The sequence below is a fragment of the Calidris pugnax genome, unplaced genomic scaffold (assembly GCF_001431845.1).
Source record: "Calidris pugnax isolate Ruff unplaced genomic scaffold, ASM143184v1 scaffold1753, whole genome shotgun sequence".
Classification (NCBI taxonomy): Eukaryota; Metazoa; Chordata; class Aves; order Charadriiformes; family Scolopacidae; genus Calidris; species Calidris pugnax.
Window position 1 is genome coordinate 66564 of NW_015094502.1, and position 70343 is coordinate 136906.

Below are 70343 nucleotides of genomic sequence, written 5' to 3' on the forward strand. Positions count from 1 at the left end.
CGAGCTAATTCTCCCTTTCTTCAAATGCAGATTGAGTACACAGTTTAATAGTTACCTTTAGATATTTTTTTTTCTTAAAAAAAATAACAGAAGACACCTTTCATGATTGCCTAGATTTCTGGAATAACTTCAGGATGCCTTAAATGCTGTCATCTTGGAGTCAGTCACAGTCTCTCTCCAGTTTTCTTGGCTTTCTAGCTGTAATAAAAATAACTCCATTGTCTACGTTGTACAGGGGATATTTGACTTGAACTCAGCTCCCTCTGTGCAGATGGTGCTGTGAGCGTGCACCTGCCTCTGCTTTGCCCAGTTGTTCCCTTGTATGTGGATATATTGCTGTGCCTGGAGAGCATTTAACTGGGAGCGACGGGGGAAAAACAGGGGGAGACAAGACAAAAATGGTGCTGGTGACAAATACAATATGGTTTTGTCCTGAGGATATGGAGGTGGGATTAATTTTACAGCTGCAGGGAAGGGAGTTACATTGTAGTGCCTCCTTTAGCACTAATTGCTAATGACATCCAGGGCAAGCTGGAGGGTCCTGCCCTATGTTCAGGGTGCCCTTGGAATTTGTGGAGCAAAAGATAATGGTATCTTCAGTGTTTTTAATATCAGAGTACGCATCTTAATTAGGAAAATGCATTTTAGTGCTCTGTAATAAATAATTTTGGGGGTTTTCAATTCTCTAGTTTTATTAAAATGTTCAGAAAGCAAAAAGGTAGATGTAAAATATTAGTCTTATTTGGTGTACAAATGTCATTCCTCCTCTCACTGTGTGCTTTGTGTTATGGTCTGATCACCTTGAAGTTAATTCCATAATGCTGATGTGTCTCAGTCTCAAAAATGAGCTATTCCAGGAAGAATCGCCTGCAATTAACAAGCTGATAATCCAAAGCGGTTTGCTTTGAGTGCACACAGTTGTAAATGAGAGCAAACTGGACCTGTGATTCCCAGAAGCAGAGAGGTGAAAGTCTGTAATAACTCTGTTGGAGGATTGTGTGAAAAGTCATGTTTCCTTCCGTTACGTTCCAAATTTTACCTGGTTTTAGGCTGCGGCATCTCTCTGAAATTGTTGCCTTGTAAGAGTTTGAAGCACTTTTGTTAAGCATGAGCACTGATCTCCAAACCTGTAATTGAATTTATGGACTCAAGGAGGTATTTGCTTGAACATTCAAGTACAAGTGGAGCTGCTGGTACCGAGAGTTGTTTGTTCTGGGGTGTTAAGGCTGGTCCTGTTCTTCCCCATCTTACCCTTTCCTCTCCCGTTACAGGTCTTGATGCAGAGTTGTCTTATGTGAGGAATGACGTGGTCAATCACTACGCGTTGTCCTTCAATCTCTTGATACCCAGTGAGACCAACAACCTGAACTTCAGCTGGCACGCCAAATCCAAGGTAAGCAGGCACGACTTCACCCTTTGAGCACCTGGTACGGGGTCTGCATCGCGTCGGGAATACCCTCTGGTAGAACTGAGCACCTTTTGTCCTTGCAAAAATCAGCATGTGGTAGGTGTGACAGAATTATTTATGGTTGCAGGCAATAAATTAATATTGTATGTATCCAAACTCCTCCTTTCGTGTTTTGAAAAGGTTAAATACTTCTTCTGCACTGTTTTATACTTCTGGCAGGCTACGTGCATATATGCACGCTGTGGAATCTCTTCTGGTGGTGCGTTGAACACACAAGAAGGGGCAGCCATGAACTGAAGCCTCTGGAAATCAAAAGTAGAGCAATTGTGTGTTAGAGATTTCTAGAAACATGTGTTTGGAGACGAGAAAAACCTATAAAAGTAGCATCTAGTAGGTTATTACTGAGCCCCGATTAAATGGAAAGGGATTTTTATTTCACTTAATCACCATAGCTGGAGCATGCAGCAACAGCTGTCACAGTGATGGTGTATGCTTTTACATTTTGAAGGATTTCCAGTTACTTAACTTGTTTTTTGTATATGAAATGATCTGATTAGTCTTTGCCAGATGTTCTTTTTTTTTTTTTTTTTTTTAAATTTTCTAGAAACATGTGTTTGGAGACGAGAAAAACCTATAAAAGTAGCATCTAGTAGGTTATTACTGAGCCCCGATTAAATGGAAAGGGATTTTTATTTCACTTAATCGCCATAGCTGGAGCATGCAGCAACAGCTGTCACAGTGATGGTGTATGCTTTTACATTTTGAAGGATTTCCAGTTACTTAACTTGTTTTTTGTATATGAAATGATCTGATTAGTCTTTGCCAGATGTTCTTTTTTTTTTTTTTTTTTAAACTTGAGCAATGGTTTTTCTTCTTTCCTTACGTAGGAGAGACTGCAGAAAGATATTCCTTCTGCCAGTGTTCTTCCCTTTGGGAGTAACTTCTTACAAGATGTGAATTTTGCCCTGCCCTGTACCTGTCTTGGGTACAGGGCAAACCAGCCCTTCTACTTGATAGTTCCAACTTCACAGGCAGTTCTCCCACTTGCCATTTGAATAGGACCTTTAAAGGAGTTTCCTTGTTGTGTTTCTACCCTTGGCATCTTGACTGAAAAATAAATTGTTAGCATAAAAGCATTCTATTATGTTTTAGAAAGGAGGGAAAAAAAGGGAAATTAATGGGGCAAAGTCAAACCAAATCCATTCAGTTGAGCGTGCAGGGATAGGATGAATTTCCAAAAGGAGCTTACAATTTAGTTGCAATAGGTCCTGTACTTTTTTTAATGAATATTTGCAGAATCAGCTTCTTAAGTGGAAACAAAATTCTGACTGTAGTTGAATGAAAGGCTTGTAAGCAATTTTGCCTCTGTAGTTTATAAAACTAATTAGAGGAGGGAGAATCTCTTGAATTCCTATGGTTTTAACAAACTGGCTTTTAAACAAGTAAGTTTCAAAGTATCAGCAAGAGATGTTTATGGTGTTGGTTGTTTTTTTAATACAGTAGCACTTGAAATTCTGCTCAGAATTTTCAGTAATGTTTTCAAGAGTGGCTTCTATTTTGGCTTTTTTTTTTTAAGTGGCATTGTCACAAAAGTCTGATATTTAGAATTCATATAAGAATTCTTCAATTTGGGCACCTAAAATCACCAGCATTCTTTGGAAGTAAGATAGAGGTTTTTTAATTTCAAGAAGAATTATGAAAAGTTATGTAGCACTTCTTTTTTTCTGATTTCTTACATGTTTTCCATCTCCCAACTATTGTTACAGGTTGAGTATAAACTGGGATTTCAGGTGGATAATCCCATGGCTATGGATATGCCCCAGGCCAACATTTCTTTACAAGGAGAAGTTCCTCGCACCCTTTCAGGTAAACTCTCCACCCCAAAAGTGCACAGCTAGTGCTGGTACTAGTCATGTTTTCTGGTGGTACTTTGTGTTTGTTTTTTTTTTTTCCCAAAATGCGTGTAGTGCTAAGAGCATAACTTTTCTCTATTAAACATAATACATTTACAGGCCTTCTGGAACAGTTATGACACTGCTACAAGAGCATTAGAGACTGAGGTTATTAGTCTGAGAGTAATATTTTTCCCCTTGTTTAGAAAAGGATAGAGATTAACCTGGAAAGGAAATGTGATTTTTTTTTTTTATGTATATGAACACATGCAAGGTTCCTGTTCCCTTTCAACAATGATTATTATCAGTTGCATGGATTTTAAAAACCACACTTTTTAAATTTCTATAGACTATAGAGATGACATTTCAAGATATGTGGGAGTTGTTAATACATTAAAGTCTTTATGGTGAAGTCTTAAACAGAGAGGACCATTTTGAGTATGTATTAGCTCCTTCATAGAATTTCTAGTATATTTTTTTCAATTATTTTTTTTTCAGGAAATACACAAGTGATCATTGTTCCTTGCTCACTTAACTATGATTACTCTAATATAATCTGTAAACTTTTAATATAGCTCGCATAAATTAATCTGAAAGCTGTGACCTTTAATGCTTTAATAGTTGCCTGAAATTACAAGGTGTGAAGACTAAAATAGAGTTTCTTAATAACAAGGTGTTTAATAATGTGCGTTGTAGGCATCATTGAAAAAGTCCCTTATTTAAATGTTCTTTGACCACAATGTCTGAAAAGTGCTCAAAGATAATTGTGATGCCTCCTTGTCTGTTTGCAGTGTTTCGTGTCGAACTCTCCTGCACTGGCAGACTCGACTCTGAGGTCACAATACTAATGCAGCTCAACTTGACAACAAACTCATCAAAAAACATCACAGTTTTAAATTTCAAACGAAGGAAAATGTGCTACAAAAGTAAGACATCAAGTTTTGAGTATTAAAAAGCTTTTAGTGTTAAAGTATGATAGGAAAAAGGAGTGGAGTAAGAGCTCCTGAGAGTGAATGTTGGAGAGGACAGGAAGAAACCAGGTAAAATTTTTGCCTTTTGGGGACTTTTGGTAAAAACAGAAGCTAATGGATGAACAAATTCCCCAAGTGTCCTGCTGCATTGACTGCCCTTTTTATGTATATAGCAGAAAGCATCTTCTCAGCTGTGCTTGGAAGGAGGAAATGAGTTTCCTCAAAACTGCAGCACTCCAGATAGTCGAGTTGTTCTAAGAATTACCAACAGAATCTACTTAGTTTATAAATTGGGATAAACTGAAAATTGGCTGTTTAGTGAATGTAAGGGGGTGTTAGTCTCTCAGACTTCGAGTACAAGGTGTTCTTGGTAGATAACGTAGACTTCCAGAAATCCCAGATTGACTCTTCTGTGTCTTGCCTTGGGAGTCTGCAAGGAGAATATGTTCTTGGATTGTTCCTGGCTCCTCTTGCTGCTTCCTAGAAGTATTTTTGTAGGCCTCAGAAGAAAAATCCCAGGAACTGTACCCTCCCTTAAAAAGAACTGTGGTATCATGTTCTCAGGCAGCGTTTGAGGATGGCCACCTCTCTGTTTACATGCTCCTCCTGGCACTGTCCAGTTTACTTGGAGCCTTGGAGGCCAGTAGTTGGCTTTTCAGAGGGGAGTTGTGACTTCTCTGGAGTGTGAATGTTGAAGGATGAACTGCTGGAGGGTGTGGGTGGAAGAGTGAGCCTGGCTTTGTAGTGCATGATGTTGTGATACTCGTGCTCCTTGCATTGATGTTACGGGAAGATCATTCTTAATTTGAAATGTATCTCTCTCTCTAGTGACAACGGAGGTATTGCTGGTAATGTTTTGAAAGACAGACACTTTTCCTTTCTTGTTTTCCTATGTACTTTTTCAAGTGTTCTGAGTGAGGGAAGTCTGCACTGCTTATGCTTTGGTATCTTACTGAGCTGCTGAAGGAGGTTTCCGTAGGCACCACGCAGTTACCTGGAGTGTGAGAGAGAGCCACCTCCTTAATTATGCAGAAGGGTTCTTACAAAGATCATGTTTCTGTGGGTTCATAAAAATGTCAGTGACTTTTTTTTTTGATGTGTGTTGATTGGTATAGAGCATCCGGGGATTTCTGATTTAATTTAGTGCAGAAGTTAGAAATATGCAGGAACTTGCTAACAGTTTTGCTCAAGGCATTCGTGATAGTTCCTCCTCAAGTTTAAAAAAAAAAAAAGAAAAGCTCTCATATTTTTCCCCTCCTCCAGATGACTTTTTCACAAGTTTATCAGGCTGAACTGGCTTACCAAGGAGTCGGAAGGGGCTGTGCTGGGGAGGAAGCAGCTTTTTGCAGCTGGGAGCAGGAAAGGGGATGTGGCAGTGGGGCTGCACCTTTGCAGCCACAGAAATCCCTTCTGTTGCCTCAACTGCGAGTGAATCCTCAGTGAGGTTCATCCAAAGCCATCTCTGCAGCCTGCTTTCCCTCAGCTTGCACTGCTTCTCTTAGTGACCAGGCTCGTAGTCAGCTTAATGAAGATTTATCCCCTCAAGGACTACTTTGATGCATGAACCTGAGTATTGTCCTTGTGTCTTTTTGTTCCATATTCATGAGTATTTAAATAGGCGTTGCCTCTCTCATCCTTCAGTTTTAAACCACTCATGACTGTAGCATCAGCTGAGAAGGCACAGTGCCCGTGGCTGCATCTCTAACCTCTTCCTAGGATGAGTAGCGTTAGGCTGGAGCCAGAATTTCTTCCAAAGGTCTTCCATGACCTTTTGGAACATTCAGTAGTTCCAAATCAATAGTATTGATTTGAACATTCAAGAAATTGTTCTATTTTATCCTGTAGTAACTGATTCTGTGAGGTCTTGGTTTAGTGTCTTAGCTAAGATCTCACATACTCTGCACCTCCTCTTTCTGCTGTCTCCTGCTTTGCACTTTGGTGGACAAGCCGGAGGTCTTTTGGAGGTAGGTAGATTCAGGGGTTCAAGCGTGGCCTTAGTGGACATGTGTCTTAGTGGTGAAAATTGTCTAACCCATGTGTCTTAAGTGTGATTTGTTACTGTACAGTGGTTACATGTTTAAAATGGAAATCTAGAGATAACTGTAGTCCTTGTGTTGAGCTGTAGTCAGCTCACATATTTGGAAAAGCAGATTTCTTTTTCCATAAATGAGGCAATTGACTTCCTGTGAAGGGCTACAATAATAAAGGTATATCAAAATTGATGGGTTTTTTTTCTCATCTGTTTAGAGCTTGAACCAGAAGTAAAATCTCCAGCATCTGATAAAAACAGCAGCAAGGCTCTCTGTAAGTAGTTCTGAGTGTACAAACGGGTTTTCATTTTTTACACCTGAAATTTGTGATGTTCTTTGTGTTTCCACAGCTTTCCCTGGGAAAACACTCCCCGTGTGGTCTGGACTATACCCAGTATTTTAGTGGTGGGGTTGGTGGGGTTTTTTTGTAGTTAATTACTTTAACTGGGAATATATACCAGTGAGAAGGAAAAAACCTATTCCAAGTCTCCTTACAGCAGTTTTTATCATGTCTTAGGGGCTCTGGTTTCTGTCCATGACTCTAATCTATTCTCTTGACTTCAGGACCTGTCTGGTTTGGTGTTTTAACTTGTCAGTATTGAGTAAGGTAGTTTCTTCTGCTCACTCCTCGCTGGAAGGACCATCGACTGACTGTGCTTAGCCTCTGTAGTACCCAAAATGGAAACATTTTTGCCAAAATGCTTTTGGAAAGCGGTGGAGCGTGTTGCTCAGTTTTCTCGTTACCACCTGCTGTCTCTTCCAGGGTAATTGTTCTCCACAACCCATCAATCAGAACTGGGGATGGCCAGGGCTACTGCCTCCTCACGTCTCCAGTCCCTCTGCCCGCGTTGCTCTTAGCCCCGTCTGAAAGCCGGCAGGGCAGACAGCCCTCTGCTGCCAAACGGCAGAGTTTTGCCCTAAAACCCACTGCACTTCCTCTGAGAAAGGGGCTTAACTGCCCTGTTAATGCTACTGCCTTAAGATCCAGGTCTGGGGACCCTAATCCATCCGTCACACCCTAAAATCAGGAGGAGAATCACAGAATTTTAGGGGTTGGAAGGGACCTTCAGAGATCTTCTAGTCCAACCTCCTGCTAAAGCAGGGTCACCCAGAGCAGGCTGGGTGTCCAGGTGGGGTTTGAACATCTCCAGAGAAGGGGACTCCACACCCTCTCTGGGCAGCCTGTTCCAGTGCTCTGGGACACTCAAAGTAAAGAAGTTTTTCCTTGTGTTGAGATGGAATTTCCCGTGTTCCAGCTTGTGCCCGTTGCCCCTTGTCCTGTCCCTGGGCATCACTGAGAAGAGTTTGACCCCATCCTCTTGCCACCTGCCTTTTGATATTGATGAGCATGGATGAGATCCCTTCTCAGCCTTCTCTTCTCCAGGCTGAACAGATGCAGGTCTCTCAGCCTTTCCACATCAGAGAGGTGCTCCATTCCCCTCTGCTGGACTCTCTCCAGCACTTCCCTGTCTTTCTTGAACTGGGGGGCCCAGAACTGGATGCAGTGCTCCAGATGGGGCCTCACAAAGCAGAGCAGAAGCTGAAGTTGTGTGCTCTGGCACATTTGGTTAATGAGTAAGCACCAATATCCCGCTGCACCTAGGTATTGGTCTCATTTCATTTACTCTCTTGGTGTGTGTCCTGGTGTGCAGGTGACTCCAGCTCTTCCAGCCCAAACCAGCAAGTCTGTGCTACTTGCCACACTGGGGCTCAGCAGAGCCAGGGGCTGGGGTTGTCCATGTTCCTGCTGTGTCTGCAGCACAGGAGCCATGGAGGGGGATGCGAGGTAGAACCAGCAGGACAAGACCATTCAGGGAGATTCCTGGCTAGCTTTGGTCCTTCAGTAGGAACCTTCCTTTTGTCCCAGTAAATAAACAGTGACATGGAGAGGTTTGCTGGGCCTTGCCCTCCTTTGCTGCAGAGTGATGCCCACTCTGGGGCTTGCCATGGTCTGCCTTGGTGGGGTGGCAGGGCACGGGGGCGACTGGGGACAGCAGCACTGGGAACTAAGAACATATTGTTTGTGGGGGTTCTTTGTGTTTGGTTGGTTTTGTTTTTTGTTTTTTTTTGCCTTTGTTCAGTTTTTGGGGGTTTCTTTGAGAAAGCTTCAGTAACTTTTCACCTTTCTGTTTCAGTCGATCCTGTAAATGCTGCTCCCACCACTTCCACCCGTGTGTTCTATATCAGCGTAGGCGTCTGCTGCGCTGTGATATTCCTGGTGGCAATCATACTGGCTGTCCTGCATCTACACAGCATGAAAAGGATAGAGTTGGATGACAGGTATGTATTCAAGCTTTCCAAGTGCATTTTTTGGGATGTTTACCTGCATTTGTGGGAGCTCTGGTCTCGAAGTGAGCACTTCGTAGTAGTTTGCAATTTCTGTTCTTGATGTCAAGCCGTAACAATCGCTACCTCTGCAGAGCAGTAGGAAGTGCCGCGCCACAGAAAGGCAGTGATTGCAGGTGCTCAGCTGTTTATGGAGGTGGGAGGGTTGTGGCTTTTGGGTTTTTGCCAGGATAATTGTGTGTAAGGACACACAGTGGGGAGATTTGGACAGAATCACATCTACAGGGATTGTCAGGTTTGAAAGAAAACTTGTCTAGGTGCCTGGGCACTGAATATATTTGTTTTTTACTGACTTGCACAGGAGATTGAATTTCAGTTTTCTCTATTTTGATTGATTTACCAGCATTCACTTTGGCCATAGGGTAAAGTCTAGGGATTATGGCTGGTTGGTTATAAAGCTGAAAACGTGGCTGTGTCCCAAACGTATTTTCCATCCTGAAAAACCAAATTGGCAGATGCACGTGGGCAGGACTTGTACTGTGAACCCCAGGGTGATAGGTTCAGCTGGGTGGGGATTAAACAGGCAGGAAGGTGGGCTGAAAAAGCAGGTGGAGTGAGGCTCTGCTGGGGCTGGGTGAATGTCTGCATCAGGTGCAACTGCTCAGCAGCAGCCGGTTTTGAAACTCTATACTTTGGAAAACAGTTGGGCCTGTGGGTGGTCACCCCTCCAGGAAAGGGTATCTTGAACTGTTTCTGTTCCTGCCTGCAGCCCCTCAGAGTAGCTCCTTCTTTTCATCTTCCTCCCTATCCATTCATCTGTTCCTTCGTGGTTTTCTTTCTGCCATTTACTCCTCTGGTGTCCCCAGACCCCTTGGGTTTTGGGAGTTGCCAGTGTAGTAAGTAGTAATGGTTTCTCAAGGTTCCTCAGTTCATTTGTCTACTTGAGAGTTTTTAATCAGTAGAAGGGGTTAAAGGATGTGCACCTTGCTTTATTTCAGAAAGGAAAAGTTACAGTTACAGAGTGTGTTAATAGTATCATCCCTGAGCCTTTGAGAGGCTGTCTCAGCCCAGCAGCATGACCAAATGTTGTTTCATCCACGCCATTGTACTCGATTCCTGTGGAGATACAAGCTGAAAAGTTCATCTAATGTTAATACTCTGTGGTTTGTGGATGTTAAAGATGTTTCAGTGCTTGGCTGAGAAACTGGTTCACTGTTGTAATTTAGCCTCAGTGTTATGGGCTGGCATTACTTAACCATCAGTGACTGCTTGATGGAGCTGCTAGTCAAGAAACTTGTGAGAGAATAAACAACTTTTGATTTGGTTTTGAATAACAAGCTCAAAATGTTGCTGTAAAAGGGGTTCTGAATCAAAGGCAATAACATTGCTAGGGTTAACGACCTCCCAGGAGCAAGAGAGGCAAAAACCCACTGCTGTTGCTCTTAATTTCAAAAACCAGAACTAAATAAAAACAAGGAAGGCTGTTAAATAGAAGCTAAAACCAGGCAGCTGAGTTTACAGGCACATGGACTATTTAAGAACATTGTATTGAAAGTTCAGAGCAAATGCTTGCATACCTCCCATCAAAGGCACTTGAAAAAGTGCCAAAGAAAGTTGGCGTGGCTTAACAGTGGGATAATGGGGGTTATTAAAAGCAAGAAGGCATCCTTCAAAACCTGATGTAGGATGCAAGTGAGAAAACTAAGAAAGCTCATAAACATGAGCAAGTTATACCTAAAAACCAGAATGAAACTGACCAAAAAAAGGTAGATTTTCAAACCTCCCACAGGTCTAAAAAGAATAATACCTTTTTCAAACTTGCCTGCAGCAGGAAGCCAGCCAAGGAGACCTATAGGGCCTGGAGGTGAGCAGACTACAAAACAAATTTCCAGCCAACAGGGGAGGTTTAGATTGAACATTAGGAAAGAATTTTTCACCGAAAGAATGATAGGGCATTGGAACAGGCTGCCCAGGGAGGGGGTGGAGTCACCATCCCTGGCTGTGTTTAAGGGCCGTTTAGATGCAGTGCTGAGGGACATGGTGTAGGGGAGGACTTTGTAGAGTAGGGGAGATGGTTGGACTCGATGATCCCAAGGGTCTCTTCCAACCTCAATGATTCTATGATTCTATAGTAGGGAAACGAAATGCAAGTTCCACATCAGTGTTTAGGGCAGTGACTGTGCCAGGACACTTCTGTCCAGGGAGCTTGAGAAGCTGAGGGAGCTGGGGGTGTTCAGCCTGGAGAAAAGGAGGCTGAGGGGAGACCTTCTCCCTCTCTCCAACTCCCTGAAAGGAGGGTGTAGCCAGGGGGGGTTGGACTCTTCTCCCAGGTCACAGGCGACAGGACAAGAGGAAATGGCCTCAAGTTGCCCCAGAGGAGGTTCAGATTGGAGATTAGGAAAAATTTTTACACAGAAAGGGTTATCAAGCATTGGAATGGGCTGCCCAGGGAAGTGGTTGAGGCACCATCCCTGGAGGTTTTCAAAAGATGGGTTGACATGGTGCTGGGGGGACATGGTTTAGTGATGGTTTTTTTTTATCAGAGTGAGGTTGATGGTTGCACTTAATGATCTTGAAGGTCCCTTCCAACCTCGACAATGCTATGATTCTATGCGCTAGTGCGAACGGTTAAAATACGCAGTAACAAGTTGCCAGCAGCAGAGAATGTTAATTCAAAAACTCCAAAGGAAGTTAAAGTGGAGTTGTTAGACCACCAAGGGTGGCTTTTAACCTCGTGCTAAACACTCTGCTGGAACCCAACACCTGGAAGACAGTGAATGTGGGAATAACTTTTAAAAAGGTTTCCAGAGAGGGATCGAGGCCAGCTGTAAATTTGTGAGCCTGGGGTTTGTATTGTGAGAATTAATAGATTGTTTTAAAGAATGAATTCAGTAGGTGCATCTGGGATTATGGTGTAATGGGGAAGTCTTGCTTCAAAACTAACAGGTTTCTCTTTGAGGGCATCACCAAGCACGTCTGAAACACCAACAAGGATGGCTAGCACTGCTTGGTCAGTGCCTGACAGCGGCCCAGGAAGCAAATGGAATGTTGATTATTTGGCAAGGCAGAGGGTTATACCCCAAAACAATCTCTTCTTTGTTCTCCCCATACAGTCAGTAGAGTGGAGAAGCTTTTAAGTTTCAAAAAAGGGGGGTGGGGGTTCTTGTGTGTGTTTGGGAAGGAGATTGAAAAGGCTTTTTCTGGCACTGCCATCTGAGCTAGTAACAGGTACTGCCTTTGCCTGTAGATTTTCTCCTCTGTTCTTAGGCTTTACAGCTCCAACAGCTCTTTTTGTAGGGTTTTGTCTATGAGGATAAGATGGAAAATACCCTGCTGTAGTTTAAGTTGTAATTTGTGCTGTCTCTTGAACACTGCGTGCAGCTGTGGTCCTTCCACCCAAAGGAGATACCTCAAAAGCATGTTGTAGGTGGCCCTGGAAGGGGGCAAGAAGTATCCTGGGAGAGAGGAATGACGAAGTGGACGGGGGCAGTTTGGGCTGTGAAAGGGAGCTGAGGCAGGTACAGTGCTACAGGGCAAACAGCCCTTTGCAGCAGTGAACCAGGGAATAGCTCTTGGGTATGTGCTGCAGCACAGGGGCTGAAGGGCAGCAGACAGGGCCAGCAGCTGGCATGCCCAGGGCAAGCAGGAGGAGATCTTGGGCTGAAACTAGGCATGTTTAGTTTGGAGAAGAGGAGGCTGAGGGGAGACCTCATTGCCTTCTACAACTACCTGAAAGGAGGTTGTAGAGAGGCAGGTGTTGGCCTCTTCTCCCAAAGGACAAACGACAAGACCAGAGGAAATGGTCTGAAGTTGGGGCAGGGGAGATTTAGATTAGATATTAGAAAGAATTACTTTACTGAGAGAGTGGTCAGGCCCTGGAACAGCCTGCCCAGGGAGGTGGTGGAGTCACCATCCCTGGAGGTATTTAAGAAATGTATAGACATGGCTCTTCAGGGCAAGGTTATTGGTTTATGGTGAGGTGTTGAGTGTGGGGTGTAGTTGGTGGGTGCAGTGTTTTTGGTGGGCGTTTGGTGTGGTGTGGGGTTTTTTGGTGTGGTTTTTTTTGGGGTTTTTTTTTGGTTTTTTTTTTTTTTTTTTTGGTTGGACTTGATGATCTCAGAGGTCCCTTCCAACCACTAAGATTCTGTGATTCTGTGAAAAAAGCAGTCAAGCTTTGCAGAGTGTTCCAGGCTCAGGCTACTGTTTTCAAACTTTCGTAGTCGTAGATTCTTAGCAGGATGTTGGTACCATGAAACAAATTGCATACAAGTCCTCTCTGGAATATAATAGTTGTGTTGTTTCTGGTATGACAGGGTGGTTCTTGCAATAAATGTTTTGTCACTTTGATTTTTTTTTTTTGAAAGTTGGGGGAAAAGTACTGGAAAATGGAGCAAATCTGCAAAACAAATAGGAGGAAGTTGTTCACGCTCAAAGATCAGAAGTGATAAGATTTTTGAGTTACATGAAATATATTCTCTTGTGGGAGGGACTCTAAAAATCACATCCTTGCAAAGTCTAGCCTGGAAAATCTTCTGGTTTTAACTTTAACACGTTAATTTTGAATTAATTTCAGCGGCAAGCAATCATGTTCATGTCCTTTTTTTGTTTTAAAACAGCATTAGTGACAGCAGTAGCTCCCAAGGGCTCTCCCAACCTTCCACGCAGACCACACAGTACCTGCGAGCTGACACGCCAAACAATGCAACGCCAGTAACCAGTAAGTGTTAATCTAATTACAGACCTTTGCAACGGACCCTCTTGGACACCACTGGGGTATTTGGTGGTGGAGATGACACCAATTAGTCCTTTCATCTTGGTGCTGCAACCCGCGAAGGGAGGCAGTGGGGGAAAAAGCCTTACAAGGGCGATATGTTTGTCATGTCTTTTGGTTCACAGCTTTGCTTGAAAGAACATTAGTTAAAAAGAGCAGTGAATTAAAAGGAAGGGTGGAGGTGTTTTATCTGTGGAGTGATGGGCTTTTGGTTGACTCTGGTCTCTGAACTGGCTCCTGGCCGAGCTGTCTGAGCACCGAGATTGGTGCGTAGAGGGTATGGGTCTACATGACCAAGCTGTGGAAGGAGGCAGGACTTAGCCCAAACTCAGTAGGCTTAAGGTACTGCTGAAGAGCCTGCTTTAAAAGATCTAAGGTGAGATATGGGTTTATATTACAAAGTGGAAAAAATGGGGGAGCCTGGCCAGAGGAACAAACTGTCTTTCTGTTAAACTCAAATTGCTGTTTTTCTCAGTAGAGTGGAAATTGCCAAGCCAAGATATAGCACCCTGGCAATCCTCAGCTTTTCAGAAAGTGTAAATTAAATGCCTCCTGTTTGCATCTGCCACCAGTGATTTTTCTCTTCCATAATCATAGAATCACAGAATGGTTAGAGTTGGAAGGGACCTTAAAGCTCATTTGGTTCCTCTGCCCTGGGCAGGGACACCTCCCACCAGACCAGGTTGCTCCAAGCCCCATCCAGCCTGGCCTTCAACCCCTCCAGGGATGGGGCAGCCACAGCTTCTCTGGGCAACCTGGGCCAGGCTCTCACCACCCTCACACCAAAGAATTACTTCCTAGTATCTAATTTAGATCCCCCTTCTTTCAATTCAAAACCATCATACCTCATCCTATCGCTACACTCCCTGATAAAGAGTTTCTCTCCATCTCTCCTGGAGCCCCCCCATCGTAGATCACATTCCGCTGTTGATGTCCTATTAACTGTTTGGTTAATTTGAATATGACCTCTGGAAACTCATTACTGAGCCTTTGGCAAAGGAGGAGAGGGGAACTTGTCATGAAGGTGGCCTACAAACCAAGCCCGTAGTGGTGATTAGACCCTCCTGACCTTGGCGAGCGTGGTGGCCACTATGCCTAGATGGGGCCTGTTTGCTGTGTTCAGTCTGTGCTGTTTCACAATGTCTCTTACCTCTTTTGGGACAGCCCTGGTAGCACTGGGGAAAGGAACATAAGAAGAAAAAAGCTTGGATGCACGAAGTAAAAAAAGACTGTTCTTAGTCCTTCCGCAATCTCATTAACCTTGTTTTCAGTAATGTTTAAATTTATTTAAAAAAAAGGCAAAATTGTCAAAGTAATTCTCAAGATTTATCTATAGTGATTCATAAACTTGTACAGGAATATTCAGACCATTCTGACTGTATTAGTGTGTCTGGATGTGTGGAAGAGCCAGGAGAGGGCACTGGTACCTCCTGCTGGGGTGAGGCATCTTCCTCACTCCAGAGTCCTCTGACAGTCTCACCCTCAGCCTTATTTCCCTGTAGTCAGGGAAGTGCAGTGTCGTGTTAATCAGCTTCCTTACGTAAGGAGGAGTTTTATTTACTTGCTCTTAATAATGAGACTTGATTACACGACACTCCATAGAAATTCCTGTGTGACTTTTTTTTTCCTGCGGATTATTGCATTCACATGACTTCACTTGTGTTTGTTGTTTAATACTGTAATCTTTTTAAGATTATATATTAATCTTTTTAAGTACACGCTGCTTGCCTGTCTTTGTGCCTGTAGGTGGTGCTGAGGTGAAGCAATGTGCTTGTGTTCTCATTATAAGGGTATTTATATCGGTTTGTTTGGCTCTGCTGGCTCCTCAGGTTATCCTACGTTACGGATAGAGAAGAATGATCTTAAAAGCGTCACTCTCATGGAAGCAAAAGCTAAAGTGAAAGACATAGCCATCTCCAGGGAGAGGATAACTCTAAAAGATGTGCTCCAAGAAGGTATTTACAGGACTCGGATGCTTGATGACTACAACACAGTGTCTATATGTTTATATATTTCATAGCTGGATTTTTCTGAAATTACTCATGGATGACGTTTCTGAGCTTCGTAACTCTGGAGGAGGAGGAGAATGATGAATGATGTTTGCATTTGGGGTGTGGGGGGGTGGGGAAAGCAGTTTCCAGAATTCATTAGAACAGGGGAGCCACTAATCGTTCAGCTTGTCTGTCTTAATAATCTGGTCCTTTAAATAAAGGAAAGGGTTAGATGGCTAAGGAATGAGGTAATTGGGGCTGTGAGTGGCAAAAGTAACTCAATTTTATAAGTTACTGCAGGAGAGCTTCTCCTAAGAAAAACAAAAAAATAAAAAAAATTAAAAAAAGACCAAAGTCCACAAAAACCTCAGTCGTCTAAACTTATCTCAATTTAGTAGCTTCTGGTTTGGAAATCTAGTCAGTAGATGCAGCGCTTACAGCTCTGATACAAAAAAACCTTGGAGATTACCTGATTCTTTTGTCTTGTTGAACGTTTACTTTGGAAGTGTTCATCCGCAACATTAGTTGGTTCTTGTGGATGTTGAATTTGGGAGAGAGACTTTAATGACCAAACCCCCGAAATATTTACCCTTACTGCTGCAACGTCAAGTCTGGGTTCCCTGAGCCTGATGAGAAGTCAAACGTGCCAAAGGTGGAGATATGAGACACTCTGCCTTTGGAGGCAGAGCTGCTGAAAGCTTTGTGTTACTGCCCGAGAGGTGGAGGGAAGATGCTAAAGCTTCCCATTCAATGTGTATTTTGACATCTCTGTCCCCAAGGAGGGGGGTCCTTCGTGCTCAACTCCAGTGTCGGCCCTGCAAAAAAACTTCCTTCACCTGTGGGATGGGCCTTGTGTTCCTCGGTGCTGTCTCTTGCCTGTAGCTGTGACCTTAGGGCTCATCCGATGCCCAGAAGTGACTCGGTGCTTCAGGTGTCCAACACTGAGGGACAGAGCTGCCCTGGTCCCCGAGGTGCAGCTTAAACGGTCGTTGAATGCAGCGTGGACACAGTTAATGCCAGGATCTTGTTTCTTGGCCTCCAGCTGTTACTTGAGTCTCTCAAAACCTTCAAATACAGAATCACAGAATCTTCTAGGTTGGAAGGGACCTTAAAGATCATCTTGTCCAACCGTCAACCTCACTGACAAAAATAGACACCCACACAACAAACAAGGAGCATCATCACTAAACCATACCTCCCAGCACTACATCAACCCGGCTTTTGAACACCTCCAGGGATGGGGCCTCAACCACCTCCCTGGGCAGCCCATTCCAAGGGCTGAGAACCCTTTCAGTGAAAAAATTTTTCCTAATATCCAGCCTGAACCTCCCCTGGCGCAACTTGAGGCCATTTCCTCTTGTCCTGTCGCCTGTGACTTGAGAAAAGAGACCGACCCCCACCTCTCTACACCTTCTACTTAGGGGACTAGAAGACGGATCCTGATGAACAACCATTAGTTTTAATTTGGGATCATGGAAGCGTTGAGCCTCTGTCACCTAAGAACAAATGAGCTCAGATGGGAAGCAGCAGCAAGTAATAAGAAACATTTGCATGAAATTTTCAAGAATTCCTACATGTCGCTGATGGAACTTAAACATATTTTGCAGATCTTGGCCAGAGATTAATTATAAATTTCAAGTAGCTTCCATAACCTCAACTAATTTAACACTTTAGTGATTTAGGAGATTGTGGTTCTGCTGTGGTGTAACCAGTTGGAAGATGCAAAGCAGCAGGTCTGAGAGGGATCCGAAAGTGCATTTTGTATTGCTGGGCTTGTGCGGTGCCTGATTCTGAACCTGCTTCAAGCTCCTATTGTATTAGATACAAGGCAAAAATCTAGGTGTCCGAAAAAATATCTGTTTCTAAAGGAATAGCTATGCTTTAGGAAATGGAACAGATGTTAACAGTAAGTGGAGCTTTATCATTTTCTGGTGAGGCAGAGAAATGGCTTAGATGGCCAGTCTGGAATACAAAGGGCATGATCTGTAAGAAGCCCAGAGGAGAGTGAGGCAGAAATGGTGTGTTTGTGGTGCTGTGTGTAAGTGTTAGAGCACGCCAGTGACATGACACCTGCTACAATATGTGTCTTTGAGGGTACTGTTAAGAAAAACCAACCACTGAAACAAGGAAACCCCAAACTGTGGACAACACAGGTGTGCTGTGTTACAGTCTTACTGTCTCTAGATATTGGATTGTATGAAAATGATTTTTCTGGTCATGACTGCTTTTATGTGCTTCCCCATTCTCTTTAATTCCAGCATTGACAAATAGATAGCTTGATATTATATTTCAATACAAGATGCTGTCTTCCCTTCGACACTTGCGTATATCTGGGTATTGGAAATATGTATTTAAGGCGCTCTAACGATGTCTTCAAGAACCAAGATAGGAAGGTTTTAGTTTCCTACTAAATAACTCATGCTGTATATTTATAGTTGCCTGTACTCTCTAGTTAAATTGCTTCTTAATGAGATTGCAATTTGAAGATCCCTGTCTTGCAGGGTTTACTTGCAGTCCCAGAGTAGATGATAGAAGTGTCGTGCTGCCCCTGTTAAGTATTCAGAAACCAAATGAGCCCCACCTTTCACGCCCAAAGATGTACAGCTGGCTCAGGCAATCCCTAGCAAAGGTCTTTCAGCCTAATCCAACAGGACAAATCAATGGGGAAGGGATGCGACATGCGAACAGACTGCATGAAGATGGTGCACACGTTGGTGCCAGGGTGATAGTGTGACACAAAACTGTTGCCACCCTGAGCTGTATAAAAAGTTAATTCTGTGTGTGTTACCACGCTGCGATTGGTCTTACTCCAGCTGCTTAATGTAGCTCCTCTTCCTGTAATAGCTTTGTTCGAATTTTGTGAATGGAAAAATGTTGGAGAGAGTGGAAGAAACCCCCAAACAAACCCAATCCTTCTAGTGGAGATGAAATATTTGAATAATGTCATACTGTGGTGTTTTGTTTTTTGTTTTTTGTTTTTTTTCAAATTGTTCCGTGTGTACTGGTTGAATGAAACCAATAGTTCTCTGAGAATACTTGCAAAAAAATTTCATCTTTGTGAGAAACATTCTTACTGGAGAATTCCAGACCTGCTGGATGAGAACAGGAAGGAGCTGGAGTTTTTACTGCAGACCATTGACAGACTGAGCTGCCACAAATAAACCCATCATTGGCATCAATACTTAATCTAGCTGGATTCTGCTGCTGCCATTAGTTCACTCTCGTGCTTGTCCCCCCAGTTTTTAGTTCTTTAAGCTTTCAGCATTTACTGCCTATAGCTCTGAATGCACCTGGAGCTGCAGAGCTGGTTGGGTTATATATTGGTGATTTAATAGGACTTTCAGGACTTATTCCTTACCAGCTCTTGTTCCTAACTTTCTGCTGTGCTGAACCATTTTAAGGTAGTGTTTTCTTAATATATATCAAATTCTGTTCATATTATCAGTGGTTTTTTACTACAGGATACTTACTAATTGTATGTCCTCTTTGTAGGCACGTTTGGGCGCATTTTCCATGGGATTCTAATAGAAGAAAAGGACCCCAGTAAAGAGAAACAAGTTTTTGTCAAAACTGTTAAAGGTACGTGTATATAAAGGAGGGTTTCTTGTGTCCAGTTGTTTGGATTGTGGTGTGTGCTGAGTCTATCAAATCTGTCTTTAAAAACAAACCCCTCCTGCCCCCAATATGCAAATTTCTTCTGCTGAAAAAGCAAAAACAATTTGGATGCTTTCCTCAGCCAGAGAGAACAGAAATCTTATATGGAAGAAAAATGCGTGTGTTTTCCACCAGTGCCTCCAATGACTGCGTCTGGAATACTTTTGCTTATTATTCTTCTAAGTAAAGAGATAATCAATTTGGTTTTTTCCTCCCAGCATGTTATTGTTGTTTCCATCCACAGCCTTTTGCCCTGTAAATTGCTGGAAAAAGGCACCTGCAAAAAAATCTTAAAAATATTTTCTCACCTTGTGTGGCTGTACAAAACGTAGGGCAAAGAGTTTCTGCCATCCTTAAACTTGGTGACCAAAGCATGAGAATTATCATTTGGAACTTAATTTATACAAGTAGAAAATATATTTCATTAGTTCAAGAAATATGTTGTTGGAGTGATTTAAATCACGGTAGGTAGATTTAAACAAGAAGGTAAGTATAGATGAAAACATATATTACATACATCCCTTCTTCTACACTCATCGTTTTAAGAGTTCTCTAGTACCTCACACCAGTTCTGCTGCATTCCCTGTACAGTGGTACAGCTCCACCAGTTAGTTTTGCCATTTCAAATGGTTCTATTAATGCCTTTGGTTTTTCATTTTACAACTTCCTTAATTCTTTCTTTAAAAAAAAAAAGTAATTAGACTTCTGTAAGAATTTCAACTTGTTTTAATTTTTTTTGCCTGGCTAGTAATTCTTAAAGATACTAATTTGAAAAAGGAAGATGGGAAGTTGGGAAGCTGCTAATTATTTTTGTTGTTGTTGAGTGTTTCTGCTACCCATTTATTCTGTACCATTTTTAAGGAAAGCATGTTGCTTAAAGAAAGCCACCTTCTGTTTATTCTTGGTGTGTTTCTCACACAATCAGGTGCTTGTAATAATAGAAAAAGTTTATGGGGAAAGCAACATAGAAATTCCTTCCCTTGAAGTGAATCATTTTCTTGAAGTCAACCTGATTTGAAGTAAAACTAGCTAAGAACAGGGTGGGATGGATGCAGTGGTCTTCTTCAGCTGCATGTTGCTCTTGATGTAGGCCCAGCAGGATGGAGAGCTTTGGCAGTGAAGACAGGTCAATGTCCCACACCATACCTGCTGCTATAACAAAATGTGGTGAAGTTACAGAATCGTGGAGTTGTCTGGGTTGGAAGGGACCTTTCAGATCATTGGGTCCAACCCTCCACCCAACGCTGCCCAAACCACCACTAACCCATGTCCCTCAGCACCTCGTCTGCCCGGCTTTTAAACACCTCCGGGATGGTGACTCCAGCGCTTCTCTGAGCAGCCTGTCCCAGTCTGTGATAACTTTAAAAGGTTTGACTTGTCAGTACCATGAGCCAGGTCCTAGCTGTGAGTAATTAACAGATGCAGGGTGAAATTAGCCTCCTTTCCTGTCTGACCAGTCCATACCTGCTACTCAGCCTGGTGTGGCTGAGCTGTGAGGTGGGGTGGGTACCGGCAGCGAAGGGGTGCTTTGTGAGCAGCAGGAGGGTAACCAGTGAGTAAATCTGTCTTGGCATGGAGAGCAGAGAGCCCCATCTCTGCTCTGGGACAACTGTTTGTGTCTCTGCTGATGGGATTCACGGAGGGCTGAATGGTGAGAATTTGCTGCTGTCACTTTTCCTGCTCTTCTTACACATCCTCGTGGGCATCCCTGGGTTCAGGGTGGCAGTGGCTCTCATTGATACTTCCATTATTTCTTCAGGAATGCTTTTGAGGTGGTACACTTTCATTCTCTAGCACTTTTCCTCCCTGTTGAGTCCAGAGAGGACTGCTCTCTCCAGAGAGTAGCTATAGAGTGTACTCTATTTTTTCAAAAATAAAAGTATGCTTCTTTCCAGCATTTTGGAGAACTTCTCCTGAATTCTGCCCTCTTCTGTTGCCCCTCCCTGCCAAACAGTTCTGTCCCTTTGCTTTTATTTGATCTCGTTTGCAAAAGACTTACCCCACAGCACGTGGGCCTGGTTGCTCCTCTGTGTATGGCAAGGCTGTCTGGCTTGGGGCATCTTTCACCCGCATCACCCCAATCCAGGATCCCCTTCGCTGTGTTCTTTGGTGGTTCTCTGCCCTGATTCAGAGTTGACAAACACTGTGGCTCTTCTGAGCCCCAAAAATTGCTGTGAGCTTGCGTAGTTTGACATCAGTATAGCGCTACTCAATCAGCTTTACTTTTTACAGCGTTGGATTAAATGACAACATTTGTGAGAACAGATCTTAATTTAGCTGCTTTCCATCGCGATTATCTAATTGCTTTACCAAAGTGGGGTCCTGTCCACTCTTAAAGCTGCATTTCTCCCTTGGGGTGGCTTGTGTCTCTGACACATTGTGCATCCTGATTTCTCTAGCCCTTCCCTTCGCAGGGAAAGGTTTTCTGGCTGCCCTGAACTGGAGCGTGGTGTCAAGGGAGTAATGGTATTCACATAATTGTTGTCTGTAGAGAATCTCTCAGCTTTTAAAAGGATCTATATGGCCAAAGTTTATAATAGATTTTGCTGATAGTTGTCTGTGAAGTAGCACTGGTTTGGGCAGCAGAACGTTGCTAGGAAAATAACTATAAACATCCCCATTTCTCCTTAGAGCAGCTCATTTGCAGTGCTAATATTAAGCAGCTTTGCCTTCATCCCCTGGCTGCGATCGCTGTGTGTGCAGCTGGGTCATGTAATAAGCTGGGAATTTGATTGCCTTGGAAAAGAAACAACCTGCAGAAGTTGTCTCTTAAGCAGACTTTTTCCTTGATCTCGTTCTTTCTGTGACCACACACACACTGCTGTTTTGGCACAAACACAGGAGTGGGGCAGGACCACAAAAGCAAGAAGGGTATGAGAGCTATTAAACTGATTTAAGTATCTCTCTTGCTGAAGGCAAAAAAAGGAGCCTGAGGGGTCATGGAAGAGAAACAAGGGAAAAAGGCTTTGTCTGTGTAGCTAATTTATCCCCCCTTTCCCTCCCCCTGAAAGGATGGGCTACTCCAGAACTGTCTTGGTTTACCTGGTGGTGCACTCTGACAAAATAAAGTCCAGTGGTTCCCTGAATGACAGAAACTAATGGGAAAGGGGGGTGTTCCCGATCCCCAGAAAAATATGAACTGAAAATGTTTCAGCAGGTGCTGTGAGGAAGAATAACCTTCTTGAGACGAAAAACCCCTCTTCTCAGCAGGATCAGAGCTTGAAAAGCTTAAGACATTGCATTGGCTCTTTTGATATTAAGGTAGTTACTTTAGCTTTAAACCTGGAATTGCTGATAGAAGAAACCCTTTGGAAGGAGAACACCTGGACATGGCAAATACGATGAGTACACTTGTGCCCAGACTAGGACTTCATGTTAAAATCATAATTGTTTGGATTGGAAGAGACTTTAAAAGACCATTTAGCCCAAACCCCTGCCATGGGCAGGGACACCTCCCCCTAGACCAGATTGCTCAAAGCCCTGTCCAGCCTGGGCCAGTGTCTCACCACCTTCACTACCGTGGTGGTGGGAGAAATATTCTTCCTTATATCCAGTCTAAATCTGCCCTCTTTCAGTTTAAAACTATTGCCCCTTGGCCTGTCACTACAAGCTATCATAAAAAAAAAATTTCTCCATCATTCTTATAAGCCCCCTTTAAGTATAGAAAGGCCACAATAAGGTCTCCCTGGAGTGTTTTCTTCTCTAGGCTGACCGACCTCAACTCTCAGCCTCTTTTCATAGGAGAGGTGTTCCGGCCCTTGGATCATTTTCATGGCCCTTCTCTGGACCCACTCTAACAAATCCATGTTTTTCTTAAGCTGAGGACTTCAGAGCTGGGTAGTCCTCTGGGTGGGGTTTCATGAGAGTAGAGGGACAGAATCACCTTCCTGAACGTGGGAACTCTGTCTGGATGTGACCTTAGTTGGTGCAGTTTTCTACTGTGTCACTGGAGATAAGCCTTTGCCCCTGCAGAGTAACACCAGTGTCCTGGCACGTAAGTGGCTTTGTGTTGGGCATGACCATTGCAAGCTCCATTGATCACAGCAAGTTTGTGTTGGGCAGAGTGGTAAGACTAGTGGGTTATAGTCATTTTCCTCTGGATGTGCCCAAGAAATCCCAACAATAAGCGTGCGGGGGACCAGAAGGCTTCCTTGAGCCATGGGCAGCTCATGTAGGTTGGCTTTTAGGAGAAGACCTCTGCTGTACTAGGAAAGATGTCAAAGAAAGGTTATTGTGCCATTCAATAATGGTTTTGGATACTTCTCATTAAGAAAACCTGTGAAGAAAAGTCATACCATAGTTACAGCAGCAGATATGTATCATAATGGATCTCTTATTTTTTGTTTCTTTTTCGCATCAACGTATTTATAAGATCCATAACCTTTCAGGATGGTTTACTTCCTAATAATGTGGCCAGAGAATGTACTGACACTTTTCTCCTTTCATACCCTGGAGAGGATGAATGTTGTGGCTGATATGCTTATCGGCAAACAGTTAGACCTGTGAGTATTTCCTGCTCTAAGCAGAGTGTGTTTGTAGCCTTGTCAGTTTGCCTTTTTCCTATGTTTTTACCTTGCCCTGGAATTGATCCTTTTCACCAAAGGAAGATGTTAATGTTATGGCAGTAACTGCAGCAGCCCTTTCCACTTTCCTTCCTTGATGTTTCCTAGCCTTCTGGTAAGGCATTGAGCATTACAGTAGGCCAGAAGACTGCTGACTGAAATCCAGGAGCCTTGGTCTTTCTGAACTTAGTACTTGTTTTCTCTTCTGAAGTGATCTGTTGTTAAAGGAATGGGTAATACATAAGAACTGAGACAGCCTGGACCTGCCTGCCTTTGTCCTGAGAAACTCTTTAAGTGAAAGAGGCCATTCAGAGAGTGTGAGACTTACTTTCCAGGAATCTATTATATTCCCTGTTTTCTCAAGCTAGGATTGACCTATTAGGTCAGGCTCTTAAAGGGCAAGTGTGATCCTAATAAAGCAACGTTGGTGCAGGAGGTGAAGAGATTGGAGTTTGCTGTTCCATTATTTGACTCGTTTCTCCTGCGCCACAGAATCTGTCTGGGGTCTTTCATCTGGACCATTCATTAAGTCTTTGAAGTGCTTTTCAACTGATTCAGTGACTCCTTGTTCCGTAGCTTGTAAATTGATATGGCTGAAAACTTGGAGACGCTTCTCTTGAAATCTCACCACTCTGTCTTTTATAAAGATACAGACTGAAGGCAGAACTCATCCCTGAGTGCCAGAAGTTCACTCCAGGTCCCTTAGAAGAGGTTTTTCTTTCACCTGACTGTAATGCAGTTCAGAGCAAAGTTGTAACATGCCCTCTGTGTTCATGAAATACGTTAATTTGTAATTGTTTTTAATGCTGCATCATCTAATGCTTTAGAGTACATCTGGATGCCTGAGTCTTCTATTACGTGCAGTGCTCTGTGCCAAAGAGGAGAGCTTAAAAGAAAAATTGGGTTATCAACTGCCAAAACGAGAGGTAGCTTTCTGGAAGCTCTGATAACTTTGGGATTACAATGATCACAAGTCCTGGGGAAAGGGTCTCACTTGTTCATACTTTCTGTAGACCCTTCATGTTGGCCATCCAGTTGTTCTTTTCTATTTGTAGTTTATAGTTTCACTATGTATTATTTTGCTAGTCCTTGTCATAAAAGTTTTAGCTTCTTTCACATTTAGATCTTTCTGTGGATAATTTGCCTTCATTCTTTCTTTAAATGGACATTCATGATGAGTAAGGACACGTGTCTCGTGACCAGTAAGAACAAGGATATGTACTATATGAACTTGTACCATACTTGGGATATTGGAATCTGGGAATCGGCACAACTTGAGTAAGTTTTTCGTTAGAAAGATGAGAGACTTGTCTGGTATTTGGGTTCTTCACTGTGTTTCTTGCTCTGCAGTAGAATTGTTTTAGGCTTTCCGATAGGAGGTTTCCAATCGCGCTCAGCTTCGGGAAGTGCCTGGGTTGGCGTGTTCCTCAAAGCTGGCATTGCATCTCTTGCCAATGACTGATAGATCTCTTCTGCCTTTATATGGTGTGGAATAGGCTTTCTTGTGAATCTTCTAGATCATCTTACATCACAAGAGGAAGAAAACACACGGGTTTCACCTCTGATTTAAAGAACACATTGTTTAACGGTGCTTTTCCTGTGAAGGAGAAAATTCTTTGCAGAACAAATGGAATTGTGTTATGCCAGGAACAGACGCAGTGAGTTTGAGTTGTGCAGAGCCCTGACTCATTTAGCACGCTCTGGCCAAGGTACATTTTTGTTAAAAACAACCGATCATGCTGTGCAAGATAACCTGACTGCTTCCATTTCATTTTCTAACCACTTAAAATTTTTCTTACGTACAAAGGAGGAATGTTTGAAAACAAACCACACATGAAAAACACTGAAAACAGTCATAGTGTAAGTGAAGATTAACTCTTAAAACTTCACCATTTTATTAACTTGAACAATGCTTTGAGTTTTGTTCATATCATCATAGGTCAGTAAAGGACTCTCAGCACTCTTGGCCACCTCCAGCATTATATGTTTTAAAACTTGTATTTATTATCGATCTAAGGGGGGCTGCTCAAGGTGTACCCTCATGCACAGTATGGATTATGATGGAAGCCTTGGAGCAGAACCTTACTGTGAATTTTGACACCATCTCCTACAGCATCCTAATGGGTCAGCTTAGGAAGTGTGGGTTAGATGAACGGGACAGTGAGGTGGATTGAAAACTGGCTGAAAGACAGAGCTCAGAGGGTTGTGATGAGTGGTACAGTCTGGCTGGAGGTCTGTAACAAGAGATGTTCCCCAGGAGTCAGTACTGGGTCCAGTCCTGTTCGATATATTCTTCAATGACCTGGATGAAGGGATAGAGGGTACCCTCAGCAAGTTTGCTGATGACACAAAGCTGAGAGGAGTGGCTGACACCCCAGAAGGCTGTGCCGCCATCCAGTGAGGCCTGGGCAGGCTGGAGAGTTGGGCAGAGAGAAAACTGATGAAATTCAACCAGGGCAAATGTGGGGTGCTGCCCCTGGGGAGGAATAACCCCCTGCACCAGGACAGGTTGAGGCTGACCTGCTGGAGAGCAGCTCTGAGGAGAAAGACCTGGGAGTCCTGGTGGACAACAGGATGCCCAGGAGCCAGCAATGGGCCCTTGTGGCCCAGAAGGCCAATGGCATCCTGGGGGGCATCAGGAAGAGTGTGAGCAGCAGGTGGAGGGAGGTCATCCTGCCCCTCTGCTCTGCCCTGGGGAGGCCCCAGCTGGAGCACTGGGTCCAGTTCTGGGCTCCCCAGTTGCAGAAGGACAGGGAACTGCTGGAGAGGGGACAGCAGAGGGCTACAGAGATGATGAGGGGCCTGGAGCATCTCTCTGATGAGGAGAGGCTGAGGGACTTGGGGCTTTTGAGTCTGGAGAAGAGAAGGCTGAGGGGGGCTCTGATCAATGCCTGTAAATACTTAAAGGGTGGGTGTCAGGAGGATGGGGCCAGTCTTTTTTCAGTGGTGCCCAGGGACAGGACAAGAGGAAATGGGCACAAACTGGAACAGAAGAAGTTTGACCTAAACATGAGGAGGAACTTCTTTGCTGTGAGGGTGGCAGAGCCCTGGCAGAGGCTGCCCAGGGAGGTGGTGGAGTCTCCTTCTCTGGAGACATTCAAACCCCACCTGGACACATTCCTGTGGGACCTGCTCTGGGTGGCCCTGCTCTGGCAGGAGGTTGGACTGGGTGATCTCCAGAGGTCCCTTCCAACCCCATAGCATTGTGTGATGCTGTGAATTCATCTGCTGCACCTCAGGGCTGCAGCTGCCTGCAGAGTATTTGTAGTACACAAGACTACAAAAAAAACCCAAAACAACAAACAACCACCCAACAAAAACCAAAGCAGTAGCCGTACTTGGGTGACTTAAATGTGTATAGTAAGCTTTGTGTGAACCCAGGTGAAGGGTTTCTTGTTCCCATTAGATGTAGTATAACACAACCTGGTGCATACACAGGTACCGTTCCAAAATGGTAATGAGTTTAGTCTTCTGGGCAGTTCATTCTTAAAAGCAGAGCCTTGTAGAAATCTTGAAAAGTTTAAGTTCATGCCTTAAATGCACAGTATTTAATTATTAAAAGTGTTTAACCCCCAAAATCAGAGTACAGGATCCTTTTTCTGTAGAAGGAAGTTTGTGACAAAAAAAAATTTAGGAAAGGAGCTGCTTCTAATCTGAGTTAAATTCTTCAGTGTCTTCATAAAGGAAGATACTTGAATTTAAAGGATCAGAGAAAAGTAGCAGATTTCTGAGTATCAGCTTTAAAAATGCACTACTTTTGTCATTCAATCCTGGTTCATTAAGAAGGTATCCTGAGATACCTAAAATAGTACAATGTACGTTAATACGTGCAGCTATTCAGTATGTATTCAGCAGCAGCTCACAGGGGTTGATGTCCAGAGTACTGTACTTAAAGATTTGCTATTCCATATGCTTCTGCAGGAAAAAAAAATAATAATCTACAGTACACTTTTGTTTACATACAGTTAAAATCATTACTTTTATTTTCAATTTTTTAGCTGCTGCCCTTCAGCAGTTGAAAGACTTTGAAACAGTAAATCAGTTCAATCTCTCTTCCCCAGTTTCACTTCACATTTACTTAACGCTTCCTTAAAGCTTTCCTTTAACTGAATTCCTGAGCAAAGAGCCCTTGACTTGCTGCTCTTTGCAGCTGCTTGTTGGGTCCGGGCGTTGGGGTTACGCAGGGAAATAGCGCTGTCCCCAACTCCTGCTTCTCTCTGCCCTTTGCTGCGGTGTGAAACCCCACGTGGGTTTGTAACGCAGGAGAACCAGAACAGCAGTGCCCATTTTAGCAGAGTCACGTTGAAGCGCCTCCAGGATATATTAAAATTAGGCTTGAATTTGAAAATACGAACTGCGTTGTTTTGGAAAACTAACTTTGCGTGGTTGTGGGGTGGAAACAAACATTTTGATATAAATAGCCTTGATATAAAGATATAATCCTGCTTGGTTGAAATCTTGACAAGACTCAGCCGAGCGTGCTGTGTTGTAAGCTCTTTACCTTGTCATGTGTGTATGGATGTCCTATGAGGAGAGGCTGAGGGAACTGGGCAGGTTTAGTTTGGAGAAGAGGAGGCTGAGGGGAGCCCTCATTGCCCTCTACAACTCCCTGAAAGGAGGTTGTAGAGAGGCAGGGGTTGGCCTCTTCTCCCAAAGGACGAATGACAAGACCAGAGGAAATGGTCTGAAGTTGGGGCAGGGGAGATTTAGATTAGATATTAGAAAGAATTATTTTACTGAGAGAGTGGTCAGGCCCTGGAACAGCCTGCCCAGGGAGGTGGTGGAGTCACCATCCCTGGAGGGATTTAAGAAACGTATAGACATGGCTCTTCAGGGCATGTCTAGTGCCCAAGGTTATTGGTTTATGGTGAGGTGTTGAGTGTGGGGTTTAGTTGGTGGGTGCGGTGTTTTTGGTGGGTGTTTGGTGTGGTGTGTTTTGTATTTGTTTGGTTGTGTGTGGTTTTTTTTTTGGTTTTTTTTGTGGTTGGACTCGATCTCAGAGGTCCCTTCCAACCACTAAGATTCTGTGATTCTGTCCTGATGTACACCTGAATTCTGTAGGGTGCCAGGGTGCCCTGCAAAGCAGACGGATGTCGGTGCGTGCAGGTACAGCTGGTACTGGAGAGCCTCTGGAGCTCTCTACGCTTGGGCATGCAGTCAAGCTGCCCGAGAGGAGCAGGGGGTTTCTCCTTCACTTCTCTGGTGGGCAGAAAGCAGCCGGGTGTGCTGTTGGCATCCATGCTGACTTGTCACCATCTAACTGGTGGGGCCTCTCGAAGTATAAATCATTTTGTGTAGGTATTTCCCCATCTGTTACAAAAGAGCCTCATGACTACTTGCGTTCCTTGAGTAGCTCATCCTTCTGTTGGAGGAAAGTTCTGCAAATGTCTGCTGGCACCATGGAAAACATCATGTGCAACAGACGTGAATCAGGATAGTCTTTTGAGTGTTGAATTTCTTCCAAAAACCCAAAGACTTGTGCAGAAGGGTTAAAGCAGTATTCGGGCATGTATTCTCTTTGAACTGGGATTGAATTCTGCCTTGGGAGAAATTTTAGATGATGAATTGCAGGGCAGAAGCAGCAGTAATTAAAAGGGATGTGTTAATACGAGGAGTGTTTCTTACCTGAAGCTGAGCATTTAGGGCACTTCTAATTCCACACTTGCAATTCCTGTGGGCATGGAGTCTGTGCCCGTTGTGCCTGCCTGGGTGCTTTTGCACCCTGCAATAACTTGAGCTTGTGGACTTTGTCACAGCGTATTTGGCAAAGCCCACAGGTCTGAAAGATAATAAGGGCAATGCAAGCTCTGTGAGAACAGGTAGCCGTGTAGAAAACAGGTTGTATAAATGTTCTGATGTTGGGGAGTATTAGCTTGCAATGTGAGACAGGAGGAAGTTCGCATGGGAACAAGACGTTACAAATGGTCCAAAGGTGAGAAAAGTTTCGGGTAAAACATCTTTTTCAATATTGCTGTCAGGAAACGTGTTTATCGGAAGCCTTAGACTTCCTAGTAATAGTGTTTGCCAAGCTGGCTCTGATAGGAGCACTGGAAGAAATTGTTGTGTGTTACTGCCTGTAGCAGGCTGTGAAAGGGCTCCAGAATGACTTGTTTCGATTTTGAAACCTTTGGTCATATTGCTTTTCAGATTCTGCTTTGTCTTCTGTCTGAAGAAACAGATTTCAGTGACTGTGCTCCAATCTAAGGTCTTTAAGTTGTAATGCTGTGCTCTGCTCTTTTGAGGTTCTAGGAGGTCTGACTTAGAATGTTATTCTTGAAAGCCATCCAGCTAACCGGGTAAGCCACTGCAATACCCAGGTAATTGCTGCTTTTCATCTCTGATAGGTAATTTGAGGTGTGGAGTGACTCTCTTCTGACATCCACCACCTAGTGAAGGTAGAGCATGATGCTCTGCGGTTGTTCTGGGTGCCCAACCTCATAGCAGGCAAATTGCTGCCATGTTAATGTCATCCCAAAACTTGCCAGAGATGGTTTTTTTTTTTTTGATGTGGCTGTCACAATGATTCATGCCATGGAGGAGTGATGGCAAACAAAAATTTTAAAATGCGGTTTTGCAGATGGCCTCTTTGAAGTTGGTAAAAAAAAAAAAAAAAAAATCAAATAGGTGCTCCTTCTCCCCACAAGCAAGGAAGGGCCTCAGCACACATCACACTTGCCAGAATTGTGTGGAAAGATTAGCCTATTGTATAAAAATAGTAGTGCCAGGAGCCCCATTGTGCCTGGTTCTACACAAATAACGTAATATCATGAGATAAACTTGCAGCCCTATCAAAGCTTCTTGAAATCCTAGCTTGTTCTTGCTCCGTGCCTCAGGGTAGCCTTTCACAGCCAGGGCCTTTGAACAGAAAGGGTAAAACCAAAAGCATCATCTTAGTTCTGGAATGCAAATGCACATCTATCTCAAATAGCCTTGGTTTTAAGCACCTTCTGAAAGTTGGACCTTTCTTGTCCTAATTGAACACCTAGAATTGCTACTGGGTATTAAATCTTTCTCTTGACTCCCATGACCCAAAGTCTCTGCTGTTCAGTTCACAGAATCACATGGGGTTGGAAGGGACCTCTGGAAATCATCCAGTCCAACCCCCTGCCAGAGCAGGTCCACCCAGAGCAGGTCCCACAGGAACGTGTCCAGGTGGGTTTGGAATGTCTCCAGAGAAGGAGACTCCACCACCTCCCTGGGCAGCCTCACCAGTTCCTCAGCTGTTGGTGCGTGGTAGCCTCGTGGAAATGAATGGTGCTCTTTCAGGGCAAAGAAGCCCTGACCTGGCAACACCTCCCCATCATCAGGCTCCAGCTGCATGAATTGTTGAGCACTGACGTATTCTTAATCACAAATAGCGTTAATATCTCAGAGGAAAGTTTAGGGTTTTTTTTAGGGCTTGGAAGAAGTTGTGCAACAAGCCCTTGTTGCCTTGCCCTGGAGTGTTTGACTTAAACTTGAGGCTGATGCACAAATTGAATATATGGGGAGACTATGGCCTCCTCTGTCCTGGGTTTAAGTTCCTGTTCCTATTTAAGAGGTTTCTGGCTCTGTGGGAGGCTTCCCTCCCATTCCCCCCTCTTTAGCTCCGTGTGGGGCTGTGTGTTGATATCAAATGACTTCACGGATCTGGTAGAGAGAAAAAAAAGAGCCGCAAAAGCCTGTGGGCATCCTTGTGTGTTTGACAAGATCGTTCCCTGTGTCTTGTTTTTGTGTGGCTACACAAACAGTCCTGCCAATTAAATGCGCCCACGTGTGTGTGTGCTTACCTGCAATGCTTAGAGATTGATATGTGGTTTTAGTACAGGATTGCGCTTTGGTCCGGGCAGGAAAATGAAATCTGTAGGATTCACCTTGTAAAAGCATCTCACTGAGCTGGAATTGCTGGCTTACGGCTGTCACCAGCTCTGCTCTGGGACCGCGTATTTCTCATGTCAAAGCCAGAAATCTGTGGATTTTCTGGATGGTCAGACTCACCGGGTCCTCTGCAAGAAAATGGTTTATCACCAAAATCACCTTCTTTGTAATCCATGAAGACCTGTCTCTTGGATGCTCAAACGTGGTTAGAATCTACTGAATGTGACTGAGAGTTTAGTTACACAACAAAAACTGGGTTTAAACAAAGAAAATGGCCATAAAAGGAAGTCTGGTTTCAGTGGAGACTGTTGCTGTAGCATTATTTTAGTATTTTTCTAACCCCTTTTTGACCAGAATAACTCAAAGAAGTGATGATTTATATTGTGTTTTGAATTATAGCTAGTGGAAAACCACAATAATCAAAGTGTGTGGTTGTTCTAAATTGGCACCAGTCTAAGTGAGAGGAGGATTAGCCTTGTACTGCTATTGTTTGTTCTGAGCCTGTTGACTGTGTTGGTGTTGTGTAAGTTTTTTTCCATGCAGAAAACAAGGAAATAATATTGATAAGAAAACACAATACGGATGCTGGGACTGTTTCACGAGATAAGATTTAGATTTCCGTATATACTTGAATGGGAGTCAATCGTCCTTTTTTGGGTGCTCAAGGCCCGTAGCATTGTGTCTCTGAACTGAAAGAGAACAATGAAACGTTAAGAGTGACCTGCTGAAAACCACCCCGTGGGATGGAAAGGGAAAGGCATCGGCAGAAAAGCGTCCTCTCCGACAGCGATAGCACAAAGAGATGACGAGGTGCATTGTCCCAACCAGATGAACTCGTTCTGTAGATTTTAAAGCCACTCTTAAATAATCTCTGATTTAGAGCTTGGAATTCTTTCGTGGTGGCTCTTGTAATTAAAAGCAAACCAGTCAAGCAAGCACTGGGCCAAAGTACTATGGCCCTGTACTCAGCACTGGTGAGGCCACACCTTGAGTATTGTGTCCAGTTTTGGGCACCTCAATCCAAGAGAGATCTGGAGGTGCTGGAGCGAGTGCAGAGGAGGGCAACGAAGCTGGTGAGGGGCCTAGAAGACAAATCATATGAAGAGCGGCTGAGGGAGCTGGGACTGTTTAGTTTGAGGAAGAGGAGGCTGAGACCTCATCACTCTCTACAACTACTTGAAAGGACACTGTAGAGAGGTTGGGGCTGGTCTCTTCTCACAGGTAATTAGTGACAGAACGAGAGGGAACGGCTTCAAGCTCCAACAGGGTAGGTTTAGATTGAACATTAGGAAGGAATTTTTCACCCAAAGAGTGGTCGGGCATTGGAACAGGCTGCCCAGGGAGGGGGTGGAGTCACCATCCCTGGATGTGTTTAAGGGCCGTTTAGATGCAGTGCTGAGGGACAGGGTGTAGGGGAGGACTTTGTAGAGTAGGGGAGATGGTTGGACTCGATGATCCCAAGGGTCTCTTCCAACCTCAATGATTCTATGATTCTATGAAAGAGCGTGTAAGGGAGCTAATCACCTTAAACTCACACCTAGTAATCTCTTTTCCTGCCTTCGTTGGGTGCTGGGTCGATGAGGTTGTGGTCTGTGAATTCTAGTCATGAATGCGTTTAGACTGTGTCCTGGTAGCCTGCTGGCTCTGACTGCTCACAATGGGCTTTTACACCTCTATTTTTCCAAGCTTCTTGCCCTTTGGAACAGTTGGATGATTCAGCCATTCATGCCTCTATAACTTCATTTTAATGCAGTATCTTGGGTTTTCTTCCTTGTTTACGAGCCTTCTTGAAGTCTGTCTCCAACATATCGTAGAAAACACTTGGGTGCTCTCGCTGCCTGGTAGGTAGGACCTTCTCTTTCTTAGCTGATGTGTTGGAGTGCAAACTAGAAGCTTCAGCTAACCATTACTTAAATGTCTCCTGCACTGCAAGAACCTGTTTGTACCCTCCCTCCATATGTACTTGTTATCAAATACAAGGAAATGCACCATTTTGACGCATCTCATAATATACTGCTGCCGTAATTGTCACTGAGCTAATGACACCTCTGTGGCTGGACTTTTCTAGAGTGCTGGGGTTTGGGTTTTGGAGGTCTTGGTCCTTCCAGCCTGTGCAGGACCCAGACAGTGATGGTCCTCAGGGATTTCCAAGCGTGTTCAGGGTTCAGTGCCTCTGGCTGGGACCTGAATCTGTATTTGTACCCTCTATTTCCTGATCTCCTCCTCTTGTGGTGCCTGTCTGCTTTTGGGAAGACACGTCTCCCTTTCCATCTCTCCTGAGCTGAGGTGGTTAAGCCGCCTTTGAAATAGCTTGCCTTGGGATAACATTCCTTTCCCTGGCTTAGGGCAACTTTCTCAGACCAGCCCGTGTTTTGTGGCTCACAGGTTCTTGTGTGGCACGATTTCTCCTTTGATGAGCCCTTCTCAGGCAGGAGCTGTGTGGTGCCTGAAGCTGTCTCTGCTTCCAGCAGGTCTGGAAAGCTAAATGCCAATTAGTGTGTTATAGTTAGAACCTATCTATTGGCTTGCCATTGCCATGAGGGGGGGAGGCTGTGCTCTCCCTCTGGGCTTGGTGCTTTCTTTCCCTACCTTGTGCTCGTTTCTTGTGCTCATTTGCACATCCACTTGTGTGCTCATCTGCTCTTAACTCAGTCAAAACTCATGTTTTCTTTTGCAGGGTTGAAGTTCAATTAGGAAGGAGTGTCAGGGCTTGCACAGGGAGGAGGGTAAGGCCGTGAAAAAGGGAGAAGAGGAGATGAGTTCTCTATTCCCTCTCTTCTTCTTCCTCCCAGGGTAGTAAAATGTTGGTTTGACTCATCTGTAATATGTAAATTCATCCTAATTCAGCAAGGAAAACTGATTGGCCTTTGCTGAGCCCTCTCCTGTGCCAGCTTGCTGCCCGGGCACACGGGTGCTAGTTCTAGCATGAAGAAGGGACAGAAAATGCACTCAGGTATGAGGAGAGGGGGATTGTGAGAGCTCTGATTTACATCACGTTAAGCTTCCCTGTTGCTTCTTGCCACCAGAGCAGGGGGGGAAAGCCCAGCACAAAATATTTGTGGGGAAAGAGGTTACAGGCACCACTTCTGCTGCTGCCCAGTAGATGTGGGTTGCTGTGGGATACTGGGGTTATCACAGGTGCTTGAATTTTAGCTGGCAGCTGTGTTTTGTGTGTGGTGTGGGTTTTTTGAAAGGTGGAGAAGAGAACAGCAAACATCTCTACAGTTACCAAGAGTCAAGTGTTTCAAGTAGAGAGCAAGTAAATAAGTAAATTTAGAAATAAATTGTCCTCGTCGTGGAATCGTCTGGGTTGGAAGAGACCTTTTAGATCATTGAGTCCAACCATCGGCCTCACACTGACAAAAACCACCACCAACCCATGTCCCTCAGCACCACGTCTGCCCGGCTGTCAGATACCTCCAGGGATGGGGACTCCACCACTGCCCTGGGAAGCCCCTTCCAAGGTGGAAGTAAATGTGGAAGCTTATACTGGTAATTCAGGAGCGAGCCCAGTGTCCACATGCTCCCCTCCTTCCAGCAGCCCCAGCGCAGGATGGGACCCACGCTGCCCAGCACAGAGGGCTCCTGCCTGCCCAGGAGCTGTCTGGAAGTGGCAGGAGTTCAGGCTGTCATCACCTGCAGTGTGCTTTATCTGCTTTTTCTTCTTCTTTAAAAAGCAGGCAAACAAGTCCTGCTTGTGCTCAAATGACCTCAGCTGACTCGCAAATGAATATGGTTGGTTTCTTTCCATAGTTACATCTGTGGTTCCTTTATTTCTTTTCATTAGATCAAGCCTCAGAGGTCCAGGTGACAATGATGTTGACTGAAAGCTGTAAACTAAGAGGACTTCATCACAGGTAAGCAAGATGGTGTTTATAAACAAAGCTATATCTGTGCCAGCTGAAAATACTTGTGCTTAAAGCTTCCTAAGCACAAGAGAGGGGAGAGGAAACATTTTTTTCAGAAAGCAACCTTTTGTGATTTTGAAAGGGTTTTTTAAGCTGTGAAGAGCTGGAAGTAGTTTTGGGTCACTTGAAAATAGAGAATTCTAGATAAGCACTCTTTGCAAGAGGAAGCATATAAGCTTTTTTCTATCTGCACAATCAATAAAATAGTAGCAGTGTGTGTGGAAAATGGGGCAAGTGTTTGGTTTGGTGTTCCAAGCCTCACAGTGAAATAGAGGTGGATATTCCTTTTATATATTTTTAGCTATTACAGCAGAAGGTGCTGCAGGCTGTGTTGGGTTACGCTGGTTCTTGCACGGGCTAGTTGTTAAACGTGGTGGGATCTTAGTGATGATGACAGCAAGTATATCTGTGGGTTGATTATCAGTTTAGCTAATTTACTAGTCTGTATTGTTCAGAATCTTCTATGTGGCATGGAAAAAACCCTGTGATTAGGTACCCTCCCACGTGGAGATGAGGAAAAGCTTCTAGCACCCTTGCACATGTGTGGTCCTGCTGTGGCTTCATGACATCACTCACGGGATTAATTCCTTAAAAATTAATGGTATGATTTTTTGTGGGTGATGGCTTAAGTTTTTTAATTGATGCCCCAAACAGCTTGAGTTAGTGGCAGCTTTGCAGCTTGGATTAAAGGCTGAAATTGGCCTTAAAGATCTTCATTACTGGCAAGGAGGCAGGTAGGAGGAAACTTGTACTCATTGGCAAGTCCCTAGATTGGTAATTTGGTTTTTTTACTGGTAATATGAAGGAAATGAGAATAGTTCAAGTAGAATTATTAGTTCTATGTGGATTTAAAAATCTGCTTTTCTAAGAAATATTATCAATATTATAATTAAGACCTTGCCTAAAATTCAGAATTATTTTAAGAGGAGTGCAGGTTCTTGGGGAAACATACTTAAAACTGAAACAAAATCAAACAACCCCCTCTCATCATTCAAAATCAGTTGATGCTGTAGGAAGATGTTTAATCAGTGCAGCATGGGGTTTTCTGAGCCATAAGGAGTGATAAAACGTCTGGGATAAAACTCCTGACATACTTCTACATTTAGAGTACAATTTTGTGTCGATTCAAAACTAAAAAATCCTGCTCTGTCATTTTGAAGTGAATCAAACATGATGTTTTGACGTGTTTTTTTTTTTTTTTTTTAACCACTCTGTAACGGAGCTGTAATCATTCTAAATGCAGCTGTAGATATAAAAAATAAGCTTCCAAGTTGAGGATATGTCGCTGCTTAATCTAAATGATAAGCCTGTATTCACAGAAACTTATTTCAGCCCTTAAGGACCAAGAGAAAAAAAAATAATGCAGGGTTCTTCCTAATGGGAAAGTGTTCAAATATCTCATTTTAAAAAAATAAAAAATCTTTATGTTGTCGGTTATTTGGAGACCTTGTGCCCTGCAATTCATAGAATCATACAGTTGTCCAGGTTGGAAGGGACCTGTAAGATCATTGAGTCCAACCATCAACCTAACTCTGATGAAACCCATCACTGAACCATGTCTCTAAGCACTCTGTCAACTCAGCTTTTAAATACTTCCACGGATGGTGCCTCAACCATCCAGTGCTTAATTGGGCAGCCCATTCCAAGGCTTGATGACCCTTTCAGTCTAAAAATTTTTCCTAATATCCAACCTGAGCCTCCCCTGGTGCAACTTGAGGCCGTTTCCTCTTGTCCTAAATACTGCAAGATAAAACGCTTTTCTTCAATGTTGAATTACTTTCACTTAATGTTTTTAGGAATTGAGAAGATTTTTTTTTTTTTAATATCAAATTTCAGTTTAATAGAATTAATTTCTCTCCGTGTCTTCCAGGAATCTGCTGCCTATCACTCATGTCTGTATAGAAGAGGGGGAGAAACCAATGGTGCTGCTGCCGTACATGAACTGGGGGAACCTCAAACTCTTCTTGCGACAGTGCAAGCTGGTCGAGGCCAACAATCCGCAGGTGCGCTCAGAAACCTGGGGCTTCTTCCCCATTAACTTTAGGCTTGGTTTGTCACCCGGCTGCCTGAGCCTTCAAAGAAATCCTTGTGGGACTCACTATGTTCATTATCGTCGTGATAATGGAAAAATTGGTGAGCAGGTTCCCCAGCCAGTGTTTGTCTTGATTCATACGAGGAAACGTCTTGCGCGACATCCAGAGGGCACGGAGCTGAGTTAAACTCTGATTGGTGTAGGAGCTGGTGTATCAATGCATCAACCAAAAATACCAAAAAATAGAGAAGATGGTATATGGTTGTGGATTTAAGTTAGAATACACAGAGGGAAATTGTGTATGGAGAAATTTCAGATTTACGGATTGGTTTTGGGGGGTGTATAATTAATAGATTATCCCTTTAATTACTGGAGTTATTTATTTTATAGTAAGCCTAAAGCACTTCTGTTAAACTTTTGTGGTGCTGCTCTAGATTTATATTAAGTAAAATAACTGGATTTATTTAACTTTAGATACTAAAGGAAGTGATCTCTGATTTTTATCTTTTTTCCCTGCTGTGGGTGCTCTTTAGGCATTCATAACTTTACTGTGTTTCAATGGAACCTGGTACATACAATATATTATGAGAAATGAAAAAGAAAATATTCCTAGATGAGAACCTGTTTTCCATGTTTTTAAAAATCTGAGTAAGTGCTTAATGCTGGATGTGTATTTGTACTAGAACTATATCCCTCTTGGTAGGATTATCTTGTATTTTCTTCAGCTTCACCTTGGTTTGGCTTCTGTCTTTAGACTAAATCAGTGCAGTCTCCTTCCTGAGGCCAGGAAGAAGAATCACAGGCCCCTGTTTTGTAGCAGATTTCAAACCAGCAAGGGCTGCCTATCTCTTAATTTACAAGTTATGATAAACTGTTGGGATCTTTAACTTTGATTTTACTTTTTTTGCCACTTAATCTGAGTTATAAATCCATATGCAACGCGCTAATATCCCTTTCTGAGAATTTAATCCAGATTATAAATACCATTTCTGCTTATCTCAAACAGGAGTTACCTCTTAGTAACTAGTTATGACTGCACTTCACTATCCAAAAATGGGACACGTGGAGTCCTACCTACTTATTTTAAGACGGAACTTTTCTACAAGTACCTAAACCACACTCTGAGTTTTCTGAAATAATCCATGGCTATTGTTCTTAATAAGAACCTGTCAACAAAGAAGCCAATTTATTATCATTTTAATTTAGTATTTCCTTTATTTTGACCCCCAGTCTTGCAACTTCAGCGTGTCCACCAGCACAGCAAAATTTCGGAAACACTAGAGCGAGCACAGGGTATAAATATGCTCAAGGGTTTAATTTATACAGGGCTGTGAAGGTGTAAAAGTTGATGGAGCCACCAGTCTCTGGTCCTAGTTTTCAGCAGTAGATGGCAACAAGAATTTTGACTGCAGTTCGGGCTCTGCTGCCTGGGAATGAGTTGGTTTCCAGAGAAACAAAGTGAAAAAAAAGTGCAGTAAGAAGAGTAAAATTGACTATTTTTTGCTCAGGCTCACCACTAATCAAAGGAAAAGCTGTGGAGCAGTGAGGCAGTTCCAAATTGGAAGCATTTGCCCTGGCATGGAAAAAAAAAATAATTAAAAAATGTTAATGTTTCTAATAAGGAGTGTAAGTTTTCAACAAGTGTGTAATAAGCTACTAGAAAGCATCAGCCGCGCAGGGTGCGGGAGGGGGCACTGGGACACAGCAAAGCCATCCCCTGGCAGGCACTGGGCTGGCAGTTTTGCCATGAGTCTTCTCCTGCTCTCTTGCAGGCGATTTCCCAGCAGGATCTTGTACATATGGCTATTCAGATTGCCTGTGGAATGAGCTACTTGGCCAGACGGGAGGTCATTCACAAAGACCTGGCTGCTAGAAACTGCGTGTAAGTACTCAACGGGTTAGAGGCATCCTGCAGGTCATGTTACCTCAATAGCTAGAGCTTTCTCCAACTAATCATCTCTGCTGCAAAATGTACCACTGGTTGGGGTTTTCTTGGGTCTTGTCAGTGAAGCTGTTTGTCTCTAAGCATAAGGTGAACCAGAAAGCATGGTTTTCTAGAAAGCAGAAGATCCTCATCTTAAAAACTCTTGCTACGTTTTGACTATCCTTATTTTTTCAAAGGCTTGAAAAATATTAAAGCTTCCCTTAAACTTTAATGAGAACTTGGTATACCTTTGGCTGTCTACTAATGGATAGACTTTTGTATTAAGTTAGTTTTCTTCTTTTTTTCTTAAAAAAATAGCCTAGTGGCTTTGATCACTGGTAGATTTCTTAGTTGTGAAGTGATGGATGGAAATGAATTGTTCTGTTTGGTAGGGATGTCCAAGTAGGATTTGAGACCATCTTCTGACTGGAGTATGTCCTCAAGATAAAGAGATTTTTTTGAGGTGTTTAGTGACTTCTATAAACCAAATCGCTCAGAGGCCACCAGCTGTGTTCATTCTTCACCTGCTTTGATACCTAATAAGGGGAAACATAGAGGGTTCTACCTAAACTTAGCTAAACATTTGAAAATACCTAAAGGAACAGTTAGTCCATGAGCTTAGTGTTATGATATCTGCAAATAACGTCATAATTCAAGTAACGCGGGTACGTATCAGCATTCAAGACTGTGTTTGAAGCCTTGAATTCAAGTTCTTGATTTGAAGAGAGACTTCTGCTTTTTGCCTCCCCCTGCAAAGGCCGTGTAGTGGTCTATTCATGAACTAGCAATGAGAGAGGAGGAGGAGGAGGAAGCGTCTCTGTGCTCTTCCCCAGAGCTGTGTACAAATTGTCGGTCAATGAGTAAATTCTAATGAGGTGACTGAACTGATGGATATAGAGTTTTTCACCTGAAATGGGCTATTAGAGGTCACTTTGAGATTTGATGAGCTCTGCTTGATCATAAATGATTTCATTCAATCACCGTTGGATCACTCAGGGTGAATACACGTCTTGCATTCCTCCAGTTACGGTGCTTCACTTATTTTAGGAGGAAAATAGAATGCCTCGTGGTCTAGTCATTGTTTCTTCTTCTGTCTGTTTTACAAAGATAATATTGATGAACTACTTAGTTTCTCAGAATTTCTGCCCACATCTTCATGACCTTGCTGTGTTCATTACATGTAATGCAAGAGGCTTTTTGCCTCAGCAATACCTACAGGGGTTTCTCGGGTCCTGTCTTCTGCCAGTGCAAGGGTGGAAAGACTGGAGCACGCTCACGAATCTTCAGGTTCCTCAGTTGTCTGTGAAGGAGTGACAGGGTTTCTGTCTTTTCATATGCCCTTGGAAGTACCTCCTGGGATCCTCAAGGCATCAATCCCTCCAATATCTTTAAGGCACAGTTATTGAATCACCTTGTTGTACCCCTTTTTGACTGGGGGTGTGCTTTGATTGTTCCCACATAGTCCTCAAAGGGGAAGCTCAGCTCCTGTCTCTGCATTTTCCATGGCCACCATGCCCATCTGGTGCATGGGCTGCCTCGGGGCCCGGCCACTGCTGTCCCTTAGAGCTCTGAACCTCTGTCTCAGCAATTAATAGTCAAATATGGGTCAGGTTTCCAACACCAGGAGAGGTCCTGCTCCTGAAATTTAGTCTGACTTCCCTACCTCAGGGTTCTCAGGAGAAACTCTTGCTATAGCTTTCATCCTTTGTGCTTCTGTCCACAAAACTACTCTGTCCTCTCTGGTGCAGTCCTTCACCCAGTTCTTCAGACGTCCCAACCAGAGCCAGTCGAGCTTCTGATGTTGCATCCCAGGGGCTAAAAGTCAAAACTGGGAGACACTTCAGCACTTGTGCTTGTCCTAGGGTATTGTTTGATCTACTTCATCCATTGGTGTAGCAAATGCTGGGACAGAGGGAGCAGTGAGATCCCCCTGAAGCCATTTCGTGTGCTTTTGAACTGGTGCCAGCACACTAGTCCAGCAGAATCTTCCCTGGTTCTTGTGCTGTGTAAGGATGCTCCGTTTGATACAGAGACTCTTTTCCTAATTCCTGTTGCTCTTCCTCTCTGATGAAGGTGTTGAGGAAGAAGTGGTCCCACAGGAGACGAAGATCATAAACAGTGCTCCAGGGAGATGACCTTGTGGCAGCCTCTCGTTTCCGTGCAGGGAATGAATTGCCTCGTGCCCTTGCTGTGTCAGGGGTTGGCAGTACAGGCAGTTTGACTCCCTGCCCTCTTGGGGCAAAGTCCAGCTCTGCTTTGCTTGTCATACGTGTGATGCCGTGTGCTGGCAGTTAAAATCAATTCATGGAGCACCTGGCAGTTCTTCTCCGTGGGGAAATGCAGGCAGGAGCTGAGCATCAGCTGACGTGTCCTGCATTAAAAACCTACAGCTACCCCAGGAGTTCTTGTGAAGAGGAAAAAGAGGGTGCCAGTGGTCAGGATCCTTTGAAGGGCTATGTTCATCTGCCACCCCTGTGCTCCCCAGCTCTCTTCCTCTACTATGAAGGACGGGGAGAAGCTGGTATGAAGTGTATCAGACTTACCTACCTGTGCCCTAATTTTGGGAAGGGAGCCAGGATCACAGTGGTCTTCGCTGGTTTGTTAAAGGGGGAAGTACTTTTGGTCTCTCATCTCATAGCACAGGTGGGCCCAGTTAGAGTGGACATATGGATGACACAAGTCAGAGCTCTCTAGTCACTGGAAAATTACCCTTTGTATATTGGATTTGTTTATAGACAGGTTATAGACTTATAGAATGGTTAGAGTTGGAAGAGACCTTAAAGATCATCCAGTTCCAAGCCCCCTCCAACCTGGCCTTGAACCCCTCCAGGGATGGGGCAGCCACAGCTTCTCTGGGCAACCTGGGCCAGGCTCTCACCACCCTCACACCAAACAAGTTCTTTCTGAGATCTCATCTCCATCTCCCCTCTTTCAGTGTCAAACCCTTCCCTCCTCCTATGGCTCCCCTCCCTGATCCAGAGTCCCTCCCCATCTCTCCTGGAGCCCCTTGAGGGACTGGAAGGGGCTCCAAGGTCTCCCCGGAGCCTTCTCTTCTCCAGGCTGAACCCCCCAACTCTCTCAGCCCCCCCTCCCAGCAGAGGGGCTCCAGCCCTCCCAGCATCTCCGGGGCCTCCTCTGGCCCCGCTCCAACAGCTCCATGTCCTTCTGCTGTTGGTGGCCCCAGAGCTGGAGGCAGGTCTTTGAGTGGGGTCTCACCAGAGCAGAGGGAAGGTAGAGGTCTTCTAAGCATTTCTCTGAACTCTTAAGAGTGATTAGATATGGAAATTTTCTCAGCCTTATATTTGAGGGCAATGAACTGACCTGAAATTGCATAGAAATGGGATTAATAAGAAGGTATGTGAGATAGTGAAGCAGGCAACACACAAATTGAGCATTTCTCTTTAATTTTGCTCACCAAAATAAAGAAGTAATTGACAAGCGGAAAGACAGCCAACACTGGTTTGTTACAGTCTTATTTCTGTGGTTTTGTCAGAAGATGTTAAAGCCAACATCTTACCCCTGGTCTGAAGTCAGCTGTTTATGAGAACATTGAAATCTGTTACACGCTTTAAGCTCAGAAGAGTAAGAATTAAGATCCCAGAGGCAGGGAAAAAAAATCTCTCGGCTCAGTGTGTGCTTTTGAGTCATCTTTTCTTGATTAAGTTTCCCTTAGTCAGTGTCCTATTTCTGACAACAGTTACAACGAATATCTCTTGTTGAGGGGAAGAAATATCTTACTGGATTGCTTGGTTAGAGACAAGCTTTTTGGCCACACATAATATTAGTTGCTTTAACGAGGTGTTACTAGATCTTGCTTTGCTTAAGTCTTTGGCTCATTATTGCTACAGAGGTACTATAGCTAAAATTTGTTTAATTGCTCTGAGGGGGATCTCTAAGGGAGGGGGAATAATTTAAGGGAGTTTGTTTGCTTTAACTGTATTTTTATGCACTTGTAAATGTTTGATTTTATTTAAGACTGATTTTTCTAGTGCTTATCTCTTAACGTAGAATAAATACGTTCTTTGATAATATTTGATAATCGCAGAATAAATGTGTCTGGATCTAGAAGAACGCCAGCCCTTTGGAATGTGGCTGGTGTAATTAGCATGCCCCAGTTAAATCCCCACTCAGAAACCTAGGGCTGAGCATAAATATTTTCTGTGAAACTATGATGCCAAGTTTGCTCAACGCTTCTGTTCTTTTAAATTAGCATTGACGATGCACTTCAGGTTAAGATTACAGACAACGCGCTATCTCGAGACCTATTTCCTATGGACTACCATTGCCTGGGAGATAATGAAAACAGACCAGTTCGATGGATGGCTCTTGAAAGCCTGGTTAACAATGAATTTTCCAGTGCTAGTGATGTGGTAAGTTGGGTTTGGTTTGGTTTTCCTCTTGCATTTTGTAAGTGTATTTCGTTTACATTTTTCCCTTTTTTCAGCCATTGGAGAATCGTGGCACTGAGTAGGTAACAGTGATTTGTCCAGAACAGCATCTACACACCTGCTTCCTGCACTGGGGGCTTGTGGCAGAGAGTTCAAAGATGGAGCAGGCCCTCCTTGCACGGCAGAATTGTCTATTGCGTGCTGTTTTTCTTGGTAGAGTTAGCAGAAGAGGCGAACGATCTGTACTGGGACTTGTCTGCTGTTTGAATGAACGGGATGCAGAGTCCACAGCAGAGTGTTTCAGCTGCAGTCTCTCAGAGAAAAGAAGGGAAGATTTGCTTCCCTTGACCTGCTGGCTACAGATTTTGTGAACACAGCACAGATTGCAGCTGGCTTTTTTTTTTTTTCTGCTCCAAGGCTGTGCCACTGATGCATTCAGCTTGTTCACCAGGACCCCCAGGTCCTTTTCTGCAAAGCCAATTTCTAGGTGGTTGTCCCCAGGCAGTGCATGGAGCTTTTTCCTCCCAGATGTAGGACCCTGCATTTGCTCTCCTTGAACCTTGAGGTTCCTGTCAGTCCATTTCTCCAGCTTCTCAGGGTTCTTCTGTGCAACCCTGTCCTCCAGCCTCAGCCCCTCTGCCCAGATTGGTGTCATCCACGAGCTTCCTGAGAGTCCAGGTTGTTCCTGAAAATAAGAGTATTGATTCCCGAGCTGCTAGTTGGACAACTAGTGCTGGTGACAGCAATTTGAGTCCAGCAGTGTGGCCACTTTAATGTCAAGGTCTCACTAGTTTGGTAGAAGGATCTACAACTACTTGAAAGGACACTGTAGAGAGGTTGGTGCTGGTCTCTTCTCACAGGTAATTAACGACAGAACGAGAGGGAACGGCTTCAAGCTCCAACAGGGGAGGTTTAGACTGAACATGAGGAAGGAATTTTTCACTGAAAGCGTGGGCGGGCATTGGAACAGGCTGCCCAGGGAGGGGGTGGAGTCACCATCCCTGGCTGTGTTTAAGGGCCGTTTAGATGTGGTGTTGGGAGATATGGTGTAGGGGAGGACTTTGTAGAGTAGGGTTGATGGTTGGACTCGATGATCCCAAGGGTCTCTTCCAACCTGAATGATTCTATGATGTCAAAGGCCTTGCTGAGGTCAGGGTGAACATCCATTGCTCAGCCTGTGTCCTGTCTCTCAGCAAGGAACTAGTCAGGTTGGTCGGGCAGGGGTTGCCCTCAGTAAATCCAGGCTGGCTGTTCCCAGACACCTTTACGTTTCATGTACATGGAAGTGACCCCCAGGATCCCATCGAACATCAGGAGCTGCTGTTAGACAACCTGACCTGTAGTTCCCCAGACCCCACCTCTTCAAGAGGGTGCTTTTTCTCCAGGTGTCAGCAACCCCCCAGGCACACTTGCAGTGGTCTCCCAGAGATGCTGAGCGCAGCGTTGGGGTGACTTCAGCCTGCTCCTGCTGGATGGAGCTCCATCCCTGCACGCTGGTGCATTCTGGCTGTGCTCCTCAAGCTGCCTTCTCCTGCGTCCACCCTCTCTTCCTCCTCCTCAGTGCCTGAGCTTAGTCAGTGCATCCAAGGTGGCCTTCTACCCTGCTTGCTCAGCTTCCTGCACACCAGAACGGACTGTTCTTGCGCTTACGGGAGATCAACCTGTCGTAATTAGTGCTAATGAATGGTAAACCACTTGCCCTTAAGATCCTTTCCTGCAAAGGGGGTATTTTCTTTGGTAGCGATGCTTCCCTTAACACGGCCACATCCAGAGATTGTAATCTGCATCTTAAAACATGCAAGTTGAGAAAACTCTCAAGAAGTTCTGGTGGTTGTTGTGGTTTTTTTGTTTTTTTTTTTCCTCATTGTCATGGTCTCTGTATTAGTGCTCAAGCCACATAAACAAAAAAAGAAAAAAAGAAAAAAAAAAGGAAGGAAGGGAAGGAGTCAGCTCTGCTCCAGAAATACTTCTGTACTCACTGGAAAATGTGTGGGGTTTTGTGTTATAACAAACTTGAAGACAGAACAGGAAATAGAAGTTGCCTGCAAAAGCATGTTTTTAATAATACTAAATGGGATCAATTAAATGTTGATTTCTTATTCTTTTGGTTTGTTTTGTGGTTTTTTTTTTAAATCTGGAACACGAAAGCGTTCACTGTTTGTGAAGGCTGGAAACCAAAGCTTATGTAACACTGGCAGTGAAATGGAGAATTTTATTAGGATGAAGGCACCTCGGTATCACAACCCTTTCAGAAAACTAGTGCAATTCAGCATATATTCCACTCTATTTTAAGAAAAAAAACTACTCCTTGTGTTATTTAGGGGTAAATCCAACTCAGCTTCCAATACATCGTTCTTGACTTTGCATACGGAGCTGTCTGAGTTCTGCAGCCTGCAAAAACAGGCAGTTTTTCCGGGTCTAGAAAAAATACTGTCTGCCCTAAATATCATCTTTGCATTTACCTGGATACTTCGTACAAATGTGGTGTGATATGTTTTTGCCTGTTTGCCAGGAAGGAACAAATGTATTTATAATATATATATAACGGGTGGTGAAGTGTGTTACAAACAATCGAGGTGGTGTCTGTTAAAGATGCCGTTGGTATGTGTTCTAGGCTCACTCTTTGGATGCATTTCCTTAAAATGGTTTTGCTGGCTTGAAACATCCCTGATGTGTTCCTCCTCTGCCAACAGTTGTATCAGGCAGCCAAAGACTAGAAAAACAAGACACGATTCCTGTTGAATTTGAATTCTATGGGTTTTTCCCTCTGTTGGACATGAAGCTCTGCATCCCTTTATGCCATTTTAGTGCAGCTAGCTAGAGAATTAGAAAGAGCTATATTCTTAAAGTAGTTTTGCTCGAATCGCCCGTTACTCTCATGTTCTAGGTGCACTTGTCCCTTGGTGTTTTTCTTAACTGCAAATTAAAAGGATATCCTTCCCACACTGCTAATAGATGGCTCTTCGGAGCAGGGCCACGTCTAGTGCTAGAACGAGGGGTGATGGCTTCAGACTGAAAGAGGGGAGATTTAGATTAGAAATTAAGAAGAAATTCTTCACTCTGAGGGTGGTGAGACTCTGGCCCAGGTTGCCCAGAGAAGCTGTGGCTGCCCCATCCCTGGAGGGGTTCAAGGGCAGGTTGGAGGGGGCTTGGAGCAACCTGGTGTGGTGGGAGGTGTCCCTGCCCAGGGCAGGGGGTGGCACTGGGTGGGCTTTAAGGTCCCTTCCCACCCAAACCATTCTGTGACTCTCTGGTCTGTGCCCTGCTGTTCTAGCTCTGAGCTTCTCATCAGTGCCCGCTGACAGCATCCCTCAGTTAAAGATTCACTCAGGGGTTAGGGGTTTCTTTTGATTAAATCCAAGAATCTCTTGAGCCTTGCAGAATTCTGCTCCTTTTTAATAAACGATGATTTTTGCGGTGCGTGTAACTCGGGCAGTGAATCATTGGTGTGCAGTATCAGCACCATCTATGTTTTGTCTCTTGGGCCTCTTGATACCAGCCAGTAAATCACTTTACTCGTGCTGTACTTGCACGGGAATTGATGGATTGGTTTTTCGTCACCTCAAGCTCTTTTTGGCAAGTATTGTCGCCTGAATGTGTGGAATGCTGAGCCAGCTGTCAGCTCTGCTTAGATGAAATCTTTATTTTTCTCCTGAGTCCTACTTCTGAGCATCTATTCAAAGTATGCAGATGACTTTGATTTTAAAAAGCGATTCAGTCTGCTCTTCTGAAACTTTGGGTTTCATTTTGAAGAATTTCGTGTAGTTTTTTGAAGAGATAAAATGTAATATAAGATTATTAATTTTTTTTCTAAACAGTTTAGTGTTTAATATCCCTTAGATGTGTCAAGTGTTTTGAAATGTCAAACTGGAAAAAGGCAGTAAATAAATGATTTCTTTAGCATTTAAATCTTAGTGCACTAAGATTTTAATTTGAGTTCAACCTGACACCTGTTCTATGGTTCTTAATTGTCCCTATTGAAGGCAAAGTATTTTCATGTTGAACTCGAATATAAATATATATATATATATAGCGCATTTATGTAAAGCTTTCTTACTGTGTCGTCTTATTTATGACTGATGTTGTGGAATGTCTGAAGGAGCTCTCAGGACCTGGCACACTCATTTCTGTGTCCTGGTTCTTTTCAGTGGGCCTTCGGAGTCACGCTGTGGGAGCTGATGACGCTGGGACAGACCCCGTACGTGGACATCGACCCCTTTGAGATGGCTGCTTATTTAAAGGACGGCTATCGAATAGCTCAGCCAATCAACTGCCCTGATGAACTGTAAGTGCCTGTTTTTGGAAAAAAGAGTGAAATGTCTGTTTTGTAACTTGTAATTTTTGGCACGTTAAGCCAGCCTTATCAATGAAAGAGCCGGGTTTGCCTTCCCCTGCCTGTTTATTTTGCCATTTAGACAAACACTCCTGAAAGTATTTGTGTGGCTTCAGTGACCTACGCCAAGGAACTCAGGCTAAAATGAAATGCTTCTTGTTGTTGTTGTTGAGTTTCACTTAATCCTGACCCAACTCTTTTTCCTTATTCTGACACCTGGGAGAAATGGGGTTGATCAGGGTGGGAGGAGGAGCGGAGGCAAAGGGCTGGGGGTTTTCATAGAGTCTCAGAATGGGTTGGGTTGGAGGGGACCTTAAAGACCATCTGGTTCCAACCTCCTGCCCTGGGCAGGGACATGCAGCTTCGTGTTTGTGGGACTGCAGTGGAGGAAGCCACTTTGTAGATAGAGGGAATGTCCTTTCTCTCAGCAAGGTTACGGAGAAGTCTGTGTAACGGGGCTGAATGGCAGTGCTTGGGCTGTTTATTCCTAATCCCAATGGTATGGGAGAAGGCAAGAGCACCAGTGCTTCCAGTCACAGCAGGGCTGCTGATCATTTTGGGTGTCTGCCTTCTGGAGGAGTTGTTCAGCATCACGTATGAGAGATGCAGAGTTCCTTTTCTCTCTCTAGTGGTTTTCTAGTGGCAAATGCTGGTGTTCACTCTCAGGTGGCCTGGCTTACGGTCTCCCATCTTCCCTTTGTCTCCTGCCTTGCAGGTTTGCTGTGATGGCCTGCTGTTGGGCCCTAGATCCTGAAGAAAGACCCAAGTTTCAGCAGCTGGTGCAATGTCTCACTGAATTCCACGCGGCGTTGGGAGCCTACGTCTGAAAGTGCAGCAGAGAAGATCCAGTTCACTGATTTGGGAGAAGGCCCGGCGTCCGCCCGCAGCTCCCCGCGTCTCTCGGACTCACACACACGATGTGTATAAAGCAACACTAAAGGGAGAAAGCACTTCTTCCGAAACACTGTGCCTTAGAATGCTTTAGTAGTCGGAAGTTGGTTTTGTTTTTTTTTTTGTAAGACCTCTTGATGTCGAATATTTTCTAGATATCACTTTTGCTAAGTTAAATCGAGACCTTTTTATTTGCCATCAGGATTTTTAAAGTGTAGTGATAGTAAACTTAAACACGAGATTTGGATGGACTTTGCACTCTTACAGCAGACACGTGATATTTTTTTTTTTGGGGAAGGGTATATGGAACTGGTAGAAAAGCGAGGACAGGGGAAATTCATGCAAAAGCCATGCTGCAGAAAGCTTTCCCCACTTTTTAAAAACGTTGAAACTAAATCTTTCTGACCAGCTCTAGTGTTTGTTATTTGTATGTATCTGGAATAGCTTTTTTTAGTATCAACTTCTTCTATTTTGAGACAACAGCACATTGTGGTTGGATCCACAAGCGGCATCTTAACTTTTTTTTTAACCCATTCACAAATGTTTTTTTGAAAAGCTGGTCTTCGGGACGCAATATCCCCTTTTAAAAAGCGGTAAATGATTATGTAAAAGTGATTCCAGTTTACCTCATACGGAGTGTAGTAAAGGTGGGGTAAAAATGGTGCCCCTTCTTGCAGATAAAAGGCTGATGTGATTTTTTAAGATGGTTTTATGTGCTCAACAGAGGCCTTCAGAGAAGTGCCAAAGCAGCCCTTGTGTTGGGAGTCTTTCACCTCAGACTTCTGGATCACAGTTTCTCTTGTTCAGAAAGGTACTGGTTGTTTTTTATGGGCTTTTATGGCCTGAAATGGGCTTAAATATATAAATATATATTTGTAAAGACACTTGCAGAGTAAAGAATGTTTTTCTATTACATCTAATGTGAAAGCTTGGTCCCTCACGTTGCCCTGTGTGTTGAACGTGCAGGTTGGTGGTTGTCGTTGGGCTGGAGTTGGTGTGAATTGTCTTCAGGTGGATTCCCTGCCTCCCTCCCTGCACACCTAGTCCCTGAGACTTCAAAATACTCTCCTGCTGCCTCCCTTAACCCAAATATCCAAATGCCCCTCGGGTTATTTTGAATTGGACACTACTTAAGAGGACCAAATGAGGTATTTCAGGAAAATGCGTGGTGATTGGAAATTGATTCAGCCTCAGTAACTTTGGGATTCTATATATAAGAAAATTCCTTGCAGAATAGCTTCCAGTTCTCCAGATGAACTGTAGGCTGCATCCTCACACGGTGGCACCAGGAGGCAGGTTGCCCTTCAGCACCATGTGAAACATGAAGAATTGCCAGAGTAAAGCACCCGTAACCTCGAGAGCTTGTGCAACCGCGTGGCGGGGAGCGTTGCCCTGACAGGCTCCGAGGCACTCGTGGCGTTTTAGGAGGCTTGGGTCTGCAAGTAGGAGCAGCTGGATTTGGCTGTGTCATGCAGATGTTCAGCTTTTGTTCTTTCCAGAGTTCTGAACCTTGCTGAAGAAAATTAATCCTCTCTAATTAGCACCACGTGAGGCAGAACCTTGTGCAGCCTGAGTCTCGCAGGCTGTGCCGAGCTAAAACGCAGGAGCTTTCCTGTCTGTGCTTCGGTGTTGGTGACCTGGGGGGAGCCAACCAAGTCCTGCTCTGTCCTAGAAGGAGATTTTCCTGCTGGCTCAAGTTTGGGCCTGTCATGACAGGCTGTGTTTGCTTGAATTAACTGAAACTGGTTTCATGGGGTTGGCTTGGGAGTCCCTGAGCGTGGTGGGGGTAGCGGTGATTTGGTTGCGTGGGCTCCTGTGGTCTTTTTCTTTTCTGACCCAGGAAAACTCTGCCATGGCAGTACTCGTTCAGCATGACTTGGTTGCTGAAGCCATCAGTGGCAGAGTTATTCACATCCACATCTGTGTTACGATGGCATCTACAGAGCTGTAGGATTGACTTGAGGTGGGAAATGAGCCCAGGGTGAAAATGGTACACAGACCATTGGTCACAGAGGAGACTTGTGTCTTGCAAGATCTGTGACCATCTGGTGGATATCCAAAGTGACATCTAACCGCTGTGGCCTCAGGGTGGGTGTGGGATGTGCTGGGCTTCAGGCTGCTCCGCTCAATCAGCATGAGCTTGGGAATGGTAAACCACGTCAGCTTTTCCTTCAATAGGCTGTTTTTCCTCTGTTCCCAGATGAGTGTGTGCATCAGGAGAGACTAAGGAGTGGTCTGGTGTTGTGTGAAGGTACATACAACTACCAGTTTTGGAAATTCTACTTTAATTCAAACACACTTTACCTACAGGGGTTGAAGCTAAAATAGGCATTTTGCTGATGACAGGGCTACCTAGAATAGATGTCTTTCAGGCATTTATTGTACCTAAGGTTGCAAATAGCTTTCACACTGGCATTTTTCTTCCCTGCTGCATGTGATATATCTTAGCTCCATTGCCTTTTAGGAAAGCTCTTGAGGAGGAGGTCACTGGGGTAGGAGATTGAAGGTAGAAGGTTTTCTGGCAGGAGAGTGTTATCAGTAGCCTCTACTCTTAAAGTACACTAAAAGTCTCAGTATTGAAGTTTGGATTGCTTAATACCTGTTTCCTGAATACAGATATATCCCCCTCTTACCAAAGTCGAGTGTGGCACCACGTTTAGTGCTGGAGTGGCATCAAGAGCGTGTTGATGATAGTCCTTAGGTTGACAAGCTCCAGTGTTAGACTTGGATGGAGGCGTATTTTGTGTTGACAAGAAGAGGGTGAAAGAAGGGTGGCTGCCTTGGCCATACTAAACGTATCAAAGTCTTTAATGTTTTTTTCCCCGTGTCTGACTTGGAACAGGAGGTAACAGGGTCTGGCAGAGAGGTACAATCTGTGGACTTGATGTGTAGAAGGGACATTTTGTGTGGGGGAGAGCTGGGAGATGAGACCTAAAGCAGAAAGAAACAGCTGCGAATTCCCCAGAAATTTGATTGAACTAATTTCCCCAGAAATTGAACTAATTTCAAGGTGGAGACAGACCAGTCCTCCCTGTGCCCAACCCTCTAGAGCGTGATAGCTCCTTGCTGTGGATCCTCTGTAAAATAATGTCACTGGAGACCTGCCCAAGGGCTGTTTCACTCGGAGAACTGATGTGGAAGCTGTAGGGGAGGTGGAAATGGCTGGGGAAGTAACTCTATTGATGGGCTGAGAGACAAAAATCAGTAAACCATGTGGGAAATCATAGTGCTCCTGCGTTGAGGAAAAGCAAAAGGAGAGGCTTCGGGCAGTAAAGGAAACAGTGTGAGTGACCCTTGGGAGAGCTGGATGGAGCATGGCTGGTAGGTCAGTCAAGGAGGTAAAAGAACAGAAAGCTGTGGTTACAGGAAAGAGGAAACAGGGGAGGTGGTGGCTTCCAGGTTGTTAGTTTTGTTGGTTTTTTGTTTTTTGCGGGGCGTGATGCTGGGTGAAAAAATTGAGGCAAGAAGAGTTAAAAGACAAGAGATGCCGAGCATTGAGTGCAGGGTGTTACAGGACTCCCTGTGGAGGCAGAGGTCAGGGTTGGTTGGGAAAACTTAGGGTGGAGGAGGGCTCCAGAGTGAAGGAGGGGATCAAATCATGGCAAGAAGGAGCAGGGGTGAGGGAGAAGGCTGAGAGCAGGCAATTCATCAACAGCCATGGGCTGGGAGCTGTGGAGCTGCTGAATAAAGGGATAGAGAGGGCACCTGGGGAGCAGTGCAAAGAGAATGGCTGCTCCATGGGCAAAGGTTTTTCCATGGAACTCAAGAGATGCCTTGGAGGATCAAGGCTCTCTTCTTGGCTGTCTTGGCCAGCCTCCATGCTCAGGTTGTCCTCTGCTTCCCGCTGCGACTGTCTCCAGGTTTTCAGTGAAGGGTGAGCCTGGCATGGCAAGAGGTGCCGGTGAAGACGGTGTCGTTTGTTTCTGCTGGAGGTGACTTTGCTTTAGTGAAGTGTATTTACTTATTTATTGCTTGAGTTTGGCACTAAGAACCAGCAGCCCAGCTCCAAGTGGTTGTCTGGCAGGCTTTGTGCTAGGGTTTGGGAGAGGGATTGCAGTTGTTTGCTCTGGGAGGACACGTGAGTGGTGCGCTCCAGACTACGCGTGCGGAAAGGGCTTGAGTCAGCTGCTGCTTTTCAGAAGAAAGTGGAAATACTGCTGAGACTGTGGAATTTGTGTCCGGGTATTGGGTTTTGAGCATTTTTGTGGTAGCTGATGGATATGAATCATTTTGAAGAAAAGAAGGATTTAAAAAAAAAAAGGAAAGAAGTCATGCCATGAGTGTTATGAGTGCATCAACCACCTATTGTGTGAGTACATTCCTCGCAGGTAAATCTGTGTACCTGGTGCCAGGTATGGATTTGGCCATCTTCTGCAGCTCAGTCCCACAGCCCCGTGGTGCCAGCTCCCACAGGCTTACCTTGGAAAGCAGGTATCCACACACGTGCAAACGCCCACGTTAAAAAAAGAACCACCTCACTCGACACCAATGAAAGTGCCCGTGCCTGAAGGGTGTTCACGCAAACCTTGAGTTAGTGTCGGGGGAGAGCGGCCCTTGGTGTGGTTTCTGGCTCATGTGGGGTGTATTTTTATAACGTGGTTTGTGACTCGTGGTGGAAATGACCTGTCACCCGGGGATTGTGTGTGTTCAAGGCTGGGTTAACTCAGCGTAAGGAGTCTCTGTTCATCAGGTGAACTCCTCTTGGTGTTGGTGGGTTGTTTCTCAGATGCGGGGTGAGCCTGGCTGTAGCCTGTGATCTCAGGGCAGCAGTTTTAGTAAGAAGCCCTTGGAAGAAATAAATCTAATTAAAGTAAGAAGAAAGGGCAGGCTGCCTCCTGCTGAGAAGTGATGCGAGTGAGTTTTGATCCAAATAGCATACTGGAGCCACGGAGTGCCTGATAAGGAATCCATCTGGCAGCTGAAACGTGCCGTGCTGCTGCTGGGGGAGTGAGGCCTTTATGCCCTTGCACATCCAGGTTCTTACAGCCAGATAAGGACAGTCCTGCAGCCATCCGGGTGCTCCACGTGATGATGCTCTTGGAAATTGCTGCTTCCTCCCTGGTAAGGATGTGGAGAATGTGTCTTCTCTCTGAGGTGCTGCCTTGCAGATACCAGATTGAAATGGCATTCCAGGGAGGGAATATTTTGGGGGTGGGGGGGAGATGCTTTATTTCCAATGGCTCATCTCATTCTTTTGAGTGGACTTTGCCCATCCTGTCTTCTAACTGTATCTTGCCTTGGAGCAACATCTCATGCTTCGCACTCGCTAAATATTGCCTGTTTGATAAAAAGAGGAGGCCTGTGTCACCCCGCAGTAGCTGTGTAGCAGAAGGCAGGGTTTGTTTGCAAGATTCAGTGGGTTTGGGGGCTGGTTATTGGCCTGGCTGGGGCTGAGTGGAGCAGGCTCAGGGCTGGGGAAAGCTCGGCCTGTGTCCCCATGTGCTGACTTCCCTGGGTGTCCTGCTGCACCAGCTGAATCCTCCTTTGATTGTGCTGTCCTTGTCCTGCCTTTGGGCCATCTGCTGCCAGTGCTTCTCTTGGCTGGAGAAGGCAGTAACGTCAGTTCTGTCTCCTGCCTTTCACAGCACAGGAACTGTCCTCAGTCACATCACCAAGTGTGGCTCACTCAAGGAGCAGCTCTCGCTCCAAGGCTGGTGCTCCACGGAGCAGATCCCCTTCTCAGGGCTGTGGGGCAGCCGAAGCAGCCACACGTGTCAGCTTTACAAAAGCTTCTAATCAAGACATTTTTTCCACTGAGAAACCCAAGAAATGTGCGAAGTTAAACAAAATAAGAACCCCAAGTGTATTTGTGATTCAGCTGTTGGCTTCTGTGCATTCCTAGGGTGGGAGAGGCTGGATGCATCAAATAACCCCATGTCTTTCCCTCCCTCCCTCCCTCCCACCCCACGGCCTCTCCGGCCCAGCCCCGGCTGGAGGCTCAGCTTCCACCTGGTTTCCTCCTGCTGAAACGAGATGCGCTTCATTTTATAGCTCTTTCTTGTTCAGTAAGTTTTAGATTGGCCTATTGCGTTGTCTCCTGTTGTGTTCCCATCCCCTGAGCTCTTGGCCTGACCAGCAGGGTTATCTCTGGGAGTGACCCTCCAGAATCCAAGAGCTCTTCCCGTGCCTTGCATCCATGGGCTCGTTAGTGAGGCAAGATTAATCTTGCTGAAACTGTCAGAGAAGGACCTGTGTGGTGCAGTTCCTGTCATCCTGTAGGTGACAGTGGAAATGACTGGGACTTACGTCCTGATGTATGTGGACACCAATGTCCAGAAGCTGTGGTGGCAATATCTGTGGTGGCTCCCTATCACATCACCCCATGGCCTGCAGCCACGTGCCCTGTATCCCACCCTGTCCTCCAGCAGGAGAGCTTGCTTCTGGTGGAATCCTTCTTGCTTGTGGACATAGGAATGACTCCCCTTCCTCCTCAGATACCCTCTTCAGACTGTGGTGAAAGCTCCTTTGCATTTTTGTGGACCCCTGGCCCACAAGTTCGGGGTTCCCTCTACTTGGGCAGGCTGAGAGCTGCAGAAGGATGGCGTTTGCAGCTTCCGTGGGAGAGACCTGCAGCAGAGTCTGGCTGCTCAGGGATCTTCTCCTGGAGCTCTCCAACACCTTCAAAAGGAACATTTTTGATATTTTTTTTTTTCAGAGTTCTTTGCAGGTCCCAGGCTTGCTCGCCCAACAAAAGCTGATCACTCTCCAAGGGTGAGGGTTTAGGATGAAGATTAGGGGAGGTGGCTCCAACATGTTTATGATGTTCTGGAGAAGGCTGGAAGCTGAAGCCCCAGGTGCTAAGGTTGTTTCTGCTGCAAAGTTGGGCTGAAAGCAAGTAGGAGTCTCTTCTGGATGTGTTTGAGATGTGGTAGCCTGTACAGAATGCAAGTCGCCTTCTGTTGCTGACATGTAAAAGCTGTCTTCAAGCTCACCTGGTCCTAGAGGTCCAGCTTAGGGCTCCCCAGACCCTCTGTGTCCCACACCTCTGTCTGGGCAGCCCCACTCTATCGCTGCCAGGAGCAATTCTTGATTTCTCAGGCCTCCTTGCCTGCAGAGAAGCAACTGTGGCCTTCCTCCAACCAAAATGGAGCTGAGCTGGCGAGGCTTGAAGTAAAACTGTCCTCCCAGCTTTGTTTTTGGGCTCGGAGAAAGCCACAGATAGGGAGAGCGCTGTGCTGGGGGTGATTCATGCTCCAGGAGGAAAAATAAACGAAATCTCTGTCCTCAGTGATGCAAATGGGACAGAGGTTGGCAACATCTCCCTAGGAAATTCTGAAGAACAGACTGAATAATAGTGTTTGATTGAAGCAAGGCTTGGAGGAATAGGGAAGTGGGCTGACTGAACTTGTCTCTGCAGAGATGGCAGAAGTCTTGGGAGTGAGGCTGGAGGTGGGGAGACAGCAAAGCTGGCTCTGAACGAGAATATGGATGTGATGGGCATGAGAAGGATGGATCGTGAGCAGTGAGAGAGTCAAATACCAGGTGAGAACGGGTGCCTTGACCTGACAGAAAGGTTCAGGCTCTTGTGCTGGGTAAACGTCATGTTTGGAGTTTTGATGCCTAAGGAGCTGGACAGGGCACCCCCAAGAAGGAAACCAGTTCCTCTCCATCCTGAATGATGCACGGGACCAGCTGTAAGATTACTGGAGAGCTGCTCCCTACCAGTGACCCAGCTGTGCTGAGATCTTGTAAATACAAGAGAGCAAAGCTGGGGGGGAACCAACCCACAAAGAAATCCTACAACTAAAAACAAAAAATAAACCAAACAACCAAACAAAAAAAACAAAAACCAAAACCAAACAACCAAGCCAGCATTTAATTTTGAAAAGAGGAACCGTGTAAAAACAAAAGAGGTTCAAGGAAAAACGGAAAAGGCTGTCAAAAGGGTAACGTGCTCGGAGGTTCTGCTTGCAGGACTTCATTCCTGGCTGGAATGCTGGCCAGAGGGCTAAAGTCCAAGTTTAAATGGCTTTTTTTTTTTTTTTTTTTCAGGAGATTTGCCTGTCAACAGTTAAAAGCACCCAGGAGATGCTCCTGGAGCTGAGGGGCTGACCAGCGAGTGGGTGCTGCTGCTGGAGGGCCACCAGGAGCCTCCGATGGTGGTGTCCCCTGGCACTGGGACCATGGCAGTGTGTGTGGAGGGAAGGAAGAGGCAGGTGGTGGGCACGGAGAAGCAGCAGAGCCCTTTTGCCCTCCCCCAGGAGCATCTGCAGGCAGAGCTGCTGCTGCCCAGGAGGAGAGGGCAGCTCTGGTGAGGAGCAGCAGCCCCTTTCCCCCCCACCCCCCCATCTCTTCTTGTAAAGCTCCTTTTCTTGGTGTGCTTCACCGTGCTGGGGCTGGTGGTGTCTGCTTCGTAAGGCCAAAGGGGAAGGTTTCAGGCAGGCTAAATAGTCTTACTTTTACTTTCACTTGCTTTAAAGCTCCGGTTTTCTCTGAAGAGGAGGATTTTGAGCAGGAACAAAGCGCCGGCAGCTGGTGGTCAAGCCATTCCTGGTGTTGCAACACTCGGGCTCTCAAGCAGCAGCAATCACTGAGGGCAAGGTTATGTAAAAATTATATATATATTTTTTTCCCAATTATTTTATATAAGAGAAAGAAATGAGGCTGAGGGGTTTGCAGGAGCAGGGGGGAATGGGGGGTGGCACAACAGCCTGGGCCGTACAGCCGAAATCTCAGGGCAGAGCTGACACAGCAGAGAGCGTCAGCAATAAAATTGCTGCTCAGGGAGGGAGGAGCAGAAGAAATCTCCACGTCTGGTAGGCAAAGAGGGGGAAAAATGAGCTTTACTGTCATTTAGAGACCTGGATTCATTTTAGGTGCTCTGCTCCACGCTTCTCCTGCCACGTGAAGTAGCTCACTCCCTTCAGAAGGCACTGGCCTGTGCCACAGGGGTGCTGTGCAGAGGAAAAATGGGAGACAACTGGTAGCTGCTCCCAGCTTCTAACCAGGTGGAGCTGTCAGTTAATTGGTAACGGTGCAGGGGAGGGAAACCATGGAGAGAGGGAATTGCTGACAGCTTCTGGGGGACTTCAACCAGGGCAAGTGTAGGGTGCTGCCCCCGGGGAGGAATAACACCCTGCACCAGGACAGGTTGGGGCTGACCTGCTGGAGAGCAGCTCTGAGGAGAAAGACCTGGGAGTCCTGGTGGACAACAGGATGCCCATGAGCCAGCAATGGGCCCTGGTGGCCAAGGAGGCCAATGGCATCCTGAGGGGCATCAAGAAGAGTGTGAGCAGCAGGTGGAAGGAGGTCATCCTGCCCCTCTGCTCTGCCCTGGGGAGGCCCCATCTGGAGCACTGGGACCAGTTCTGGGCTCTCCAGTTCCAGAAGGACAGGGAACTGCTGGAGAGGGCACAGCAGAGGGCTACAGAGATGAGGGGCCTGGAGCATCTCTCTGATTAGGAAAGGCTGAGAGACTTGGGTCTTTTGAGTCTGGAGAAGAGAAGACTGAGGGGGGATCTGATCAATGCCTGTAAATACCCAAAGGGTGGGTGTCAGGAGGATGGGGCCAGGCTTTTTTCAGTGGTGCCCAAGGACAGGACAAGAGGAAATGGGCACAAACTCGAGTATAAGAAGTTCGACCTAAACATGAGGAGGAACTTCTTTGCTGTGAGGGTGGCAGAGCCCTGGCAGAGGCTGCCCAGGGTGGTGGTGGAGTCTCCTTCTCTGGAGACATTCAAACCCCACATGGACACGTTCCTGTGAGACCTGCTCTGGGTGGACCTGCTCTGGCAGGGGGTTGGACAAGATGGTCCCTTCCAACCCCATATCATTCTGTGGCTAGTGGGAGGGGAAAACCTGTGCTGCATTTCCAGGTGGCCCTACCGTAGGTTGCCGTCATAAATTAACTACCAAATTTTGCCTCCAAAACAAAGGAACGTCTTATTAAAGGGAGCGAGGAGACAGAGGCCATTGGCCTTGGACTCATAACAACACACTGGGATGACGAAATCCCATTGGAAAGAATTTGCTAGGAAAGCTGTTTTCATCTGAGTTGGTCCTCTCTGCTGGCAGGACAGTGCTGGCAGCTGAGTTACGGGTCCAGCTGGTTTCAGAAAATGAAATCTGTGTGATGGTGGCAACTTGGGTGTGAATCAAGGCCATCTCCATCACGAAGGGCGCTTTCGGTGTCGGTTAAGTCCAGCAGAAATCCCAGCTGCTCATAGCTGTTCTTGGAGGACAAGTTAAGGGTCAAGCTACTTCAGATGGGTCATCGTTCCTCCTCCCATCTTCTTTTAAACGGGGCTGTTGGTCCTATCTGCAGAGCCCGTTCCCTGCTTTGTTTTGGCAGCGTTGGGATAGAACAAAGAACGTGGATTCTGGGAAGAGAAAAAAAAAAAAAAAACAACCTGCAAATTCCAGCTCTGCTCGGCATTTGGGGAAAAACATTATTATGGTACGTCAGAGCCTCCTTTGGGTTTCTGCGGGGAGTTTCTTGTGCCTCAGGGGATCCGTGGCGGTGTGTGCTTTGACTCCTCCGTGCCCAGGCAGCTGGGGATGGTGTTGGCTGCTGCCCAAGCTCTCCTGCTGCCGTGCCAGCTCTGGGGAGCATCCCGCTGTGCAGGCAACCTGAGTCTTGGCTCTGGGGTTGCCATCTCCCCAGACTCCCAGCCAGCAACGGGAATGCTTCTTCCAAGAAACGGGAGGACTCCCCTGGGTCAGAACAAACTGCCCTCACCTTCATGTCCCAGGTCCTCAGACATGTGCTCACATAGACCAGGGCGGCCTCTGTGGCTTCCTTCTCCTTCCAGCTGGGAGAATGGACCTCCAGTGGGATTTATGGACTTGCAGAAGACATGCTTGGTGCTGGATCTTCTGCCTGAATTTGGGTTTTAACTCGGTGGTGGTGCTGGTGGGGCTGCGTGTTGCCCACCCTCCCCGTGGGGGTCGTGCCAGCTTGCCTTTTCAGGTGCTTGGATGCTTTCCCTGGAATATCTTTGCTTTTGCTGTTGGGCTTCAGTGAGCAAACTGTATCACCCCTACCAGGATGTGCAAGGAGTCTTGCCAAAAGAGCGAGCTAATTCTTTTGGGAAAGCTCAGTGATAAAAATTGACCTTTCCACTCTGGCCTGTTAGAGATTTTTATACTGGTCTTGGGTGAATGTTGAAGTTAAGGCTGGTGGTTTGCTCCTTGTATTAACTTACCAAATACATTCCTGCTCCCTTCTACCTTAAAAATCACTCTCCAAATTGAAGATTTGAGACCAGCCATACTGGAGCAGATCAAGGGGTCCTGGTCTTCTCCCCAGCCCTGGTCAAAGCAGATGGATGGAGAGGAGGAAGAGCAGAACAGGCTTCTGCAATGCACCCTTCTGAGTCCCTGCAGCCTCCAGGCCTTTCCAGCTCGGGTGATTTTCCAAGCCAAAGGACACTTCTGTCGAAGACATGGATTTATCTTGTCCCGTCTTCCCTTGAAACCCTGTGGGTGTGTGGTGTCCCTGCAGCGAGGCTCTGCAGCTCAGCTGCTGAGTGAGGAACCACCTCCAGGGAGGCAGTGAACACAGTCCCCTCTCGAGTGTGAAAACCTCTAGGGATGTCCCCTGTGAGTCGCCCTTTTTGTAAGGATCAGGGACCACAGATGTGCACACAGTTCCTGGTGTGGGAAAACTGTGGATTTACCTGGCAGTGATGTGAAATTTGCCTTTTTTTCCCCCCCCTCCCTCATCCTTTCTACACAACACCTCACACTGGGTTTCCTGGAAAGGAGGAAGCCAACATTTCCAAGGAGCACTGGAGGAACACTAAGTCTTCAGGAATAAATTAAAACGCTGTTCCTAACAGAGCTCCATTAGGATTGTCCCCTTTTCCCTTGTGTAACGCTCACGCAGTGAGGAGAACACTTCATCACGAGCAATTATCTATACAGGAAAGCTTAAGTATGACTCCCAAACAACTTAAAAAAAAAAAAAATACAAACCCTTTTAAAAATAATAATAATAAAACGTTTAATGACCTTGGTTGTACACGCAGAGCTCTAAGTTTTTCTGCAAGAAGGGACTTGCAGATACTGTCTCTGAGTCTATAGAAACACATAACTCTGTCAAAGCTCCTTTGTTCCTTTGGATAGTAAGAGCCATTCTGGGTGTGTTTCTCTAATCTTGAAATCTGTGAGCTTTAAGGAAAAAAAAAAAGTTAATTAAAACAATTTTTAGATGTATTCTTATGTGGTGCTTCTGAGCGTGGTACCAGATTACATACTGGCTACAGGATCCCTGATTTCTGTCCTGACGTAGTCATCGCTACGTTAAAAAGAAAAGCAGAAATCTTTTCCCGTTATCCCCTCCTTAAATCCTGGCTTGATTTGGATCATTTTTGAAAACTCTGGTGTTTAGCTTTTGGTGGGTTAATTATCCTTTAGAGGCTGAATCCCCGGGGGGAGGTTGGAGCCCTGGAAGGAGGGGTGGGTGGGGGCGCAGGCATCCCTCCCACCAATACGTTTCCTCTTCGCAAGTCGTTGATGAGATGCCGTGTAGCTGCAGGAAGCTTGAGTGCTGCCACTTCTTTTTTTTTTTTTTTTTTTTTAATCTTGTTCCTCCATCCTGGCAAAGTTCATCTGACATTAATTGGCGTCGGGCTTGTGTTTTCCTCCAGCTCCCTGGAGCAGAGACTGTTCCCCCCCTTGCTCTGCCGGCAGCAAAGACGTGTCTCCAGCACTGGTGGTTGGTGCCCCATAGCTTCACCATGGTGTGGAGCAGCTGTAGGACTTGTCCCCAGGCTCCCTGGTTGTATGGGCCAAAAGCCCATGGCTTGACCATGCCCAAAACTGATATTTGACCAGTTACATGCAAACCGCCACATCCATGTTCATCCTGGCCCAGGTAGAAACCCACTGCTTGTTCCTCAGCCAGGAGCAGCATCTCCTTTTACCACTCTAAAGGTCAATTTGGGCTAATTTCATCTGATGTTGGTGCCTGGCAGGTCTCTGTGGCTCAGAAACCTGAAGGTTTCCAGGCTCTCCTGTCCTTGTGGGGTTAGGTCATGCCAGGGACAGAGCCCAGACTTGGTCAGCTTGGTGGCTGTGATGGGCCACCAGAGCTTCCACGTGAGCTCTGCCAAGAGCAGAAGGGAGCTACGCAGCGTAACGCTGCCAAGTGATGCTTTCTTAGCATTTCTTCACATCTGCTTTCTGAAGAATCCCCAGGTCTGGAGTCCTGGAGATGTGACCGTCTCATCACGGTACTACCGCAAGATTCTAGCCCTGAAGAGCCCCAAACTGGAAAATAATGGGCTCTAATAGACATTTTAATTTCACCTTTTAATTAGTGGGCTGGTTTGGGATTTTTTTCCATGTGTTTTCCAAAGTGTTTTCAGTCACTTGAGGAGCAGACACCGGTAACACGTCAATCCTCCAGCATGGCCCTGCTGGCTTGGACAGCCCTACTGCAGGAAATCAGGAAATTCAGTGTTCGACTGCAAAAATACTGTAATCTTTTGATACCGTTTGGTGGAGGAAGTGGTTTTAAGTGTTGATTAATTCCTCAGACTTTATTTTTCTTTTTTTTTTTCTTTTTTTTTCTGGGTCTTAAGCATTTTAGTTTCCCAATCTCTGCTTTTCATTCTTTCCCTGTACCAGATGGTTGCTCTGTTCCCCTCTTTCTTCAGCTGCCCCGTCCCTCTGTCCCCCTGCTCCTCCTTGGGGGCTGCGTGTCCTTGGGGTTCTCCTCTCGGAGGAGTCCTGCTGTTGGGACAGGCTTGGAGCTCGCCCGACCCCGGGATTTACTTCATCAGGAATCTTTAGGGTAAATCATTCCGTAATTGAGCCATGCAAAGTCGTCAAAGGAGTTGTAAACACTTTTAGCTTTGGTGAGCCCTTGGTTCCCCACCACCCCAGAGACCCAAAATTTCCCAAGCCCTTTTGCTGCCCTTTGGGGAGAGTGACGGGCAGGAGCAGGGGGTGCCCAAGTCCTCCTGTACCTCGTGTTCCCCTCCTGGGGAGCGCTTTTTGCAGCTGCTGGGCTGCATCCTGGTCCTGCTGCGGAGGGTTTAGTGCCACCAAAGGCACGTGAACTTGCTTGACATCTTCAAAACTTGCTGGTCTGGAGAATAAGTCTTATGAGGAGAGGCTGAGGGAACTGGGGTTATTCAGCCTGGAGAAGAGGAGGCTGAGGGGAGACCTTATTGCTCTCTACAACTCCCTGAAAGGAGGGTGTAGAGAGGTGGGGGTCGGTCTCTTTTCTCAAGTCCCAGGCGACAGGACGAGAGGAAATGGCCTCAAGTTGCGCCAGGGGAGGTTCAGGCTGGATATTAGGAAAAATTTTTTCACTGAAAGGGTTCTCAGCCCTTGGAATGGGCTGCCCAGGGAGGTGGTTGAGGCCCCATCCCTGGAGGTGTTCAAAAGACGGGTTGATGTAGTGCTGGGAGGTATGGTTTAGTGATGATGCTCCTTGTTTGTTGTGTGGGTGTCTATTTTTGTCAGTCAGGTTGACAGTTGGACAAGATGATCTTTAAGGTCCCTTCCAACCTAGAAGATTCTGTGATTCCCCTTGGCAGTTTCTGCCAAGGAGCCGTCCCTTGGGGTGGCTTGTGCCAGCCCGTCAGGCTCCAGCCCTGCCAAGCCTTCGTTGCCTCTCTTGTTTAAACAAAGGCAGGTGGCTAATGTGGTTGGTGAAGGAAGCGCTAGCATTGCTCAGAGGTCAACCTAGAGAAAACCTAGGGATGGGAGCTGTAACCTTTATGATAAGGGCCTGCAGAAACGAAAGGGCTTGCTCGCCCGTCTGAAGCGTGGGCAGGTTGGAGGAGCTGGCGCAGCTCCCTCGACCCACGGGGCAGGTCCACCACGCCCCGAGGATGGTGCCACGTGCCCTGGGCAAACAAAGCACCACCTACGTGGCAGCATCTGAGATAACAGCCAGCAGGAGGGTGATACGGGGACAAGAGGGCTTCCAGGCTGAAGGCACCTCATTTCTGTGCTCCCAGGACTGTCACGACCAGGAGCAAAGCTTGTCTTACGTTGCCCTCTGTTTGCCCCCAGAGATGACCTGGCTCTGCTTCCTTAATGTCCCCCAGGCTTCCAGCACAGCACTGGGTAACCCGTCCCTGCTCCTGCCTCCAGGACCATGGAACCCAGAGCAGTAAGGATGTAGCAGCACCTTCTGCATGTCAGGTCCTGGACCACCTTGTACATCTCCTGGATATCACCACAACTTGAGAAACCTCTGTGGGAGAGGAGAGGGCGGTGGGACAGCTGGCAAGGAGACAACACAGCACCCTCCCACCATGCAGAGGGGACATGAGCTTCCCCTCCGGCAGAGGAATGCTCCAAGGACAGTCAGATTTGGGCTAGCAAGAGCTGGCAGATGGCAACTCCATCACCCGTCCAGGCCCAGGGGGGACCTCCCGATGTCTCACAGCAGTGTGGTCCCATGGAGGTCCATAGCCCACAAGATGCCATGCTCTCCTGGTGCCCCCGGGGTGGGGAGGGAGATGGGGCTCCACGTGAGCGGGGTGGTTTTGCTCTGTGCTCGAGGATAAGGGAGAGCAGGAGAACACCCTCCCCACTCAGTTGTTTGGTTTCTCTTATTTGCTGACGAAGATGAGCCTGGCGTGAGCTCACCTGCCTGCAGACGTTGCTGGGCACGTGGGGTTTCTCCAGCCACACAGAGGACATCACCCTGTTGCGCAAATCCCGGCTGAACGAAAACAAACTCCGCTCCTTCCTCTTTCCTTTGTGCCATTTAGTGGAAATGCTGATTGATTTTTCGTTTATAGATATGGGGTTTTATTATTATTATTATTTTGCTGAAATCAGTGTTACCACAGACTTTCGGTTAAGCTTTTTTCCTGGAAATCTGTGCCCTTCAAAGAGGAGGAGTGCCCAGTGAAGGCCTGGGGGAAGTGCTTCAGAGAAGGTAGCAATGGCATGTACTGACCAGGGCTGAAATAGGTCCATCTCCTTGGACCAGCAGGAAAACTTCAGCCTGGAAGATGGAGGAAAACTTGGGCGAGAACAAAATGCTTGTGGATGTATTTTTATTTTTATTTGTTAAAGGTAGCAAACCCAGTGGGAAACACAGGAAGGAAGCACAGAGTTGGACCTGGGAGAAGTTCAGACGGCACTGGGGTCCTGCAGGAAAGGCTGGGGAGCACCAAGGGTCTGACCCGTGTGAGATGGCGCCAGGGTTTCAGTGTCTGTCTGCCATCTGTCACCTCTGCCACCTGTCACCTCTGCCACCGTGCCCCAGGATGGACCCTGGTGTTTGCTCAAGTGCTGTCTCAGGCTGGGTCATCTGGTCCCTCCCTGCACCGTCTCTGTACAGGGAGGATCTCCATCCAGGGAGCCGTGTGGGCATGGAAAGTCCTCTCAGCTGCAGTGGTGGTGGTGGAAGATGGTCTCCTGGGGTGCTGAGGACCTTGCAGTGTGCCAAAGCCCAGCCAGGAGGGCAGAGCTGGGCTTTGCGTGGTGGCTCTGTGGGCACAGTGGGTCTTACCTGCAGCTCTGCCTTGGTGATGGGTTGGCAGGTTCACTGCGTTTTTCTTTGAAAAAAATCTCACTCTGGGCTTCTGGTGGCAGCTGCTGCTCTTCCCTGCACTAGAGGTGTCATGGTCTGCACGCCTGGTGGTCCCACATCTCTTTTTTGCTGTTACTGGACCCCCTTCTTATGGCCCTGTCGAGTTTTCTCACTTGTGGCCAATGCTGGCAGCTGCACATCTTGCCCTGCTGCTGCTGGTGGTGCCCTTATTGTGTGTCCCATCAGTGGTCATCTGCTACCCCAGAAGATGCGCAGTGCTCCTTTGCACTGCCTCTGTGGCTGGAGGAGGAGCTGGCAGCTACAGCTGTGTTAGCAGCTCTGCTCCTCCACTCTTTCCACCCCCTCACCTTTGGTGGTGGCTGGCAGCCCTGGTGACGGTCCTGCAGAGAGGAGGGCCTGGCCGTTGACTCACGGTGTTGTCCATCCCTGCTGTCATCCTGGGTGGAACCTGATGGGACAGATCAGCTCTGATGCAGTAACGCTGGTGGGACTGAGGCCCTGGGAGAGGAGCAACACAGGACCAAGCAGTTAAAGAAGCTGTGGCTGTATAGGGATGCTTCATGTTGGTTGTCTCAGCAAAGCCCTCAGGACTTTCCTGGCACAGGTGGGAAACATCTTGGTTGAGAAGCCCAGGACCAAAAACCATGGTGTCAAAAGTGCCACCTTAATGATCTGCAGAACAACCTTGTCGGAGCCCTTTCTGCTGGGGGATGGTCACAGCCGTGGTGGGGGAGTGGAGCTGGCAGGGGTTTGGCCATCTGCCTGCCTGGGCACACTGCAATGTCCTGGTCCACCACCTGTGGGGGTGCAAAGGCAGCCTGACCTACTGGTGCACACCAAGCCCCATTTGTCTGGAGCACAACAGAGCTCCTTGCAAGGCCACCTATCCGTGAGTCACTCCAGCACCATCTCCATTGACACTTGCAAAGCGCGATTCCTGATGAGGGGTCTACCAGGATGGGCTACAGAGGCCAAATACAGGGGGAAATGGTTTAATTTGTCGTTTGTTTGGTTTTTTTTTTCTTCTTGGTGGGGGCGATGTGAAGCATTAAAGGTGTCTCATCGTCCATGGGTAGATAGTCCAGGCAGGTGGATGAGATGCGGTTGTGGTTTTCTGGACTTTGTGTCACTTGTTCCATCTGGGCCTCTCTGGTCAGACCTTTCTCCTTGAGTGGTTGCCTTCAGTGCAGCCCCTCCTAACGTGGGTCGTGCTGGATGCCCTTGCTTGATGAAAATAAAACAATGACCTCAAGGGTTTTCCTTTGAGAGTGTCTTGAGGGAGAAGAAATGGGAAGGACTTGAACAGGCCATCTGCTCCCCTCCCATCCGGCTGTGCTGGGCCAGGCCCTGTGATAAGGTTGGGTGAAAGGCAAAGCGTGCCAGGAGGTTTGGCTTGAAGGGCGTGAGAAGGTGCAACATGCAGGGTGGTAGGGGCCTCTTGCATCCCACCAGACCAAGGACCGGTCTTGGGGAGCAGAAGCCAACGTAGCCCCTGAGGAACTGCTGTCCTTCCCAGCCTGCTGCCCCTGGAGCAGCTCCTGCCCTGAGCACCTCTGCCTTCTCATCTCAGTGGACCTCCTGAAGCCCACCCCAGCTGGACTGGGCTGTAGGGCAGGGACTCCAGCAAACGTGGGCAGTTTGGATTGGGCCTGACCTTTTCATACCAGTCCTGGTCCCTGGAGCTGGGGAAGGCAAGCCTAGGAGAGGAGTGCATCCCCTGAGACCCATAGATCACCTGAGCACCATCATGGAGAGCAGCAAGCCACTAACTGATGGCTCCTCCAGGCTGTGTGCCTGAGGTGTGAGGGCACTATGGCATCGAGGTCTGCTTCTTGAAGGGCATGTCCTCCTAAGAGCTTGGGGTTGTTGGGGCAGGATACTCTGGGTTTAGTTCAGCTGAGAACTGCTCTGGGCTCTACCTCATTGCCCTTCCCTCCTCCTCCTCCTCCTCGGGGAAGCGTGGGCCAGCCTGCATCACTCTGCCATGTCACCACCATTAGTGGCAGGACATCATCAAAGGGTGTTCCCGTGGGTAGTGTGAGTTACGGGAGCCCTGCCCAAGGCCAGCGAGGACACAGCAGCCGGGTTCTCCTGCTGCTGCCCCAGGGGTCTGGTCTGGGGCTTCAGAGCCTGGAGCGTGGGGAGGGGACCGGACACTGGCTGTCCATGTCCATGGGCATGTGGTGCTTGTCCCTGGGCAGCGACATGTGTCTCACTTGGGTGAGCCAGGTCCTTCTCTCGTGCATCTGGCATGATGCAGCTCATCAGAGGGTTCCTGCTGCCGGGGTGGGCGCTCCTCCTGTGCTGCAGACACACCGAGCTGGGAGATGGTCCCCACCAGCCCAGCAAGATTTGTGGTTCGTGCTGGAACTGCCAAATCCTTGTGTGTTCGTATCTCTGGGCATTGTAGATCGTATTTCTTTAACCTCAGGTGCCCTCCTGGGTTGGCTAGTTTGGTCAGGAGTCAAGGTCAGGAGGAAGGCTGGCGCTCTGCTCTTCGGTTTGGGTTCAGCTTTGGTTGTGAGGGTGTTTCTGCACGTCCTCTGTCCCAGCCTCTGAGGACTCCCAGCCCCAGCTGGGTCCAGGTCGAGCCCAGCCTGGGAGCCGGGTGGTGAGGGAAGGAGTTACCATGGGCAGGGCTGGGTGACCTCTGTGTTTGCCTTTGTTGTGCCAAAAGACGGATCCTGGTAGCCCTGTCCCATGGTGGGAACGGGAGGGTTGGCCTGCAAAGCCAGGATCGCTGAATGGCCAAGCACAATGTCTAGGAGCAGCTCCCATCCCATTTTTCAAGACTCCAGCTGCTCCCCAAAGCCCATGCCAGCCCGGCCGTGTCCCTGATGCCCAGGCTCTTGCTTGCAGGTCAGGAGTGCAGGTCCTGCAGACCTCCATCTGCCCAAGAAGAAGCCCTGGGGCTGAACCTCTTGAGGCCTGGGTGGAGCGAGGCCTTGGCTTGGGCTGAGCCGCTCCTCTGCAAGAGGCGGCACGTCATCTCCTGTGTCCCTGCGCTGGGCAGAGCAGGGAGGGATGGCGCCCCGGGCCTGTTCCCGGCACTGTACATCTCTTGGCACGCAGGCCAACCTTCTACCTGGGCTGGAGCCACCAGCAACCAGCGCCAGGGCTCTGCCTCCTCCCAGCCCTGTGTCCTCCTCACCCCGGGGGGGGTCCTGCTGGGCAGGCAGAGCCGCGGGACCACTGAGCTCCATCGGCTGCCTGGGCATGACTTGGCCCCAGCCCGGGGGATCAGGTTGGGTCTTGTGTCCAGGTGCAGGCGGCCGGGTTGATGCAATGTGCCTGTTCCTGCTCGGCGGGGAATGTTGCTCACCTGCCCGGGGAGGCACAGGCGCTTGCGCGGCCCGGCGTTGCCTGCCAAGCCTTAATCTCCATTGTTTGACAGCTGGCGCTCTGCTGACGTCAATCCCATGGCTCAGGGGGCTTTTTGGGGAGGAATGGGCAAGTCTCCGCACACGTGTGCTTGCAGGCTTTAGCAGAAAAACATCGTGCTGAAACCACAGAGGGAGAGGAGGGGGAGAAGAAGAGGAAGGATGGAAGAGGGGGGCACAGCCCCGAGGGACGCCGCTCCTTCGTGGCATGGCCCAGCCTGGGGAGCCACGGGCTGACTCACACCCAGGTCTGGCTGGTGGGGCAGCATCCCTGGTTGGGGGGAAAAACACCACCTTATGCATCCAGCTTGCTGGGAAGTGCTGGGAAATTCATCCCACCCATGCCGAGGGTCCATATGTGCTCCCTGAGCATCTCACTGCCTTTCAGATCCCTCTCCTGATCCCTCCTGGCCAGCTGAGACCGCTGACGTGGGCAGCTGGATGTTGTCCCTACTGCTGGGTGACTGCTGCTCTCCTCTCATTCCTGTCTCAAGGCCTGGGGTAGAGGTGTGGTTTTGTCCCTTCCTTTATTATATGTCATTAAAGAAGCTGCTCAGCCCTGTCCGGATTGCGCCAGCTCTGGATATCGCTGTCCTGTCCCACGGGACCATTTCAGGATGCTCCCTGGAAGCCGTGCCCAGGATGCTTTTGGCATTTGCCAGTTTAGGCTCGGCTCTGCTGCTGTTCTCCCAGAGATTCAGTTATGGGAGCAGCACCCGAGGTCTCCTGTGGAATGCTCCCTCCTCCGTGCATCAGCAGATGCGCTCGCTGCTCCGGGGAAAGCTGCTCATCATCTGCTGTTGCTGCTGACAGGAATGGTCCAGGTCCAGCTCCTCCGTGTCTGTCTCGTGAAGCCTCGCTTGGCTTTGGAGCCTGGGAAGGGCTCTCTGGGGAGAGCATGGAGACCACAGCTCGCAGGCTGAGCCGCCAGCGCTTCTGCTTCCACTCGTGACCTTAATGACACATCCTGATGGCAATTGTTCTCCGAGCTGGAAATCCTGTCCGCTCTGCTGCAGGACTCCTGCTCCCCAGCAGCTCGAGGTCTTTGGTCACTGCAGTCAACCCTTCCCGCAAGGGAAGTGACTCTGGCCCTGCTGCCACCTCTGGCACGAGCTGCTCCACTCCCTGGGCTTGGCTGCTCAGCAGGACTAGCTTTAATGTCCTTAAATATTTTTCCTCAAAAAAAAAAAAAAAAAAAAAAACAAAAAGGGGGGGGGGGGGGGAAAAAAAGCACAAGTTGAGGAGGTTTTGTAAGTCTTCTCCTCCAAAAGGAATTTTTTTAATAACACATTGGAAGAACTCAGGCAGCTCTGAAGTGGGCAGGGGCTGGCAGGGGTGGTCACCAGCGTGTCCATCCTGAAGAGGGCTTTTGGCATTTGCCAGTTTAGGCTCGGCTCTGCTGCTGTTCTCCCAGAGATTCAGTTATGGGAGCAGCACCCGAGGTCTCCTGTGGAATGCTCCCTCCTCCGTGCATCAGCAGATGCGCTCGCTGCTCCGGGGAAAGCTGCTCATCATCTGCTGTTGCTGCTGACAGGAATGGTCCAGGTCCAGCTCCTCCGTGTCTGTCTCGTGAAGCCTCGCTTGGCTTTGGAGCCTG

The 70343-nt window shown here is 46.4% G+C and overlaps 1 protein-coding gene across 1 annotated transcript; it reads left to right on the plus strand.

Annotated features, from left to right (window-relative positions):
• The first annotated feature begins 1265 nt into the window (after positions 1-1265).
• On the plus strand, positions 1266-49241 carry RYK (receptor-like tyrosine kinase). The gene is made up of 14 exons (XM_014962923.1): positions 1266-1393; positions 3175-3274; positions 4092-4226; positions 6519-6575; positions 8437-8581; positions 13204-13304; positions 15188-15313; positions 18842-18928; positions 35210-35279; positions 37201-37333; positions 39135-39244; positions 43497-43656; positions 47823-47959; positions 48723-49241. The coding sequence occupies exons 2-14, from the start codon at positions 3211-3213 to the stop codon at positions 48832-48834; spliced, it is 1437 nt and encodes a 478-aa protein (XP_014818409.1). The 5' UTR covers positions 1266-1393; positions 3175-3210; the 3' UTR covers positions 48835-49241.
• The last annotated feature ends 21102 nt before the right edge of the window (positions 49242-70343 follow it).

Excerpts from the sequence above, each read along its gene's own strand:
- RYK (XM_014962923.1), top strand. The coding sequence starts at position 3,211 with ATGGCTATGGATATGCCCCAGGCCAACATTTCTTTACAAGGAGAAGTT. Across the intron at positions 6,576-8,436 it reads AAACAGCAGCAAGGCTCTCT|TCGATCCTGTAAATGCTGCT; the intron begins GTAAGTAGTTCT and ends TTTCTGTTTCAG. Across the intron at positions 43,657-47,822 it reads TTTCCAGTGCTAGTGATGTG|TGGGCCTTCGGAGTCACGCT; the intron begins GTAAGTTGGGTT and ends GGTTCTTTTCAG.